Source organism: Ornithorhynchus anatinus, chromosome 10, assembly GCF_004115215.2.
Source record: "Ornithorhynchus anatinus isolate Pmale09 chromosome 10, mOrnAna1.pri.v4, whole genome shotgun sequence".
Lineage (NCBI taxonomy): Eukaryota > Metazoa > Chordata > Mammalia > Monotremata > Ornithorhynchidae > Ornithorhynchus > Ornithorhynchus anatinus.
The window spans coordinates 36,828,507-36,900,595 of NC_041737.1; the positions used below are offsets into that span (position 1 = coordinate 36,828,507).

The window sequence follows — 72,089 nt, forward strand, 5'->3', positions numbered from 1 at the left end:
TCCATTATATTTGCTACCCGTGATGATATTCACGTATTCATATAGTCTTCACCCATTACTACCCCTAGTAATTTAATTCCTAAAAATCAATCTATCAGTTATATGTATTGAGTGCTTACTATGTATGGAGCACTGTACTAAGCGCTTGGGAGAGTAAAAAATAACAGAGTTGGTAGACGTATTTTCCAGGAATATAGAAGCCAAGCTGAGCTCTGAGCCTTGAATATTTAGAACAGATAGTAGGCACAGTTAAATTGTTTGTTGCTCTCTATTTCAACCTGACATTTGTCCTATTTTCCTTGTCGAGGTATTAATATGGGGCCTGTCTTTCAGTATCAACATCAACAACATTTCTTGGGAACATGCCATGCGTAGAGAGAGCTTGGGAACATCCTCTAGATTTAAAGCTCCTTGATGGCAGGAATCATCGTTGCTAAGATTATTGTACTCTCCCAATAGTACAGTGCTCTCCACTCAGTAGACACTCAGTAATAATTGTGAGAGTCATTAAGAACTTACTTACTGTTCTAAGTGTCGGATACAGTCCCTGTTGCAAATGGGATTAAGAGTTTAAATTAGAGGAAGAATAGGTATAGAATTTACAAATGAGGAAACAGATATGGAGAAGTTCAAGTTTGCCCAAGCTCACACTGCAGGCAAATAGCAAAAGTGGGAGTAGATCCCAGCTCCTCTGACTCCCAAGACTGTGCCATTTCCACTACACCGTGCTGCTAACTGCATAAATAAAAGACATAACTTGAATGTTCTCAAAATATCAAAAATGAGCTGGAGGAGATGCAGTGGAACAGACTTGGATAACTTTATTTCTGCCCTGAAGCTTTAGTCACATTGCGTGTTCAAAATGCAGTGTGTTGGAGAAAATCTGTGCGCATCATGCAATGGATCAGTAATGCTGAGTGTTCATATCATGCTGTGCTATTTTTGCAGTGTTCCATATCGCTTGTTGTCTTTTAGTGTGACTGAAACACCGTATGTTGCTTTCCCAGTGTATCCGTTTCAGACTGTGTTCATAATGCAGTGTGCTAGTAATGCAGTGTCGATTTTGCAGTTTTTGCAGTCAATTTTCAGTAATGAAGTGTGTTAATAATGCTGTTACTAATACAATAAATTAGTAATAAGTATTAATAATGTTCCACCTGGTATATTGGTTTTGCAATTAGTTTGCAGAGTGGAATTCTGGTCATTAATCCTACCTCTGCTGAAGCTCACAGTTTAGGACCGAAAGCAGGCTGATCTAAATGTCTTGCCAAAAATCCTGATCAGCTGGCTCGTGACAGCCTGTGTGAGTCTCAGGTGGTTGACTGAGAAGTCCAGTTTTGCATGAGACTCAAATCCCCACAAAGCAATCACTCTGCCTGGAGGGCTTCAAGGAACTAATTCAATTTAATTTGCTTTGCTCTGAGCACGACTAGCACGAACATATTGAACTCATCTGATCTCTAGAAGCTTGGAAATAACTCTTTATGACATTAACCCCCTGCCCAGCCCAGTTCACAGCATTCTGGAGAAGCAGCATGGCCTAGTGGAAAGAACCAGATCTAGGAGTCAGAAGCCTTGAGACAAGGCTCTTAACTTCTCTGTGCCTCAGTTTCTTCATCCATATTATAGGAATTATATCATTATTTTTCCACTTCCTCAGTTTGTAAGCCCCATGGGGGATAGGGACTGTGTCCAGCTGGATTATTTTGTATTTACCTCATTATTTTAGTAAAGTGCTCAGCACATGTTAAGTGCTCAACAAATGTTATTTCCTCATCATTATATTGTATAATTATAATGATAATGTTGATGATACAGAAGGCTGATTACAATCTTCACATAGTAAGTGCTTAACAAATACTATTTCATTATTATTATTAATCTACTATATAATAATTATATGGAAGGCTGATTATAATCCTCAGAAACATTTGGGGGCAGCACTACCCTTCCTAGACCTGGAAGCAAGATGACATTTCATATATTCCTAGAACTGAACCGTTTTATAGCTCTGTGCAGGGCTATACCCACACCAACTAGGGCAGATGAGTATTTACAGAGATAAAGATGCTCTGTCTTTTTTATGGTATTTGTCAAGCGCTTACCATGTGCCAGGTACTGTACTAAATGTGGGGGTAGATACAAGCTAATCGGGTTGGTCACAGTCCATGACCCACATCGGGCTCACAGTCTTAATCCCCATTCTAAAGATGAAGCACAGAGAAGAAACATGACTTGGCCGAGGTCACACAGAAGATGAATGGCAGAACCAGGACTAGAACTCAGATCTTCCTGATTCCCAGGCCCGTGCTCTCTCCACTAGGACACACTGCTTCTCTTCCCTCACTGATATGCTTCAGGGTTTCACCACATGGAAACTTTAAAGTTCATCTTTGGGTGTAACCTAAATTTCTTTCAGAGCAGAATCAGTCCACTATGAGGAGTGAGTGAAGAGTTGGTCAGGGCCTTCTTTCTAATAAACTCAAGGACTGTTCCACAGAATGTACATTCCTCTCATCATCCTCACCCTCGTAATATAATGCTGGTATTTGTTAAGTGCTTACTATGTGCAGAGCACTGTTCTAAGTGCCGGGGTAGATAGAGGGTAATCAGGTTGTCCCACGTGAGGCTCACAGTCTTCATCTCCATTTTACAGATGAGGTAACTGAGGCATAGAGAAGTTAAGTGAGTTGCCCACAGTCACACAGCTGACAAGTGGCAGAGCTGGGATTCAAACCCATGACCTCTGACTCCCAACCCCGGGTTCTTTCCACTGAGCTACACTGATTCCCCTCATCAGGAGTATTTACTGGGTGTTTACTGGGTGCTTACTGGGTGCTGAGCACTGCTCTAAGAACTAAGGACTGTACAGTAGAAGTGGAAAGCCTGTTCTCTACCTGCAAAGAGCTTACAATCTAATAGGGAAGACAGGCAGACTGAAATTATTCACAACGGAGGGAGCCTGGTTAAAATAAAGCTATAGAGTGTCTAAATGAGAGAGTACAAAAAAATGAATAATTTAATCAATTAATGAATGAAATAGAGCATATGAATTGTTGGATACCTAAGTGTTAAGTATAGTCTCATGGCTGCATAATCATGAGCACTTAGGATGGCTGTTGGGATGTTTCAGCTTGAGTAGTAGTAATATTAGTTGTAGAAAAAGGAAAAGAAGGAGGAGGAGGAGGAGGAGAGACGAAGGAAGGGAAGGAGGAGAAGAAAGAAAAGGTGGTGATGATGATGAAGAAGTCATAATAGTAGTAGTGGTTGTAAAGCAGTAGTAATTCTATCTAATAAGCACCCCTACTAGGTGGAATGCTTTGTACTAAGCCCCTGGGAAAGAAAAAGAGGAAAATGAGACACATCCAGGCATTAGAAGCTAATGTTCTCACAGGGGAGATACAATATATTAAAATATTTACAACGAGGGTAATTAGAACAAATAAATCGTCTGTTCAATCAATTATACATACATGCATACATAAGTGCTGAAGGGGAGGGTATAAACACATAAAATATACAAGGGGCAGAGGTGGCTGATTGATTGTTGTGACTTGGGGTACTGGGAGTTAACTGTGAAAGGTTTGTTGGAAGAGGTGGGGTTTTGGGGAAAGCTTTTGAGGTGGAGAGAGCCATTATTTGTCAGATTAGTGTGGGCAGGAGGTTTCCAGCCTGGAAGGACAGAATGAGGGAGGCTCAGAAGCAGGACGGCCAAGAGTGAGGTACAGCTAGAAGGTTGGCTTAGAGGAAATAAAGAATGAGCTACAGAATAACAGGTCACAAGGGCTGATATGAAAGATGGGGAAAATTGTTTAAGTGTTGGAAGCTGGTGGGAAGGAAATTTACCTTGATGTAAAGGGAAGTGAGAAGTCACTGTATAGGGTAAAGGGATGAGCAAGACTTCAAGAAGCTGATCCTTTAAGAAGCTGATCCAGGCAGCAACTGCTAGGGTAGGTTTTTTCTGTTTGTTTTTTGGGGTTTTTTTTCTATTTGTTACGTGTCAGGCACTGTACTAAGCACTGGTATAGACACAAGCTAGTCAGATTGGACACATTCCATGTCCCATGTGGGGCTCAGGGTCTTAATCCCCATTTACAGATGAGGTAACGGAGGGACAGAGAAGTTAAAGAAGTTGCCCAAGGTCACGCAGCAGACAGTGGAGAAGCTGGATTAGAATGTGGTTCCTCTGACTCCCAAAACCCTGCTCTTTCCACTAGACCACACTGCTTTCAATTCCAGACATATTGAAATAAGACTGTTAAAAAATAGGCTCCAGGATAAATCTCTTTTATTTATTATTTTTTAAGCATTCTCAGTGTGCAAAGGATTGGACTGTTACCCAGTGTGTGCAGAACACTGTACCAAACAGCTACAAAATTCAGAGCATTATATTGCAAGCTTATTGTGTTCAGAGTAAAGTACTGAACACTTACTGTATGCTGAGCACTGTACTGGAGGACTATTTTATTCAGTAGGTGTCTACTATGTGCAGAGCACTGCGATGTCCACTCACTCTACACAGAACAGTAAAAAGTGTGTCTTCCATGTACAGAGCAGCATACTCAGCCCCCACTATGTGCAGAGCACTATACTATGGGCTTGGGGGTGTACAAAAAAAAGCATAAAGTTCTATGCCTGCCCTCAAAGAGCTCACAACATATTCTCTTCCAGGGTCTGGCCCTTTGCTTCTAGTTGGAGGAAGCATTTCCCTGATTTCAAAATGAGGTGTTCATTTATTCAATCGTTTTATTGAGCGCTTATTACAATAATAATGTTGTTTTTTGTTAAGCACTTACTATGTGTCGAGCACTGTTCTAAGTGCTGGGATAGATACAGGGTAATCAAGTTGTCCCACGTGAGGCTCACAGTCTTAATCCCCATTTTACAGATGAGGTAACTGAGGCACCGAGAAGTGATTTACCCAAAGTCACACAGCTGACAGGTGGCGGAGACGGGATTAGAACCCCTGACCTCTGACTCCTAAGCCCGTTCTCTTTCCACTGAGCCACACTGTGCAGAGCACTGTACTAAGCAATTAGGAGAGTACAATAAAATAATAAACAGACACATTCCCTGCCCGCAAAGAGATTACAGTCTAGAGGGTGACACAGACATTAATGTAAATAAATAATCCTGTGGGCAGGTATTGTGTCTACCAACTCTGTTATACTTTCCCAAGTGTTTAATACAGTGCTCTGCATATAGTAAGCACTCAATAAATGCCATTGATTGATTTGAGGGGCCTCTATTTTGGGTAACCACTGCAGCAATACACACATACACACACACACTCTCTCTCTGTCTCTGTCTCTGTCTCTGTCTCTCTCTCTCTCTCTCTCTCCCTCTTGCTCTCTCTGAAACCTTCCCGGGGACAGAACAGGGACAAAGAAGATTACAAGGATACGTTCGTAAGTGCGGTGGGGTTTGGGTGATTATCAAAGTGTTTAATAAGGGGTACACAGAGCCAAATTAATATCTGATAGCCAGGACAGGATGGGTAGGATAAAGGAAGGCTTCACTAGACAGACAAAGCCTGAAGTAGGTCAAGTCCACTCCAGTTCAGGTGCCTGGCCTGGGGTGGGCCGTGGCTTTTTCTAATTGAGCTGTTTTTCTCAATTTTTCTAATTGAGCAGAAGGGCAGACCCCAGAAGGATACAAAGTCAAGCTGATTATAGTTCTGAGCGTGGATAACAGATACGGGGGTGGTAATGGGGAGGAAAGAGAAGTTGGTATTAGCAAGAGAGGAGTGTTTGGGACAGGAGATGAGGGAGAAAATAAGTTGTGCCTTTGCTTGGAGAGTTTCAGATAGCTGTGGGATATTTTAGTGAACTAGCAGACCTGGTCCTAGGAGCCCAAATCCAAGAAGGCCTGGGAGAACCAGGGAAAGGATGTTTGGGATGAATAAGCTTCTTGAGAGCAGGAATCCTATCAACCAACTATCGCATTGTAATCTCCCAAGAGCTGAGTACAGTGTTCTGCACACAGTGAGTGTTCAACAAATAAGATTGATTGATTGCTTGATTGATTGAAGAGCAGCCAGAGAAGAAAACTAACTAAAGTAGGAAGCCCAGGAGAGTTGGAAGGAAACCCTACATGGATGAAGGAGCCAGACTGTGGGGGGAAAGTGGAAAATGAGCAAGTGGAGGAGTGGACTAAAAGGACAGCAGGAACTTGCAGGGAGAAATGCAAGAGGGGAGAGTTGTCCCCGAACCTTGCTTCCTTCGTTTGGTCATTTATTCTAATGTCCGTCTCTTCTACTAGATTATAGGCTCCTTGATGGCAGTGATCATGTCGACTAACTCCTCCAAGTGTTTAGTACAGTGCTTGGCATTCAGTAGGTGCTAAAAAGATGTGATTAACTGATTGACTAAGTTATAACTTTAAGTTTCTTAGTCATCCAATTTTGGACAAGATGGAGAGGCAGGGACAGGGCTCCAGGAGCCCTTTGAGACTTTAATAATAATAATAATAATAGCATTTGTTAAGTGCTTACTATATGCCAAGCACTCTTCTAAGACTTTAAAACTTGGGATAAGTCTATGGGAGGAAAACTCTCTTGACAGGGCAGGAGAAATCAATGTGTATGGCGGGGGGAGGGTTTATGTGGTAATGGTATTTATTTATTACTGGGTGCAGAGCCCTATACTAAAACTAGGATAGCATATACAGGTGGGAATACACAGGGTGGGTGGAGTGTGTGTTTACAATGTATATGTATGGATCGTGGTTCTAATTCCGGCTCTGCCACTTGTCTGCTGTGTGACCTTAGGCAAATCACTTCACTTCTCAGTGCCTCAGTTACCTCATCTGTAAAATTGGGATTGAGACTGTTAGCCCCATGTGGGACAGGGACTTTGTCCAACCTGATTTGCTTGTATCCATTCCAGCACTTAGTACAATGCCTGGCACATAGAAAGAGCTTAACAAATACCATAATTACTATTAATTACTCTTATATATTGAGGAGCAGTATGGCTTATTGGGAAAAGCACTGGTCATGGGGTCAAAGGATCTGGGTTTTACTCCAGCTCTGCCACTTGCCTGCTGTGTGACCTGGGGCAAGTCACATAACTTCTCTTGGCCTCAGTTTTCTCGTCGATAAAATGGAGATTCAATGCCTGCTCTCCCTACTAAGACTGTCAGCCCCATGTGGGACAGGGACCGTGTCTAATTTGATTAACTTGCATCTGCCCCAATGCTTGACACATTAATAATCACTTAAATATAATAGCAATATTCTTGTTTCACAGTTGTTGTATTGTGTATTTCTACCTTCATGACAACTTGGATGGAAATGCTTCTGGAATGTTGTTCCAATTTTCCCCCTAGTAAGCTTGTTGTGAGCAAGGAATATGTATACCAACTCTCGTACTCGTCAAAGCACTTTGCACTGCAAACAGTAGGTGCTCAATAAATATCATTAATGATGATTCTCAACAGAGCAGGGCGAGTTCAGTGCAACATTATGTTCCAGGGGCGTTGAATTGGATTTCCATCCGTTATCCTCTTCTCCAGCTTGGGACCAGCTTCCAGGAGGGCATAAGCAGTGGAGAAGCAACAATTAGATCTGTGATCCCTGGCCCCTGTAAGTATTGGAATCAACAGAATAACCACTCAGCCCAGAGTTGGTTACCCTAATTCCTTGGCATTTTGAGGGTCTCACTCCAATGGCTCAGGGAAAGGTGGATTGTTCAACTTCTGAAAGAAAAAGGAAGCAGTTCTATCCCAACACAAAACTTAAGTTTCCTGGACAACTACCTGACTGCCACAGAGAGTTCCTTTCTCTGTCCCTACAGGGAGTCTGGTAACTGTTGGCATGTCCATCCAGTAGTTTGGTGTGGCCTGCTCGCCCCTGAGCCCAGAGACCCTACGCAGGCTTGACACGGGGCCCAGCCATGCCAATTTCCAGATCTCAATGTCATTCTTGGCCTTCCCTACTGTCCCAGAGGATGGCGGATTGCCCAGATTCAAGCCACATAGGTCATTCAGCTTTCTACAGATGGAGTCTGAAAAGTCCAGAGCTCCATTCTCTCCCATTTCTCTTTTCAAAAATGCATTCGACTCAACTGCATTGATTTCCAGACAATGTGTATTTCAAGCTCATTCAGTTTTCCCAGCTATTTAATGCACCCTGCAACAAATTTTCAAGCCAATTTTCAGGCCTCCCCCAAACTTCCCTGTAGCTACCACATATTATCTTGCCTCCACATGGAATCAATCAATCAGTAAATAAATCAGTAGTATTTACTTAGCATTTACTGTACACAGAACACTGTACTGAGCACATAGTTCAATGGAAACAGCGATGTACAAACAATCAGCATTCCACTGCCCTCCCAGAACCCTCCACCTTCATTAGCACTCTGTCCCTCAAATACAAGCGGTTTGAAGGGTAGAATGAGGAGTTCTGCTAATGAAACAATTAGGGAAGTATGAATCAGTTTCAAATACATAGATGAAAACTGATTCCAAGCGTTTTTCAAATGATATTTGTTAAGCATTTACTATGTGCCAGGCATTGTACTATTCATTCAATCATATTTTTGAGAGTATACTGTGTGCAGATCACTGTACTAAGCGCTTGAGAAAGTACAACACAAGAAACAGTGACATTCCCTGCCGCCCAACAAACTTACAGTCTGGAGGGGGGAAACAGACACTAATACAAATACATAAAATTACAGATATGTACATAACTGCAATGGGGCTGGGAGTGGGGAAGAGCAAAAAGAGAAAGTCAGGGTGACATAAAAGGGAGTGGGACATGAGGAAAAGTGGGGCTTAGTCTGGGAAGATGAAGGAGATGTGCCTTCAATAGGGCTTTGAAGGCTGGGGGAGTAATTGTCTGCTGGATTTGAGGAAGGAGGGCATTCCAGAACCGTGTCAGGACACAGGTGATGGATTGGCAGTGAGATAGATGAGACTGAGGCACAGTGAAAAGATTAGCACTAGAGGAGCAAAGTGTGCGGGCAGGGATGTAGAAGCAGAGAAATGAGGTGAGGTAGGAGGGGGCACTGGGGTAGATTTAAAATAATCAGGCTGGACACAGTCCATGTCACATACTGGGCTCAAAGTCTTAATCCCCATTTTACAGATGAGGTAACTGAAGCACAGAGAAGTTAAGTGACTTGTCCAAGGTCACACAGAAGACAAGTGGTGGAGTTGCGATTAGAAACCAGATCCTGTGATTCCAAGGCCTGTGCTCTTTCCACTAGGCTATGTTGCTTGATCCAAATGAACATCTACTAAAAAGTGTGTGGGGAAGAAATGAGCTTTTTTCTCCCTTTAAAATGGGGAGCATACAGGCTTTTCCTACAAGCTGTCATATATGTTGACAAAGAGTGCTGGGACATTTGAAATGAAATCAGATCCGTTCAAAACCAGAAATGACCAACAATTTTTCATATAGAAGCAGCTGACCTTACACCCCATATAGATATATTAATTAGAACATGGAGCCTTCTGAGATTTGCCTGTCTTCTCTGAAGAATCTGCCCAGAAGGGCTTACTACTGTAAGGGACAAAGTTCTGTGCTAGATTAATTTGGCCTTGATCAATGCACTGAATGCCTATTGTTTGCAGAGCATAGTACTAGCCACCTCCTGTATAAAGAATACTCCTGGCCTGTTCCGAGCAGGCACCAGACTAAGTTCTTGGGGAACCCATAGAAGAAATAAAAGACGCAGTCCCTGCCTTTGAAGAACTGGTAGTGTGATGGGGAAACAAACTGACATAAATGGACATCTACACAATAGGTAAAAAAAAAGTGTGAATCAATGTAAATAATTAACTCACGGGGACAAAATAGACAATAGCCAGAGTGAGCAGAGTGGTAATAAAGGGGGCTAAAGAGATGAATTCTCAACCAATCATTGGCATTTACTGAGTGTTTACTATGTGTAGAGTGCTTGAGAAAGTACAAGAGAATTGTTACAAGGTCCCTGCCCACAAGATGTTTGCAGTCTTAGACAGATATTAACATTACCCGGAGGTTGCAGGGATCAATCAGGGAAGATTCCTCAAGGTGGAGGCATTTAGAAGGTCTTCGAAAGGGGGGAAAACCTTGGTTTCGTGAAGCTGGAGAGTCCTTGTCTGGAGCTACTGAGGATGATGATGATTGTGATATTTGCTAAGCTTTTACTATGTGTCAAGCACTGTAGTCAGCATTTAGGTCCATACAAGATAATCGGATTGGACAGTCTCTGTTCCACAAGGGGTTTACAATCTGTGTAGGAGGGAGAACAGGAATTGAACCTCTGTTTTTACAATTGAGGAAACTGAGGCACAGAAAAGTTACATGACTTGCCCAAGGTCACATAGTACATAAATGACAGAGTGGGAATTAGAACCCAGGTACTCTGACTCCCAAGCCCATGCTCTTTTATTAGGTCCACTGCTTCACTAGGCACCCCTCTCATGAGGAGAATTGGCGAGCTAGAGTATCTTCTTAGTCAGGGAACATGAGACAGCAGGTAAGTGGCAGAGCCAGGATTAGAATCCAGGTCCTTGATTTAAGGAATTTACAATCTAATGAGGGAGGCAGGACAGTAAGAGCAGGAGAAAAAAACCTCTATCCACAGGCTATTTGAGACTTTCTTAATGTGGATGCCCATTGCCCCTGCGTGAGCAGGGAGAGGAAACCAGAGCCCCCATGCTCAGCAGGTTATATGAGGGCTAGTTCTCATCTGCAGAATGGGCAAGAACAGCTCCACCAGGTCATCCTATTTGCCTGGCACTAATTATAGCCCCATTAAGAATCTGCAGGGGATATTTTGGGAGGCCATGTGGATTTCATGTGGGCCACAGACCCTTCTGGTTTGCATCTGAAGTCAGAATAAATGACCCAATCCACATCCCTCTCGATTTAAACCCTTCTGAATGAACAAATTAATATTTGAACAGCTTGGGATCTTTTTTCTCCAGGTGCAGACTGACACTTAGAGCACATACCGGGCATTTCTCCTTAACCAACTGCTCAGTGGGTTCAGCATATTTCAAATAAAAAGGAGCCCAACAAAAGCAGAGCCTGGCCATGGGGCTATATAGTTGCTTTTTAGTTTCTGGGTACTCAGAGGAGCAGAGATTGATGTCCAAAGGAGCTTCAGAGACATAAGGTAGGAAGGAGGGAATTTCTGAAAGTTAGGCTGCAGTGGTTCTTCGTATCTGAGTAATTTTGATAGACAGGGATCGGGAGAGGTGGGGAAGGGAGGGAAGGGGCTGTGTAGCCCTAGAGGTTAAGAAAAATTTTAAGCTCTGCAAATCCATCTCAGTGAGTCTGAAAATAATGGACCAGGGAGGTGGGGGCTGTCCAGTAGATTTTCCGGTTAGGTCTGGGTTCTGCCCTCCAGGTTTCCCTGGAAGGAATCCCTTTCAAAATATAGCAGAACCTTTTCCTGAAAGTGAGGAAAGTCCTTACCTTTCAGAAAGCATGAAGACTGAGAAATGGAATGCTTACCTTTCATTTCCAGTTCCAGAAAGATTGACATTATAATGACAAGAAGATTAAGGGAAGGAAATGAATTTCAAAGCATGTTTCTCTCCAACAGCCCCATGTCAGTCTGTCTTGCTTTCTTTCTTTTTCTTTCTTTCTCTTTCTCTCTCTTCTTCCCTGCACCCCCCAGCCATGTCACTATGCTAGCCTTCTCCACATGACTTGACTGGCTATTCCTGGGAAAGTTTCCAAATGAAGCTCTGCTCCAGGATTGTTTGGAGTTTAGAAATTGCTTAGCCTCTTTGGTAAGGCTTATCAGAGCCATTAGGCACTAAAATGGGAGGGATCATGACTCAGGTACCTATTGTCCAAAATATGCTTGATTGAATTATGTTACCCTCCGAGTACCCACATCTGATCATGCTCCACTCAGTTGAAGGAATTTAACAACACACTTATGAAATGTATCTTCTGACTGGTTCCTATAAACTGCCTTCTGCTTGGTTCCTGTAGACAGAATCTCACTGACCAGATCTGCTGTTCTTCTGATTCAGTGAGATCATAGTGGGACACAGAGACTGAGAGAGAGATATAGAATGTCTCTGAAAAATCAAAATCAGTATTCTTCCCCATGCCCCACTACACACAAGGCATTGCGAGGCCACAAGGACAAGTCCCAGCTTCTTGGAATCAGGGGGAGAGGGTCTTATCTGCTGCTGCCACTGCCGGCCCCACCCCCACGAACCTCACAACACAGTGTCCAGGGTCCTGGGGGTGGGGGTTAGGGGAGAGAGGAAAAACAGAGGCGGATCGGTCCCGGTTTCCTGGCAGGGGTTAAGCGCACCTGGGGCATTCCCTTCCGTAGCCCCAAGCCCCTTCAGCTGCCCCGTCAGAGAGGTGAGAGAGGAGGCAAAAGAGGGGATCTGGGGTCAGTGAAGGAGGACAGAAAGGGTAGGAGCAGATCACAGACTATCCCACCTCCCTATTCCCCAGCTCAGTCCCTCCCCACCCCTGCTAGGACTGCAACTAACAGGGTATAAACAATAGGGCTCACGATAGCCACATAGGGCTCACAGTCTCAATCCCTATTTTACTGATGAGGTAACTGAGGCACAGAGAACTGAAGTGACTTGTCCAAGGTCACATAGCAGACAAATGGCAGAGTTGGGATTAGAACCCAAGTCCTTCTGACTCCCAGACCAGTGCTCTATCCACTAGGCCACACTGCTCCAATTTATGATAATGATGATCATGATCATGAAGCTCATGACAAGAGTTGTTCAGAGCTCTAGAAGAGGATCTTACTATACCATGTTCCCCCAGCCTGGGTGGTAAATAAAGACTTTAGTCTAACAAGGCCCCAGTGAGGTACACCTCTGTAAGGAGATATTTTGGCAAGCAGCTATGGCACTAACATTGCTCTACTGCTGCTGACGTTAATTCCATTGATGATCACATAAAGACTCCTGCTTTAAATTTATGTTCAGCTAAAGATCTTGAAACCCGTAGCTTTGAGAATGCTTTGGGGAAATCTATTGTTCAATTGAATTAAACAGAAGACTCACAAAGGACCGTGAACTGACATTTTCATGTTTCTAGTTAGAAAAGCTTTGTTTCATCGCATGGGTTATATTTCCAGCGTATGCACACTCATTCTCTTCTTGTTTTTCTATTTTGGAGGCCTTGGTTATAGCAGAACTTCAAGGGCAGCAAAAGGTTAAATGGCTCCTAATCCACCTCTCTGCCCCATCACCCTCCTTGGCAGCTGAGACTACATTTTTCCCTTCCTTGAAGCTTATCTCTCTCCACTCCTCAAAACCCTTCAGTATCGCCCCATTTCCCATCACATCAAGCAGAAGCCAATGGCTTCAAGACTCTCTCTCCATCAACCATCTCACCCTCACAAAATGGGTCTCTTCACCCACTCTTTTCCAGTTCTCTCTCTCTTGCTCCTCACTAGAAAAATATATTTAACTGAACAATTATCTATCCAGCTACTACCTATTATGCCCCTCTCAGGGTCGCACCTGGAGAGTTTCCAGTACTCTACCAGTCTCGGCTACAGGAGGGAGAGTCAAGCAGAGGTCGACCCATTCCATTCCTAGCTCGGGCAGCGGCTAACGAGTGGAAGGCGATCTGCTACAAATCAAAACTCACCCATGCTGAGCAGCACCAGCAGGGGAGTGAGTGGAGGGTGGAGATTCGAGTTTACTGAGCGGAAGGAGGCAGTGGTAAACCACTTCCGTATTTTTACCAAGAAAACTCCATGGATACACTACCAGAACAATTGCAGATGGAGAGCAGGACGTTCTGGGAGAGATGTGTCCGTGGTGCCGTTATGGGTTGGAAATGACTCGATGGGATAAGACAAGACCACCTCTTAATAATAATAATGATAATAATGATAATTGTATTTATTAAGTGCTTACTATGTGCCAAGCACTGTTCTAAAAGCTGATAGCCTTGTTCTTCCCACTACTCCCACTACTGTCAATAATTCATTCATTCATTCAATAGTATTTATTGAGTGCTTCTATGTGCAGAGCACTGTACTAAGCGCTTGGAATGTACAATTCAGCAACAGATAGAGACAATCCCTGCCCATTGACGGACTTACAGTCTAATCGGGGGAGACAGACAGACAAAAACATTAGCAATAAATAGAATCAAGGGGATGTACGTCTCATTAACAAAATAAATAAGGTAATAAAAATACATACAAATGAGCAGATGAGCACAGTGCTGAGGGGAGGGGAAGGGGGGGAGGAGCAGAGGAAAAGGGGGGTAAGGGGGCTTAGCTGAGGGGAGGTGAAGGGGGGGCAGAGAGGCAGCAGAGAGAGCAGAGGGAAAAGGGGAATCTCAGTCTGGGAAGGCCTCTTGGAGGAGGTGTGCTCTCAGTAGGGCTTTGAAGAGGGGAAGAGAGTTAGTTTGGTGGAGGTGAGGAGGGAGGGCATTCCAGGACAGTGGGAGGATGTGGGCCAGGGGTCGACGGCGGGATAGGCGAGAACGGGGGACGGTGAGGAGTTGGGCGGCAGAGGAGCGGAGCCTATGGGATGGGCAGTAGAAAGAGATAAGGGAGGAAAGGTAGGAGGGGGCAAGGTGATTTATGCCTGCCCATTTTCCCCAAGCCCTTTGAGGGCCTAGACCATACCTTTACCTTCTGGAGTACTCTCCCAAATGCCTAGTACAGGGTTCTGCTCCTAGTAGGCATTTTACAAAATAACTTTGATGGGGTAATTGACTGGGAACTCCCAGGTTCCCTATTTGTAAGATTGTTAAATGTGAGTCCCCTGGTATGGGTGAAGGTGCCCTTGAGCACTAGATTTGGAGCAGGGTTTCAGTGCATCAGTGTCAGGAGGTGGTCCCCAAGCCTTCATTTTCCCCTCTGGTTCTAACCAGGAACTTTTTAACCTGGAAAGCCTCATGTCTGTCTCAAGAAACCACAAAAACTAGACCCAGAAGCGTGTGTAATCAAATACCATATCCAAGATAAACATTCTTGGGAAAATGGAGGGGAAAAGGAACACCCTACCGGGGATTTCACATCATGGGGTGGAACACAGTGAGTCATATAGCAAACATAGCAAAGGGGGAATGCCTCTTTATTACCAAGTACCATCGAGTCGTTTCCGATTCATAGCAAATCTATTTTCTCCAGAACATCCCGTCTTCTGCCATAATCCATAACTTTTTTAACGATTCTTTCATTATAGTTGTTATGGTCTCTATCCATCTAGCTGCTGGTCTGCCTCCTCCACTTTTACCCTGGAATTTTCCTAGCATCAGTTTCTTCTCCAGAGAATTAGTCCTCCTGATTATGTGTCCAAAATATGCTAATCTAAGTCAAGTCATTTGGCCTTCCAAAGACCATTTTGGCTTAGTTTGCTCCAAAATCCATTTGTTTGTTTTTTGGGCAGTCCATGGTATTTGCAAAAACCTTCTCTAACACTAAATTTCAAAAGAATAGATTTTCTCTCTATCTTGATTTTTTTTCCACAGTACAGCTTTCAGATCCATACACTGTCACTGCATCTGACCATCTGCATCATGCCCACTTTTTCTGAGTTTGACTGTGTTTGCAGGGCCTTGACCAGGTGGACTCCTGGGGCTAGTGCAACTATGTCATTCTTTGGAGCAAGATGCAATGCCAGGGGCCAAGAGCAGTTTGGCCTCCAGTCATTCAACATCTCCCATGGGGTTCTCTTACTGACTAGAATGTAAGAGACAGAAGAGGATTTTGCTTATCTCTGTACAAAGGGCAAGAGGACCTAAGAGTACATCTAGCTCAACCCTCGGAAAGTCATTTCCAAAGTGATTCCAGAACCATAAAAAAGCACAGGGAAAGGGGTAATAAGCCACACATCATCCAAGAAAAGATGCAACACGGACCCTAACTGGAACCCCAAGAGGGGAATGAAGCACACATCTGTAATTTCCCCTTCAATGTTCCAGTTGAAGTCTAAGAAGGCAGGAAGGAAGGATTTGGGAAATGGATTTACCTAATCCATTACAAGGCAGACAGGAAGACAGAAGGCTGGTCCATTGAACGATTGCATTGATTTCCATTCACTTTGGGAAAAGCCATCTACAAGCCCTGAGCGGCAGAAACAAAATGCCTTTGTATCAGCTTCCATCAATTTGACTAATGCTTCAACCCAAAGAGCTGAAATTTAAGTGATGACCCTCTCAGAACCGGATGAAATCTGCTCCCTGCAGGTAGAAAGTTTCCGTGGCAGCTGATCAAACACAACCAGTGACGAGATCATTCCTGGCTGAAGGCTGTTATGAAGGCCAGCAACCTTTGGACAGAGGAATCAGGAAATTAATTTTCCTTTCAATCAGTAAATGGTATTTTTTGAGTGCTTACTGTGTGCAGAGCACTGTACTAAATGCTGGGGAGAGCACAATAAACTAAGTAGACATGATCCTGGCATTCAAGGAGTTTACTATCTAGTGGACGGTGCTTTAATGCTTTCCTATTTCTTATGGGGGTGTTGGAGAGATATCACACAGCTCCAGGGGCCACCCTAGGGAAGAGAATCCAAGGATCATCTAGGAAGCTTCCTGATGAGTTTGAATGAGGAGCTAAGTCCCTGGAAGGGAAATGGACGGCACAAATCCAACCTCTAGGAGGTCACCACTAGTCATAATAATAATAATAATAATAATGTTGGTATTTGTTAAGCGCTTACTATGTGCAGAGCACTGTTCTAAGTGCTGGGGTAGATACAGGGTAATCAGGTTGTCCCACGTGAGGCTCACAGTTAATCCCCATTTTACAGATGAGGGAACTGAGGCACAGAGAAGTTGTGATTTGCCCACAGTCACACAGCTGACAAGTAGCAGCGCTGGGATTCTAACCCATGACCTCTGGATCTCAAGCCCAGGCTCTTTCCACTGAGCCACGCTGCTTCTCAATCTGTGCTCTTTCAACTCCAACACTGCTACCCTTTCCTAATAAATAGGAAAGCATCATAGCACAGTCCACTTGAGTGCCAGGGCCATGTCCTCTTATTCTATTGTACTCTCCCAAACATGTAGAACAGTGCTCTGCACACAGTAAGCACTCAAGAAATACCACTGATTGAAAGGAAAACTAATTTCCTGATTCCTCTGCCCAAAGATTGCTGGCCTTCATAATAGCCTCCAGAAAGGAATTGCTGCGGCTCATATAAGAGAGGAACAGGAGTTCAGGTCATCTGGGGGCCTGTGCAAGCTATCACTGGCCCACAGAGAGGAAATCAACCCCATCCAATTCCCCTCTCCCCACCCTCTCTGCTCTCTTCCGCTCTCTCTGCCCACTGCACTCTTTCACCACCCCTTAATAATAATAATTATTATGGTATCTGTTAAGCGCTTACTATGTGCCAGGGGTGGATATAAGCAAATTGTGTTGGACACAGTCCCTGTCCCATGTGGGGCTCACAGTCTCAATCTCCATTTTACAGATGAGGTAACTGAGGCACAGAGTCACATAGCAGACAAGAGGCAGAGAGGGATTAGAACCCATCACCTTCTGACTCCCAGGCCCATGCTCTATCCATGAGTCATGCCGATTCCTTGTCCCTTTTCCCCATCCTCTCTCCCTCTTATGCCCCATCCCCAAGCACCCACTCTCTCTGCCCCTGTACTTTTTTCCCACACCGTCACCCTCTCCAATCTCTCTGCTCATGCCACTTTCTTACCCTGTGCCCACTCAACCACCTCTTCTTCACACCCTCCATGCCCATTATCTCTAAATTTTCCATTCTCTTTATCATATTCTCACTCAGCTTGCCCTTCTTTAACCTTCTGTTCCCTCCATTCTTTTGCCTTTTACTCCCATCCACCTTGTTGATAATAGTAATAATAATTATTATTATTATGGTACTTGTTAAGCACTTACCATGTACCAAGCACTGTCCTAAGCAGTGGGGTAGATACAAGCTAATCAGGTTGTCCCATGTGGGGTTCCCAGTCTTAATCCCCATTTTACAGATGCGGTCGGTAACTGAGGCATAGTGAATTTAAGTAGCTTGTCCAAGGTCACACAGCAGACAAGTGGCAGAGGGGCGGTTAGAACCCCTGTCCTCTGACTCCCAAGCCATGGCTTAGCTCTTTCCACTAAGTCTTGCTGCTTCTCTGAAGTCCTCCTCTCTAACCCTGACTATGCCAGCCCTATGATCCATAACCCTTACCCTGTCTCACCCTTCCTGTTAACCCTGCCTAGGACTCACAAAGTTGTAGGGGAGTCGGGCAAAGCCTGGGGCAGCAGCACCTACCTAGACCCCTCTTGCCACTTAAGCTAAGTAGTTAAGCGGCATGGTCCAAATGGAAAGAGCATTGTCCAAATGGGTTCTAATCCTGGCTCCTCCACTCTGTGCCTCAATTCCCTCATCTGCAAAATGGAGATTCAAATCCTGTTCTCACCACTACTTGGATACCTGACTATCTTGTATCTATTCCAGTGTTCAGTAAATGTTTGACATATAGTAAGTGCTTAGCAACTATTAGTTCTAGTAAAACCCTCTACCCACCAACAAGCTCATCTCTATTCAATCCAAACTCCTCGTAAGGATTGAATACCCTTTCTGCTTTCACTTCCTCTCCAATGCCCTTCTTGATGCTCTACAGTCTGGCTTACATTCCCCCCAACTCCATTGAAATCACTCTCTCCAAGGTCACAAGCAACCTTCACCTTATCAAATCTAAGAGATTCTACTCAGTCCTAATCGTCCTGAATTTCTTGCTTGCCTCTGACACTGTTGATCACCTCTTTTTTTATTTTATGGTATTTGTTAAGAGCTTAGTTTGTGTCAAACACTGTTCTAAGTGCTAAGGTAGATACAAGTCAATTAGGTCAGACACAGTTGCTGTTCCACATGGGGCTCACAGTTGAAGAATAAGGGAGAACAGGTATCCTCATTTTATAGATAAGGAATCTGAAGTACAGACAACTAAAGTGAATTGTCCAAGGTCACACAGCAAGCAATTGGCAGGGCCAAGATTAGAACTTGGGTCCTTTTGACTCCCAGGCCCATGCTCTCTCCACTAGACCACACTGCTTTCCTTCTTTTAGAAATGCTAACTCACCTCCATTTTTCTGACAGAGTTGTCACTTGGCTCTCCTCCTACCTCTCTGGTTGATTCTTTTAATTCTTCTTCAATGGCTCTTCCTCTGCTTCCCACTTCCTAACTGTGGGGGTCCCTCAAGGCTCATTTTTGAATTCCCTTCTGGTCAAAATCTATAGTTGCTCCCTTGGCTCCAACTAGCATCTCTTTACAAATGACTTCCAAATTTACCTCATTAGCTCTTCTCTGCAATCTCACATTTCCTCTGCCTCCAGGCCATCTCTACCTGAATGTCCCACTGTTACCTCAAGCTCAAAATGTCCAAAATGAAACTCATCTTCCCTCCTCCACTTGCCCATAATAGTTGGCATTGCCATTCTCCTCCTCTCTCAAGCCCTTAGCCTTGGCAATATCCTAGATTCCTCCCTCTCTTTCAACCCTCATATTCAGACAGGTGCCAAATCCTCTCACTTTTACCGGTACATTTCCAGAATCCATCATTTCCTCTCTACTGAATCAGCCTCCTCCTAGATCTCCCTTCCTCCAGTCTACCATTTTCTCCAGTCCAGGAAACACTTTGCTGCCTGGATCATTTTTTCTAAAATTCCATTCTGCACATGTATCCCCAAATCTTCAAAAACCGCTAAAGCTATCCATTCCTCTGAGAATCATGCAGTAACTCCAGTATTAGTACAGTACCTGACACATAGTAAGTGCTTAACAAATACCACAGTTATTATTACTTTCAGAAGACACTCAAAAATGTTACTGATTGATAAATCAATCGATTGAGCCACAGCCAATATAAGTGTATGAAATCTCAAATCCACATTAAAGAAAAAGGAACCCAAGAGAGTATAGAAGGTTTAGGTTTGCAACAGAAGAACTCAATTATTATCTGCCCCTTCACTGATAGAGTACACAGATCCTACCAGCCTGCAGTGCCAGAGGCCTGCCCCAGGAGAAGAATCTGAGAGGTTTTTTTCCCCAGGGTGTACGTTGAGATGTGCACTGCAAACTGTTGATTGGTCCTCATATCCAAAACTCATCAGAACTGAGGTCTAGAACCCCTGCTTCCATGAGATTACAGTACTACTCACCAGGTGAGATGCTTTTTCTAATTGATATCTGGCACTGGTGTTGGTGGCTGGTGTTAATGGCCGGTTGGCTAATAGACTGATTGATGTTGCAAGATCGAGTAGAAAGTATATGGCATCTGAGACTATGGAGTCTCAGATATTTAAATAGCCTGCTGGTAGTCTTCAGGCACATCACAGCCATTCAGAGACTCAGTTCCCTCATCTGTAAAATGGTAATAAAAATTCTCTTGCTCTCTAGCTCACAGGGACACAGTGAGGATAAATTAAGATCATAGATGTAAAAGTACTTTGGGGGAAATGAAAGGGACATATAACTGAAGAGCATCCTTCCTCAGAGATGTAGAGATGCTGAAAAGTGAGTCCATGAGGAATCCCAGTGGGGTCTGGAAAGGTCATCTGGTCTAGGCCCCTGCCTCTACGCAGATGAATCACTGCCCCATCCAGGATAGGTGGGGGTCTGCTTTCTCTTTAATAGACCACAGGGAGAGAGACTCCACAGCCTGCTCCAGTGTTTGTCCCCCTGACAATGAGGCTGGTCTTCTATAACTCCAACAGTCTCTCTTCTATTCTGAGATCTGTTACGGGTTATTCAGTCCTTGGGAGACATAGAGAGAAGTTGATCAGCGTCTTCCCCCCAAAAAACCATCGGAGGATTGAGGGGAGTCGTCACAGCCTCCCTCAGCCTTCTCTTCTCTAGGCTACTTCCCTAAACTTTTCCTCACAGGACGGAGTCCTCATCCCTTTACCATTTTGCTACTCTTTTCTGGAAGTTTGCCAGTTTTCCTTGCCCTGTTTAAAGGGAGAAAATCTGGGCATAGTATTCCACTGAGTTCTAAATGAACTGTTACTTTCCGACTCTTACAAGTTACCGCCCTGCTGATACAGCTCAGAACTACGTTCGTTTTAAGATTAACAATGCTGCATTGTTGCTTCACAGCCACAGTGGCACAGGTCCTTTTCTGCAGAACTTGTGCTGAACCAGTCTTCCTCCAGCCCCCACTGAAAGAGAATGCTTTCATTCTTGTCCCCTCCTGAATGTTTTCCCTTAACTTTTTTTTATTACCATCAGTAGTAACAGCAGGATATTGTATTTGTTAAATGCTATATGCCAAGCACTGTTCTAAGCACTGGAGTAGATACTAGATCATCAGATCAGAGTCCCTGTCCCACATGAGGTTAACGGTCTAAATAGGAAGGAGAACAGGTTCTGAATCCCCATTTTACAGATGAGGAAACTGAGGCCCAGATAAGTTGAGTGACTTGTCCAAGGTTACACAGCAGGCAAATGGCAGAGCCAGGATTAGAACCCGCATCCTATGCCTACCAGTCCCCCGTGCTCTTTCCACAAGACCACGCTGCTTCTGTTTTTCATCCTGTTTTCTCAAGACCAACTTTCCAATTGTTCAAGATTCCTCTGAACTTTTGTCCTATATCTGAAGTCTCAACAAGATGCCCTGACTTGGATTTCTCCACACACGTGATGAGCTTACTCTCATCCCTTGCTCCAGGTTACCAGTAAAGGAACTGCTGAGAATCCATCTCCGGAATGGATAACTTTGCAAAGTTGTTTCAGTTACCCTGCTGCTGCTGCACAAAACCACCTTATCCAATCGTTTCCCTCTTGGCTTTTCAGGGAGGGATTGCAAGGAGAGGGGTCTCATTGATAAAGATCCTGCAGCTTCCCAGTGCCATCTCCCAGGAGGCCCCGGTGCTTCCCCAAGGAAGGATTTTCTCAAGGAGATTTCCGGAGGAATTACACTCTGGTCAGCTTGCAACTTTCCGCAGCTCTCCTAGTTCACATCTCAACGAGGCAGCATTCCCTCTGAGTCTGTACTACAACGCCCTCTGCAGGAAGACAAGCCACATCGCAGCCCCAGTGAGGAAACGGGCCACCCCGAGATCTTCCCATGCAAAGGCAATTCCGAGGACTGGCACATTCTTCTTGCACTTGGATGGAATGTCTTAAGCACTCCCCCAAGCACTTAGTGCAATGCTCTGCCCCCATTAATGCTCAGTGAATACAACTGATCGAACGATTAAATCCCTGTCCTGTTTGAAATACGCGCACTGATAAAACAGAATTGGCGACCCACAGCTTTTCAACCATCCAGGGTGACAAATCATTCAGACCTTCACTGGCTGCTCTGTGCTGTTTCCAGCTCCAAGCTGGGACCCACACTGAATCTCACACTTCTTTTAAAGAAGTTTATGTAAAGGGATAGGATCTAAAACAAGATATAGTGGAAGCTCAACCAGATTTGGTCTTCTATTACGCTGTATCCTTTGGAGAGCTTGGATTCAGAACATCCCATCAAAACAAGATGCGCTTTTGCTAGACGTCTTTAGTCCCATTTATTCAATCAACCAATCAACCGTATTTAGTGAGCATTTACTGTGTGCAAAACACTATACTAAAAACTTGGGAGAATATAATACACTAGAGTTGGGAGAAATGATCCCTGCCCACAATGAATTATGGAGAGGGGAAGGAGCAGAGTAGATGGATATAAGCATATATAGTAGTAATAGCATTTATTAAGCATTTAATGTGTGCACATTACTGTATTAAGTGCTGCGAGGATTGACAGGGGATGGGGAGGGCAGGAATCAAAATGTTTAAAGATTATGAACCCAAGTGTAAAGGGGACACAGAAGGAAGGGAGAATAGGGTGGGGAGATTAGAGGTTAGTCAAGCAAGATTCCCTGGAGGAGATGAGATTTTAGTAGGGCTTGGCAAATGGGAAGGGTGGTGGTCTGTCAGATATGAAGGGGGAGGGAGTTCCAGGCAGGAGGGAGGGCATAGCAAGGATTCATTGGTGGAAGAGAGATAAGAGCAAGGCATCATCGATCCATCAATCGTTCATATTTATTGAGTGCTTTCTGTGTGCAGAGCACTGTACTAAGCTCATGGGAGAGTACAGTACAAAAGAGTTGGCACATGTGTTTCCCTAGAAGGGAGAAAGACATTTAAGCTAGTTATGGATATGTACACAAATGCTGTGGGGCCGAGAGTGAATAAAGGCTACAAGTCCAAGTGCAAGGGTGACACAGAAGGGAAAGGTAATAGGAGAAATGAGGCGTCTTGAAGGAGATGTGATTTTAATAAGGCTTGAAAGGTTGGGAGAGTCACAGTTAGTTAAATATGAAGGGGAAAGGAATTCCAGACCAGAGGCAGGATATGGGAGAGGGGTTGGTGATGAGACAGATGAACTCAAGGTAGTTACAATGAGTAGGTTGATGCTAGAGGAGTAAAGTGAGTTGAACCACCCAGATTTGGTGACAGATTAAGTATGTGGGTTAAATGATAGAGATGAGTTGATAATGCAGAGGTGATAGTCTTGTGAGACAGTGAGGATGGTGCTGCTGTCTTCAATGATGGGAAAGTTTCAGGGAGGACAGGGGTTGGGTGGGAAGATGAAGCGTTCTCTTTTGGACATGTTAAGTTTGAGGTGACAGTGGGACATTTAAGTGGAGGTGTCCTGAAGGCCAGAGAATAAGAAGACTGCAGACAGAGAGATCAGGGTTGGAGATGTAGATTTGGGAATCATCCACATAGAGAAAGTAGTTGAAGACATGTGAGTGAATGAATTCTCCAAGGAGTGGATATAGATGGAGAATAGTAGGGGACCCAGACTGAGCTCTGAAGGTCTCCTACAATTAGTGGATGGGAGGTAGAAGAGATGCCCAAGGAAGAGAAGCAGCATGGCTTAGTGGAAATAGCCTGGGCTTGGGAGGCAGAGGACATGATTTCTAATCCAGCTCTGTGACTTGTCTGCTGTGTGACTTTGGGCAAGCCACTTAACTTCTCTGTGTCTCAGTTATCACATCTGTAAAATGGAGATTAATATTGCAAGCCCCATGTGGGACAACTTGATTACCCAGAGCTTAGAACAGCACTCTGCAGATAGTAAGTGCTTAAATACCATCATTATTAGGAGACTTGTCAGGGAGATAAGAGGAGAACCAAGAGAGGGCAGTGTCAGTGAAGCCAAAGTTGGACAAGGTTTCAAGGAGAAGGGGGTGGTCCGAAGGTAGCTGAGAAGTCTAGGAGGATTAGGATGGAGTAGAGGCCATCAAATTTGGAAAGAAAGTCACTAGTGACCCTAGAGAAGGAAGTTTCCATGGAATGAAGGCAGTGTAAACCAGATTGGAGGGGATCAAAGAGAGAATTGGAGGAGAGGAAGTGAAGTCAGTGGGTGCAGACAACTCTCTCAAGGATTTTTGAGAGGAATGGTAGGGAGGAGAAGAGGTGATAACTGTAGGAAGGGTTTGTTTTAGGGTAGAGGACATGAGCATGTTTGAAAGCAGTGGAGAAGGAGCTATTGAAGATGGTGGTCAGGGTAGGAAGAAGGGAGTGGGCGAATGTTTTGATAAGGTGTGAATGGATGGGATCAGAGGTACGGATAAAAGGGAAAGGTTTTGAGAGGAAGCCAAGCTCTCCTCTTGAGATACTGCTGGGAAAGATGGGAGAATCAAAGAAGGGGCGGGAGGAGGGAAGGCCTGGAGAGGAGCCAAAAGATTTTTAGGGTGAACAAGCCTGATGGTCTGAATTTTCTCAATATATTATGTGGCCAGGTTATTAAGGGCAAGATATGGGAGGTACAGGGGTACACGAGATTTGAGGATGGAGGGATTTGAGAGTGAAGTTAAATTTATGTAACAAATGGCAACAGTAAAGGACAAGAGAATCAATCAATAAGGAGGGAAAAATAATGTCGCCTGGTGGAGGAAGGGGCAGAGCTAACACAGGCAAGGGTGCATTTGAGATGGACAAGGCTAGCCTAGCATGTGGATTTCTACTAGCAGTATGTGTGTCATGCACAAGAGTGAAGGAAGTGACCTGAAGAGATGATCCAGAGCTGTGGGTTAGTGGTACAAGACCAGAGAAGGGAAAGGGGAGCGAGTGAGTTGAGTTCAGAAGACAGGGTGGTATTGAAGGCATCAATTTGTGTGTCAAAGGAAGGTTGTTTGACAATGAAGACATGATTATTGGAGAAAATCAGTGCAAGTCAAAAGAACTGAGGTCTCTGTGGAAAACAGGACAGATTTGTGGGGATGCGTGTGTGGGAGAGAAGACAGAGAAAGAGGTTGGGGTCAGAAAAAGGGATTTCAGAGTTGATGTGGGTAGAGGTTGTAAAGTGACTAGAGATGATAAGATCAAGCATGAATCCAAGTTGGTAATGATACTGTTGGTATTTGTTAAGCGCTTACTGTGTGCCGAGCACTGTTCTAAGTGCAGGGTAGATACAGGGTAATCAGGTTGTCCCACGTGAGGCTCACAGTTAATCCCCATTTTACAGATGAGGTAACTGAGGCACAGAGAAGTTAAGTGACTTGCTCACAGTCACACAGCTGACAAGTGGCAGAGCCGGGATTTGAACTCATGACCTCTGACTCCCAAGCCCGTGCTCTTTCCACTGAGCCACGCTGCTTCTCTAAGGGTTGGTGAAGGGTTGATGTGGGTGGAACAGGAGGTGGGTGGAGTTGAAGGGTAAAAGGAAGTGGGCAGCGAAGGGGAACTGGAAAAATCCAAATGGGTAATGAAGTTTCCAAAGATCAATGTAGGGATGTGAAAGAGGAAAAAGAATGTGAGAAAGGGATCATAATGGTTGAGAAAATTGGAGGTGAGGCCTGGGGCATGGTATAAGACTGTGACTAGTAACTGGAGTGGGTGGCAGAGGCAAATGATATGGGACTCAAAGGAAGGGAAAGAGAAGGATGGGGGAGGTGGGGTGGTACAAAAGTGGCTTTGGGGAGTGAGAAGAAGGTCCTTGAGAAGAAGGTCCTTCCCGTTTCCCAGTGAGCCTGAGGGAATGGGAGAAGATGAGACCCCTTCTAGAGGGAGCAACAGGAGAGATAGTGTTTCCCGAGGAGAGCCAGGCATTAGTGATGGAAGGAAGGAACAGTGAATGGGTCAGAAACTGGTAAAAGATGAAAGGATGCATTTCCATGATGGAGCAGGAGTTCCACAGATCGTATTTGGCTGATGCTGTATGTGATGGGGGGAGATGGGGAGGGGGGTGGAGGGATGGGGTGGGGTGGGGGTGTCTTTCCTTACTTGTCAAAGTAGAATATGAAGACCCTCTAACATGACTTTCAAAATGGGTGAGATCAGTGTATTCTGCTGATGAGGTTTCAATCAATCAACCAATCAATTGCTCTGCACACAGTAAGCATTCAATAGATATGATTGAATGAATGAATAAATAGATTGAGCACCTACTGTGTGCAGAGCACTATACTAAGGACTTTCTTTCATGGGATATGTTAAGTGCTTTCTATGTGCCAGGCATTGTTTTAAGTGGAGATAGAAGCTAATCAGATTGGGCACAGTACATGTCCTACATGGGGCTCATAGCCTTAATCCCCATTTTCCAGATAAAGTAACTGAGGCCTAGAGAAGTGAAGTGACTTGCCCAAGTTCACACAGCAGACAAATGGCAAAGTTGGAATTGAAACCCAGGTCCTCTGACTCCCAGGCCCAAGCTCTATCCCTAGGCAAAACTGCTTCTCATTTGGGAGGATTGTATTCTTTCAGAACCCTACACGAAGAAAACTTGACTTATTTTGGAATCTAACAGGTACCTTGAATTCCAAATATTTTTGGAAATACTTTTTTCACATTATCTATCTAGTCTCTTTACATATTTCCCAACTCATTCTCTTCATTCCTTCTAAGCCCTCCCCTCCCTCCCTCCCACTATTGTCCCCTTCCTCAGGGTGGTCTCAATGAAGGGGTGTGATTAAAAGAATAGGCAGAAGTTTAGTCTCAAACTCACCAGGAGAGCTCCATCCTTTTCCCAGGAAGTCCTGGATAATTTTAGAAAATTGTCCTTAAATTGGGACTCTCAAGTGCTACCTAGTGAACTAACTAGTGCCTCTTCCTGGCACGGACTGCCACGTGCTCTTGGTCATTCTTGGAGGGCCACACACAGATCCAAGATTGTGCAGTCTGGGTTTAGCTTAACCCCATAGCCTCTTGTGACTTGTAGTGCTAGGGAACTGTAACTCCACCTCACCCATCTTCCCATCTGGCCCAGCTCCTCCAGAGCTCTTACAGTCACCAAGAAGGTAGGAGAAGGCATCTCTATTTGGGATGGTGACATGGTGGCCCTCTATTATCAGCCTATCTAAACCTCAGGAAACTATCACGTGACCTCCCAATAGCCAATACAAACAGAACCGTCCCTCTCCTGCTGATGATGAGGGAAGCAACGCCATCGATCATTCCTCCACTTGGAATATATTCTGCTCAAAGAAAGAATTCACTGCTTTCCAGAAACTTCCCAGAATGGATTTTCCTATTTCCCTTCCAGCTTACAAACCCTTTCACAGTAAGAGACTCTGCCGCCCATCTGATTTGATTTAGATTCATTTCATTACCTCAACCAGACCCTGGAGTGACTGCTCATTGTATTATACCTGTCTTCCTAGTGTGTTTTGCCTTTTTCCTAACACTGATGCTGAGTGAAAGCCCATTACTACCAGTTGCAAATTAACTTTTATTCCACCCTGACTATCAAAGTGGGTTTTAATAAGTTCATGCCAATAATTTTATAACCCAATATTCCTGCACTTTATCTTTTAATTACTCTCCTCCAAATTAATCTAGTTAATCTCAGATTTATTTCCTCCTGTTCTTTCCTCCCAGGCTGCTTACAGCATATTTCTTGGGCTGTCAGAAGCCCAGTGCTAGATGTGTGTGTTCCTGGAGAGACCAGAGGATGAGGTTGAGACTGGCTGGTGACTTTAGAAGTCTATAGTGTAATTCTGGGAGTGGATGGCTGGAGTTCTGGAGGATATTTTCTGGGGTTCAAAGTAGAGTTACCACCAGAACCCCACAACACCCTCTTAGAGAGAGGACATGTTGCTATGTTGGGCCTGCTTGCTTCACTGCACCAGAGACATATGGGCAGAGAATGAATCTATTATATTGTTAATAATAATAATAATGGTACTTGTTAAGCACTTAATATGTGCCAAGCACTGTTCTAAGCACTGGAGTAGGTACATGTTAATCAGGTTGGACACAGTCCCTATCCCAAATGGGGCTCACAATCGTAATCCCCACTTTATAGATGATGTAACCAAGGCCAAGAGAAATGAAGTGATTTGCCCAAGGTCACACAGAAGACAGGTGATGGAGCCAGGATTAGAATCACGGTCCTTCTGACTTCGAGGCCCGAGCTCTATCCACTAAGCCACACTGCTTGTCATATTGTACTTTCCCAAATGCTTAGTTCAGTGCTCTCTACCCAGTAAGTGCTCAATAAATATTTACTGAATAACTGAGAAATGTATTTGTTATGTTTGGTCCTGCAGTTGGTCCAGGGGTTGGAGTACTGGAAAGTTTTAGATGGTGAAGGTTTCTGATGGAAAAAGCACAATAGGGTGTTCTGTGTTTAACTGGACAAGTTAAGAGGGAATCCGGAAAATTAGCTGGCTAACATGGGCAGCCAAGACCACAGTGGTTACCAAAATAACTGCCATTTTTTTTCCAATGTTACTTAAGTGCTTACTATATTCCAGAAATGTACTAACTCCTGGGGTGAATTCAAGATAATCAGGTCAGACAGAGTCCCTGTTCCAAACAGAGCTCACAGTCTAATATGGAGAATGTAGGATTTAATTCCCATTTTACAGATGAAGTATCTGAGGCATGAAGTTGAATGACTTGCCCAGGTATACACAGGAAGCAAGTGGCAAACCAGGATTAGAACCCAAGTCCTCTATCTCCCAGCCGTGCTGTCTTCTGGTTTTTGGAGCTCCAGAATCTTCAGCAATCTGCTAGGTCAATTTGGCTCTACATGGGTCCTGCATTTACAAACCTTTTGTTTAACTCTGACCCCAGCTGGAACATGACAGGCAGGGAAGAGTGGGGACTCTACGCTCTCCTCTATCCCTGAAATCAATTCCTTGGTTTAGGTTCTCAGTCCTGAAATCCCACTTACCCATCACTTCTGTCAGAGAGCATGTCATAACAATAATAATAATAATCTTGGTAGATAAGTGTTTACTATGTACCAGGCACTGTACTAAGTACTGGGGTGGATAAAAGCAAATTGGATTGAACACAGTCCCTGTCCCACATAGGGCTCACAGTCTTGATCCCCATTTGACAGATGAAATAACTGAGGCACAGAGAAGTGAAGCAACTTGCCCAAATTTGCACAGCAGGCAAGTGGCAGAGCGGGGATCAGAACCTAGGTCCTTCCGACTCCTCGGCCCATGCTCTATCCACTAGGCACACTGCTTCTCTACATTATCATTCAGTACGTTTGCAGGGAAAGTGAGCATTTCAGTGTTATCCTGAAGAATACAAGGAAGGCGAGGGACCACAACTATTTCAAAATTACAACAGGAAGTGGTCAGTTTGGGGTCCCTAAGTCAATCAATCAATGCTATATACTGAACTCTTATTGTGTGCAAAAGGCTGTACTAAGTGCTTGGGAGAATACAATGAAACAGCCAATTCAAGTTTCCTGCCCACAGCCAGTTTACAGTCTAGAGGGGAAACAAACATTAATATAAATAATTTTATAACATATAATCGATAGATTGGCACATAAGTGCTGTGGGGTTGAGGGTGGGGCAAATTCTAAAAGCTCCAAAAGTCCTAGATCCAAGTGCTTATATGGGTAAAAGAGGGCTTAATTGGGAAAAGCCTCTTGGGGGAGATGCGACTTTACTCACCTCCATATTAAACTGTCCCAGAGCTGCCCCTAATCCCCTCTCCGTGTTCCAGGCACCACTTCCCATCATCTCACCCCCACCCAAACCCTTCCCATGCCTCCCGTGGTCCCAACGGCCTTTATCCCCACCACAACCTCAGCCAAATGTGGCCTGTGGAACCCCCACTCCATGATGTGAAAGCTTCCCTTCATCCTTGACTTGGTCCTGACCCAATCACCACTCCTCCTCACCATCACTGTCAAAGCTGGCTCTCCCCAGATAATAATGATGGTATTTGTTAAGCACTTACTATGTGTCAAGCACTGTTCTAAGCGCTGGGATAGGTACAAGGTTATCAGGTAGTCCCACATAGGGCTCACAGTCTTCATCCCCATTTTACAGGTGAGGGAACTGAGGTAAAGAGAAGTGAAGCAGCTGGCCCAAGGACACACAGCACACAAATGGCAGAGCTAGGATTAGAACCCACATCCTCTGACTCCCAAACCCATGCTCTTTCCACTAAAACACACTGCTTCTCCTAATAATAATTATGGCATTTGTTAAGCGCTTTCTATTTGCCAAGCACTGCTTTAAGAGCTGGAGTAGATACAAAGTAATCAGGTGAACTTACTACATGCCAAGCACAGTTCTAAAAGCTGGAGTAGGCATAGTGGAAATCAGGTTGGACACAGTCCCTGTCCCACATGAAGCTCACACTCTTAATTTCTTTTTACAGATCAGAAGAATGAGATCCAGAGGAGGAATAATAATAATAATAATGGAATTTAAGCACTTACTATGTGCCGGGCACTGTACTAAGTGCTGGGGTGGATGCAAGCAAGTCTGGTAGGACACAGTCCCTGTCCCATATGGAGCTCACAGTCTTAATTCCCATTGTACAGATGAGGTAATTGAGGCACAGAGAAGTGAATTGATTTGCCCAAGGCCACACAGCAGATTAGTGGCAGAGACCCATGAACTCCTGACTCCCAGGCCTGTGCTCTATCCACAACGCCATGCTTTCTCATGTGAAAATATGGTATTTGTTAAGCACTATGTACCAAGCACTATTCTTAGAGAAGTTAAGTGACTTGTCCAAGGTCACACAGCAGACACGTGGTGGAGACAGGATTAGAACCCAGGTCTTTCCAACTCCCAGGCCCATGCTCTGTCAACTAGGCCATGCTTAGAGAAGTGAAGTGATTTGCCTAGGGTCACATTCATTCATTCAATAGTATTTATTGAGCGCTTACTATGTGCAGAGCACTGTACTACTAATAATAATAATAATGTTGGTATTTGTTAAGCGCTTACTATGTGCCGAGCACTGTTCTAAGCGCTGGGGTAGACACAGGGGAATCAGGATGTCCCACGTGGGGCTCACAGTCTTCATCCCCATTTTACAGATGAGGTAACTGAGGCACCGAGAAATTAAGTGACTTGCCCACAGTCACACAGCTGACAAGTGGCAGAGCCGGGATTCGAACTCATGACCTCTGACTCCAAAGCCTGTGCTCTTTCCACTGAGCCACGCTGCTTCTCTAACTAAGCGCTTGGAATATACAAATCAGCAACAGATAGAGACAATCCCTGTCCATTGATGGGCTTACAGTCTAATGGGCCTATAGTCTAATCGGGCATACAGTCCAATCACATCACAACCAATTGGCAGAATAGGGATTAGAACCCAGGTCCTTCTGACTCCCAGGCCCTTGTTCTGTCCATTAGACAACACTGCTTCTCTTTTCCTTTTTTCCTTTAACAGTACATTATAAATACTTCTAAAATTACAGTACTCTGTGTCAAAAATATAGTTTCCTCATGTCCTTTCATATTCTTAGCACCCTGGGAATTAATAATCACCAAGGCTCTGTAATAAAACACTTACGAGACTCAATCTTTGTCCTTGGGACTCCGACCTGGAGACATAACACTGTACCCCAAAATAGAAGTACAAAATAGCATTTTTACTCCTGTAAAATATTATTTTAGCTCAGAAGGAAGAAATCCGCTTAAAGCTAAAAGCCAACAATATATGCCAATTTTAATAATTACTTAAGCAAGCAGTCTTTTCACATTGTTTTCAGGCTTTAGTTTACACTTTTGCTTTCTTTTTATCTTAAGAAGTGGTAACTATTCATCATATTTGAGCGCTTACTGTGTCCAGAGCACTGTACTAAGTGCTTGGGAGAGTATAATACAATAAACAGACACACTCGATTTACCTTTTAAAGACTACTGGAACTTCCACTAGCTACTACAAGTTTATTCATTCAGTGGTATTTATTGAGCGCTTACTGGGTGCAGAGCACTGTACTAAGTGCTTGGAAAGTACAATTCAGCAATAAAGAGAGACAATCCCTACCCACACTGGGCTTACAAGTTGCCAAGTCCTTTGCTCCATACCTAAATGAGTGAATTCCCGAGTTGAAACAACCTGGCTGTTTTTAAATTAATTTGGAATTTAAATTCAAGGTTCCTCTCCTGGAAATACCATGATTGCCTTGATGACAGAAAATTATATCAAAACTGTCTTGATAGTAGTAAGGATATTGAAGGGGAATGACTGAAACCTAGTATTTAAGTTCCAAACCCAGAAGTCAGAGGGTTTTCAGAACCATTCCATGGTTCACAGCGTCACTAAAAACAGCCTTATTTCAACAGGAAAAGCCACTAGAAGGTTCCCAAGGGCTTTGAATAGCCCTTTCCTGCCTTTATTGAATGCCCCATGCGTAATGAAAAATATATTTCCCTGGTGAGCAGATTACACATGTTTAAATAGTCAATAGTTTCAAGAAAAATAAAACTTTGTCTAGAAATACCCAAGCTATCAATCAGTGGTATTCATTGAGCACTTACTGTGTGCAGAACACTACTAAACACTTAGAAGAGTACAATACAAAAGAGTTGACAGATATATTCCCTGTATCCGGCCTGATTAGCTTGAATCTACCCCAGTGCTAGAACAGTGACTGACAGAGCTAGTGCTTAATAAATACCATTATTTTACCGGCTATTTTTGTACTTTTTCCTCCTATCTAAAAATTATTACATGCCTCAAGTGTTCAGTCCAGTGCCCTGCTCACCATAGGTGCCCAATAAATACTAATGATGGAGTCAATAAAATTTACCCAGCATATCCTACCCAATCCCCTATCCTCATTCTCTCCCATCCCCCCATCATTTATCCCTCTACAATCAGTCAATCAATGGTGTTTGTTGAGCACTCATTCTGTGCAGAACACTATACCAGGCGTTTGGGAGAGCACAATAGAGTAGGTAGACAAGATCCCTGCCCTCAAGAGCTAACATTTAGCGGGAGAGACAGATGTGAACATAAACTACAGATAGGAAAAGCAACAGAGTGTAAGGCTAGGTAGACGGGTCCTACATAGAACTGAAAGCCAGAGAGGAGGTAGATGTCAGGGCCAGTAGATATCTATCTCATCACCGAACCTTTGCCCACATCCTGCCACCCGCCTGGAACACCCTCCCTCTTAATATCCAACAGACAATTACTCTTCCCCTCTTCAAAGCCTTATTGAAGGCAATCTTCTCCAAGAGGCCTTCCCTGACTAAACCCTCTTTTCCTCTCCTTCCACTACCTTCTACGTCACCCCGACTTTCTACCTTTATCTCCCCTTCCCAGCCCCACTGCACTCATGCACATATCCCTAATTTAGTCATTTGCATTAATGTCTGCCTCCCACTCTAGACTGTAAGGTCATTATGGGCAGGGAATGTGTCTCTTTTATTGTTTTATTGTATACTCCCAAACATTTAGTACAGTGCTCTGCACACAATAAGTGCTCGATAAATACAGTTGATTGACCTCAGGGGTACAGGAGAGTATTCTAACACCTTCATCAATTAATATTATTTAGTAAGCGCTTACCAAGTGCAGAACACTGCAATAAATGCTGATGAGAGTACAATATAACAAATTTGTAGTCACGTTCCTTACCCACACCCAGGTCTCTTGTTATACACTCCCTCATGGCAGTATAGAACATTTCAAACAGGGACCAGGCTAACTACACACCACCATTCTTCCCCATTAGCAGTGGAGAGTGTCTCAGACAGGGCAAAGAAGTCAAGGAGAATTCCAAAGACAGTGCATGGAGGAGGTCAATGGTGACCTTGAAGACTGCCGTCTTATTGGACCGAAGAGGGCGGGAATCATATTGTGGAAGATCAAGAGATTGGAGGAGAGGAAGTCTAGACAGTAGGCTCATCCAACCCATTTTACCCGAAGACATAAACCATCTAGGCAGGAAAAATTTAGGCAAACACCATGGCTACAGATATGTAGGTCTTCATGCAGATCTGTTTTAGCTGGCAGGCAGGACCCCATGAAAAACCCAGACATATATGAGGGAGTCTTGGCCAAATTGCAGAGGCATCAAGAAGTTAGTCTTGTCAAAGCAGATTGGAGATGGTGATGGAGATGGTGATCCAGAGCTGCATTGATCTGGAAGCCAACCTGTCCTCTAAGTTGGGCTCTGAGCAGACCTCAGGAATGTGTTGGGGTTCCCTCTCAACCGACAAATGGAACCCCAGACTCAGCCTGGAATGTAAAGGGCTAAGCTGGCTCAGGCCTTTGCCAGCTGGAGACAACCAAGACCCGAACTCCTTTGAGTATCTTCTGGTCTATGAGCACATCAGGTAAGGACAGCCAAGAGTAGGTGGAGAAGGTGGAGTAGTGAATTTTGGGTTGGAAACCTTAGGAAAAATCGGGCTCTTTCTGATCATTTTCTTTGTTCCTTTGTCATCTCACTGCTGGATTGAGAATACGCAGGTCCTGGCTGGGATTCTGCAGGTACAGTGGGTTGACACTTGCTCAATTCTTCTTCCTCTGCTTTCTGGACATTCAGTACTGAATGATGACACTCAATGCTTGGGGTAGGTTTGGGGGAAATTTAGCATTTTTGGAAGTGCAGGGGAGATGTAAGGTTGTATTCTTGCTGCAATGAAGCAGTGTGGGCTAATGGAGAGAACACAGACCTGAAAGGCAATAGGCTTTGGTTTTAATGCACCTGCCTGCTGGGTGACCTTGGGGATGTCAAAACTTATCTATGCCTCTCTTTGCTTATCTGTAAAATGGGGGTTAAATACCTATTTTCCCTCCCCCTTAGACTCTGAGTTTTATGTGGAACAGGAATCAGATCTAATCTGATTATTTTGTTTCTGTCCCAGTGCGTATTCCAGTCCCTCCCTCCTCCTGCCCCTTCCTCAATTTTCCCACCTTTCCCCGCAAGATCTCAAGAGATCTCCTGCTTCTTTCTAAATCCACCCCCTCCGCCTGTGCCTCTGACCCCATCCCATCACACCTTATCAAATCACCTCTTCCCTCCCTGACTGCCATCTTCAACTGTACACATTCCAGTGGCTTCTTCCCCATTTCTTTCAAACATGCTTATGTCTTCCCTATCCTAAAAAAGAAAAAAAAATCCTCCCTTGATCCCACAGCTCCTTCCAATTACTGCCCTACCTCTCTCCTACCATTGCTCTCCAAACTCCTTGAGTAAGTTGTCTTCAACTTCACTGCCTCCACTTCCTCTCCTCTAATTCTCTCTGGGACTGGCTTGCATCCCCTTCATTCCACAAAAATTGCTCCGTGAGCGGTCACCAACGATCACCTTGTTGCCAAATCCAACAGCCTCTCCTTGATCCTAAGCCTCCTCAACCTCTTAGCTGCATTTGACCCTGCTGACCACACCCTACTTCTGGAAACATTATCCAACTGGTTTCACTGACAGTGCTCTCTCTGTTCTCCTCCTATCTCTCTGGCCACTCATTCTCAGTCTGTTTCACGAGCTCCTCCTCTGACTCCCACCCTCTAATCGTGGGAGTTCCTCAAGGCTCAGTTCTGGATCCCCTTCTATTCTCCACCTACACCCATTCCCTTGAAGAACTAATTCCCTCCCATTGCTTTAGCTAGCAGCTTTATGTGGATGATTCCCAAATCCAATCCCGTCTGGATTACTGCATCAGCCTCCTTCCTGAACTCGCAACCACCTGTCTCTCCTCACTTCAGTTCATACTTCTTTCTACTGAAAGGTTCCGGGCACATCAGCCCTCTCCTCAAAAAACTCCAGTGGTTGCCTATCAACCTCCTTATCAAACAAAAACTCCTCATTATTGGCTTCAAAGCTCTCCATCATTTTGCCCCTTGTTATCTCACCTCCCTTCTCTCCTTTTACATCCCAGCCCGCAAACTCTGTCCCTCACCTTCTCTCTGTGGTTCATTCTTGCTTGTCCCGCTGTCAACCCCTGGCCCACATCCTACCTCTGGTCTGGAACACCCTCCCTCCTCAAATCTGCCAAGCAATCACACTTTCTCATTCAAAGCCCTACTGAAGGCTCATTTCCTCCAAGAGACCTTCCCATACTAAGCCCCCCTTTTCTTCAGCTCCCCCTTCCTCCATGTCACCCCGACTCGCTCCCTTTGCTCTCCCTCCTCTCCCCACCCCACAGCACTGTGTATATATATGTACATATCTATAATTCTATTTATTTATACTGATGTCTGTTTACTTGTTCTGACATCTGTCTCCCCGCTCCTACCCTGTAAGCATGGTGTGGGCAGGGATCATCTCTCTATTGATGAATTGACTTTCCAAGCACTTAATACAGAGGTCTGCACACAGTAAGTGCTCAATAAATATGACTGAATGAATGAAAATCTACATCTCCAGCCCTGATTGCTCTACTTTTCTGCTGCTTCACATTTCCACCTGCCTTCAAGACATCTCTACTTGCACACCTGGCTGCGGTTACCTCAAACTTAACATATCGAAAAGAGAACTTCTCATCTTTCCACCTAAACCCTGCCCTTCCCCTGACTTTCCCCATCACCGTAAACAGCATCATCATTTTCCTGTCCCACAACTTCCTAACCTTGACTATATCCTCAACTCATCTCTATCATTCAACCCACATATTCAATATGTAACCAAATCTTGTAGGTGCAATTTTCACAACATAACTAAAATCTATCCTTTCCTTGCTATCCAAAATGCTTCCATGTTAATCCAAGCACTCACTCATTCTTTCCTACCTTGATTACTACATCAGTTTCCTCACTGACCTCCCTACCTTCTGTCTCTCCCCAGTCCACTCCCTACTTTGCTCTGCTGCCCAGATCATTTGTCAACACAACGGATCAGTCCATTTCTTCTGACTACTCAAGAACCACCAGTGGTTGCTCATCCACCTCTGCATCAAATGAAGACTCCTTATCTTTGGATTTAAAGCACTCAATCATCCTGCCCTTCCTATATCACCTTGCTGCTTTCCTACTACAGTCCAGCCCACACACTTCACTCCTCAAATGCCAATCTACACAATGTACCTCCATCGCATCTATTTCACCACTGACCTCTCACCCTCTAGTCCACCTCTGGCCTGGAATACCCTCCCTCTTCATAGCTGACAGATGATCACTCTCCACACCTTCAAAACCTTATTAAAAGCATATCTCCTCCAAGAGGCCTTTCTTAAGTCCTCATTTCCTCTTCTTCCACTCCCTTTTACGTCACCCTTGTACTTGGATTTGCACCCTTTATTCACTCCTCCCTCAGCCCCACAGAAGTTATCCAAACATATATACAGAACTTGTACATATCTGTAATTTATTTATATTAATGTTTATTTCCTTCTCTAGACTGTAAACTCACTGTGGGCAGGGAATGTGTCTACTTTTATACTGTACTCTCCCAAGCACTTAGTACAGTACTCTGGATACAGTAGGTGCTCAATATGATTGAATAATTGGTACATAGTACGTGCTTAACAAATACCAAAGTAAATCTTCTTATTATTAAATACCATTGATCATGATGATATACTCTCCCAAGTCTTAGAGTGTTCTGCACATAGTAAGTGTTTGATAAATATAATATATTGATATTAAGAGACTACTGTGTACAAAGCACTATACTGAAAGCCTACTGGGTGCAGAACACTACCAGTTGCCTTCTGTGGGGACAGCACTACTAACTAGATGCCTGCTATTTACTGAGCACTATACTGGGTAATCACTGTGGACAGAACACCACTTTTGTCACTTGGGAGCACAAAATACAAGCAGCATACATGGTTTAGAAATGGTATAAAAGGCACAAAATCACTCACAACTATAAGAATGAACAGCTCATCGATCTTCTATTAAGATCTTCTGGGAAATAGACCTGAATCAAATCAACGAGTAACTCTTCTCCTGAAGCAGCATGGCTTAGAGCACATGCTTGGGCATCAGAGGATGTGACTCCCATTTGTCTGCTGTGTGACCTTGGGCAAGCCACTTAACTTCTCTGTGCCTCAGTTACTTCATCTCTAAAATGGGGATTAAGACTGTGAGCCCTATATGGGACAACCTGATTACCTTGTATCTACCCCACACTTAAAACAGGACACATTAGTAGGCACTTAAATACCATTATTATTATTATTATTATATGCTGTTACAGTAACTGGCCCCAAACAGAAAGGTCCACAACTTAAATATTCAGGTTTGGTTTTTTGCTCACTAAAAGTTTTTGCCAAAAGCTTAATCTAATTATTGGCACTCATAAAGGTTGATCAATTAGAAGTTACCCACAAGCTCTTCCTTGTTATTTTAGCATCATAAATAAGAATCTGGCATTAAATATTTGTGATCTCGGCCAGTAACCTTTTTCAATCTCACAGGACTTTTTTTAATTAAACTATATCTTTGTCCCATGTCTATAATCCTCTCACTGACATTTTATCTACAAGACACCTTGCTGAAAAAAGGTCAAGCAGTACAGTTATAAATGGAAAAGAGATTAAAAGAATTCTCAAGCCATAGTGCGGTCTAAGAGGGTGTTAAATAGGGAGACTTCTGACTAGCTATACTCAGATAGACTAAGAAATCCTCTCAGTAGATTGTGAATGATAAGAGCAGCAAAATAAATGAAAATTACTTTACTTAAAATCGAACAATTCACTTTTTCCCCCTTGCCGGAGTATTAATCTCTGCAAGACCCTCAGAGATTTCAGCCCGCACAAATTGTCACAATACCTCACCACTGCCACACATACACCCAACAAAAAGAGCTGTGGTGATCATGAATGTGGGACTACTAAAATAGTTTGGAGGTTCAAGTCAAGTACCACATAGCTAGTGTACTGGTAAAGTTATTTACCTCTTGCAAGCAGAAGACACCCAGTAAAAATCCACTAACCTTCCCTGAAAAGTAAGTAAGGAATGCACAGATGAGGAAGAAAGAGAAGTAGAAAACCACATTGCTGAGAGGAACATCCATTAAAATGACCCAAAGGTAAATACATTCTCAGGACAGGAAGCTACATTATTTTCATCAGAACATTAAGCAGAAATTGAAGGAGTGTGGTTTTTTTCCCCTAATATTCTCCAGCTGGCATGTTATGACTTCAACTTGCTGAATCCAGGCCACACTGCAGTGCATTTAATGGTGTACGTGGGTACAGCTAAACAATGCGTTACTTGTAATGTCTTAAATTACCTAGCACAGCATGCAACTCAAGCTCTGAAAGGCTGTGCCATCTCTTTCAGAGATGGCTTTGTTATACCCAGGAGGCCAGCCTCTTATCTGAAGCGTCTTTACTGCTAATTTCGTTCTGTCGGTTTTCTACAGTTCCGGACTAAATGTATATTCTTCCACTCCTCTGTCACCAAAAAGGCTCTGGTTTAAGTAGAAATGCTGAAGGTCCTGCAGCTTACAAAAGAGTTTTAATTGTGTGTTTCTTTCAGCATCTCGTTAGAGTTTGGGATGTTAAATGGTCAGCTGAGTGGCCGACGTAAGTCTCTGAACAACTAAGACTTATAGCTGGACTTGAGCTCTGACCCTTTCAGCATGTCTTTTCTGTTTCCCTCAATCTCTGGCTCTCCTGCCTGAAAAGGTTACTGTTTCCAGTTTCTTTCAGCTGTTAGAAGATTGCTTACAGACATGCAACTGTCAGATTCCAGCCCTGCAGGTCCCTCCCTCACCCCACCCCCATGAGGTAACTGGACCTTACACTCAGGAACGTGACACTTGACAGGCTGGAGGGAATATTTCTGAGACTGTTGGCTCTTTCCTGTTCCATCAGGGCGTTAACGAAACAAACATCATATGACATGAAAATCTGCCACTGTCCCAAAACACAAACCTGAGGACAGCTAACTTTTTTCTCCCCCAAACCTGAGGAGAATAGCTTAATTAGATCAGTGGGGATTTACAGAAATGAAATCTGGAGATTGCATAAATAGTTCTAATTTGAGTTCAGTTTTTCCTGAGTGTATTTAGTAACTCATGAAATACAGCACTTGCTTTTCAGTAGTGCAGATAGAATTTCTTCCCCACATGAAACCAGAAGGAAATATTTGAGACCTGGTGAGATACACGGGGAGTTTGCTAGATGGTGCTGCAACATGCTTTTGTAGTCGACTATTAATGTTTCCGTTGGATCTAAGAAGGTTCTTCTTATTTTCCCTTTGGTCAGGAATTTGGTTAGGGAATACACTCAGCTTTCAGTGGGGTCTTTGCTCAGCCGTCAGATAGTTCTGAGCCTGTCTGAATTATGTCCTCATACTTCTTTCCTGCTCTGTCTCTGCACGGTATACACTCAATAAATATTACTGAATGGAAGAATGAATGGATGGATGGATGGATGGAAGAATGAATGAACGAATAAGAAAGGAGCTACTCTTTCTATCACCCCTTCCACTTCTGGTTAGAGAGAAGCCATTATGACGCTTTTCAAAATCTCTTCTTATGTTCCCAGGTTATGTTCCCTTTGGTTTCACCTTTCAAATGGGAATATGGGCTCAAAAGGAATTCTGCTAGAACCTAAGGATGGGGCAGCTGCTAGCAGGGAAAGCCATGTTGAAACAGGAGGAATCAGGGCAATCTAGGTAAACAGAATCCATAAAGGAGAGGAAAGTGGCATCCATCCTCAAGTCTCCCATTCTGAATAAAAGGTGCAGCTGATCAATTATGGTATTTCTTCCCAACGTGAGTACAGAGCTGCACTGGGTCCATTCTCACTTCCTTGGGCTACTACCATGTATAGTAGCGGTAGTATTTATTAAGCACATACTGGGTACAGAGCCCTGGATTCAATTCTGGGAAAAAATGCACAGGTGGAAATTAAACAAAGGGTCCTGGAGGGCTCACAATTTAAAATGGAAAGGGTGAGAGACGACTGGCAATGGACCCATAAGGAGAGGTGAAATAAAAACACTTATGCCACATAAAGACAAAAGCAGAGCTCAGTAGATTACTGTGGTGAAAAGAGCAGAATTTCAGGCTCTACATGGCTTGGAGTCCACAGTCCCAACTATGACCATAATGATTGGTATAGCAACAGTCACCACTGCCTTCTCAAGTTTTTGTGGGGGTGGAGCCAAGCTGTAGCTACTTTTCTTAATCTCGCTGGTGCGGTGGAAGACAGGCTGGGAAGGATGCTCCTTGGTGATAGTAAAGAGAACTGGTGTGGGTTCCTGGGGGAGCAACGTGGAGGACTGTTAGAGGAGGATGCCTCTAGGTGGGATACAGGGCCACCAACAACAACCAGGAGGAAGAGCTTAGGAAAGTGCACAAAGACCACAGAGCCAAAAGGAGAAAAAGAACAAGTTAGACATCATAAGCATGGCCTGATGGACAGACCACAGGCCTAGGAGTCAGAAAGACTTAGGTTCTAACCCTGATTCTTCCACTTGTCTGCTGTGTGAACTTGGGCAAATCACTTCACTTCTCTGTGCTTCAGTTACCTTATCTTTAAAATGGGTATTAAAGCTGTGAGCCCCATAGGGGACAAAGACTGTGTCCAACCTGATTAGCTTGTACCTACCCCTGCATGCAGTACAGTTTATAGCATAAACACTAAAGAAATACCAATAAAAAATAAAAATAAAGAAGGGAATGGTCTGGGGAAGGATTTCCAGGCAATCTCAAAAAGGACCAGGGAAACAAAAAAGTCTGTTAGTGGTGGGCTTCAGAGAGCTGGGAAGAAATCACGAAATCAAGTTCCAAAAAGGAACAGGGATCCTGGTTCCTAGATCAGTTTTATGTTTTTTTTTTTAAATGACATTTGTTAGTGCTTACTATGTGCTAGTCACTATATTAAGTGCTCAGATAAATACAGGATAATCAGGTTGGACACAGCCCCTGTCCCACATAGGGCTTATAGCCTAAATCCCCATTTAACAGGTGAAGTAATTGAGGCTCAGAGAAGCTAAGGGACTTGCCCAAGGTCACTCAGCAGACAAGTGGCACAGCCAGAATTAGAACCCGGGTCCTTTGACACCCAGGTCCATGGTCTTTCCCTTAGGCTTGGAGAAATAATGTAGCCTAGTGGAGTCCTGGATGCTGTGTCTCCACCACTTGTCTGCAGTGTGACCTATGGCAAATCACTTCACTTATCTGTGCCTCAGTTACCTCATGTGTATAATGTGGATTAAGACTGAAAGCCCAATGAGAGACAGGGACTGTGTCCAATCTGATTTCCTTCTATTCACCCCAGTGCTAAGTACAGCAGTGTGGCTGGGGAAGCAGTGTGGCTCAGTGGAAAGAGAAAGGGTTTGGGAGTCAGAGATCATGGGTTTGAATCCCGGCTCCGCCACTTGTCAGCTGTGTGACTGTGGGCAAGTCACTTAACTTCTCTGTGCCTCAGTTACCTCATCTGTAAAATGGGAATTAAGACTGTCAGCCCCACTGGGACAACCTGATTACCCTGTATCTACTTCAGCTCTTAGAAGAGTAGTCTGTGCATAGTAAGCGCTTAAATACCAACATTATTATTACAGTGCCTTGCACATAGTAAGCACTTAAATACCATAATTATTATTATTATGCCACCATGCTTCTTCTTAGGTTGAACTACTGTTGCTCTTTATTCTGATGAAGTCAATACCAAGTATCTGTTTCTAACCTAGGAGTGGGCTGAGTAATCCATGAGTGTGTGGGACATGGAAAATCCAGATGAATAAAAAAAATTAAACCAGAAGTAGAATGGGGCACATTCTTAATCCACATTTGTTACATGAGACACAGAGCACTGAAGTGATTTGCCCAAGGTGTCGCAGCATGCAACTGGTAGAGCTGAAATTAGAACCCAGGTCCTTCTGGCTTCCAGTCCTGTGTTCTATCCACTAGGCCATGCTGCTTTTAAATTAAATACAGTTTCTTTTTAATTGCTTCAATTTTCTACAGCCCAAGCAAATAAAGTATTTTGACTTTTGATTGGCACCATACCAATCACCAGAAATAATTTGCTCAAGCATCGGTGAGGTAACAGGGACATGACAATTGAGAAATTCCCAGCCCCTGTCCCACGTGGAGCTCACAGTCTTAATCCCCATTTTACAGTTGGGAGATAATTGGTGGCTCAGAGAAGTTAAGTGACTTGCCCCAGGTCACACAGTAGACAAGTAATGAGAAAGTTAGGGGGGAGGACAGGGTTTAGATGGGAAGATAAGTAGATATGATTCTGACACGTTAAGTTTGAAGTATTGGGAAGACATCAAAGTAGAGATGTTCTGAAGGCAGGAGGAAATGCAAGGCTGCAGAGAAGTAGAGAGATTAGGGTTGGAGATGTAGATTTGGGAATCATCGGCATAGAGCTGTTGAAGGCATGCAGTGAATTAGTTCTCCAAGAGACTGTGTGTAAATGGAGAACAGAAGGGAACCCAGAACTGAGCCTTGAGAGATTCCCAAGGAGGAGTCTGTGAAAGGTACTGAGAAGAGAAAAGAGATAGGAGGAGGTCCAGGAGAGGACAGTGTCAGTGTAATCAAATTTCGATAATGTTTCCAGGAGAAGGGGGTAGTTCACAGTGTCTAAGGCTGCTGAGAAGTCTAGGAGGATTAGAATGGAGTCGAGGCCTTTGGATTTGACAAGAAGATCATTGACCTTTGAGAGGGTAGATTCTCTGGATTGAAGGGAGCAGAAGCCAGATTGGAGGGAGTCATGGAGAGAATTGGAAGAGAGGAAGTGGAGACAGCATACATAGACCACTTGCTCCAGGAATTTTGGGGAAGAATGGTAGGAGGGAGATGGATTGATAACTGGAGGGAGGTATGGGGACAAGGAAGGGTTTTAGAGGGATAGAGGAGACGTGAGCATGTTTGCTCATGCCAGTGCAGCGCAGAAGAAGCCACTGGAAAGTGAGTAGTTGAAGATGGTGGTTATGGAAGGAAGAAGATTTGATGGGATGGGGTCTGAGATGCAGGTGGAGGGAATGGATTTTGAGAGAAGTCAGGATATCTCCTCTTGAGAAACTGCTGGGAAAGACTTGAGTGTCAAAGAAGGGGCAGGAAGAAGTGACTGGAGAAGAGAAGGGAATACTTTAGGGAAATCGTGTCTGATATTTTCAGTTTTCTCAAATACATGTCTGGGTCATTAGGGGAGAGAAACTGGGGTTGCGCGAAGACAGTGCATTTGAGAAATGATATGTGTTAAGTGTTTACTATGTGTCAGGCACTGTACTAAATGCTGAGGTGGAAAACAGCATATTGAGTTGGACACAGTCCCTGTCCCATATGGGACTTGCAGTCTCAATCCCCTTTTTACAGATGAGGTAACTGAGGCACAGAAATGTGAAGTGACTTGCCCAGCATTACACAGCAGACAAGTGGAAAAACCACTGAAACAACTGGCTAGGGCAGTGGGCATGGGAGTCACTAAGGATGGACAAAAAATGTTTCTGTGCAGAGGAGAGGGCAGAGAGGCCAGACAAGGACAAACTTGAAGGGGACAAAGTTGGCTTGATATATGGATTTCCACGAGCGGTGTCCTGCGTCTCATGTACAAGAATGAAGGAAGTGACTGTAGAGGTGAACCAGGGCTGAAGACTGTGGTATGAGTTAGATGAAGGGCTAGGGAAGCAAGTGAGTTGAGATCTGTAGAGAGGATGGTGTTGAGAGTGACAATTTGCTTGTCATAGGAAGAAAGTTTGGGTATGGAGACTAAATGGGGTCCTGTTTGTGGGGGAACAGGACAGACTTTCAGGAAGGGGGTGTGAGGGAGAGAAGGCAGGTAGGAAGTTGTGGACAGAGAGAGGGATAAACAATGTGGCTATGTGAATTTCATGGAGACAAACACTAAAGAAATCATGCCTAGGTCATGGGGCTACTAATTTTACCCAGGAGAAAGAATATGAAAATGCCACAGAACTGATGCTTGAGCTTGGCCAAAAACAATGATTAGGATCATGGTTCATATCAAAGTGTTTCTGTTTTCACCATAAGTGATTTGAAGCAGAAAGTTAGATACAAACACAGTAACAAGCTACCTTACTGATGGTTGTTATGATGTCTGTTAAGCGCTAACCATGTGCTAACGGACTCCAAATCTGTCCCACACATTGCCACGATGGGCGGGTGGAACTAGAAGTAGTAAGTCCCTCCTAGGGCTGCATCCCTAGTGGTGAAGGTTTTTGACTGAAAAACCAACAAGGGCATTTGACAAATTGGGCAGATTAAGTAGAAATCCTGAACTCAGTGAGCAAATTTGAGCAGGGAAGAACACAGAGGCTGATGGATCAGGCAGATATAGCCCATTATAGAGGCCCGACTGCATGTTGAACTCTTGCATGCAGTTCCAAGTGTGCAGCATCCCTGCCCCCCTCACTTGTTGCACTGAATACCCTAATGGGAGCCTGGCCAACTAAAATGGGAGAGTATCAGTGGTCTTGCATAAATTATAGTCTCATTAGTCAACTCCTTCAGGCAGCATCTTAGTCCTGAAGTCTATGTGATGAGAAACCATCTGATGTCTTTGACAGCAGCCTCTGTTATCACCATCAGTATCATCATCATCACCACTGTGGTAAACATTGAGGTAAAGTCATGATAATTAAGTCCACCTATCCCGCTTTGACTACTGCATCAGCCTCCATAATAACCCACCTGCCTCCTGTCTCTCCACATTATAGTCAGTACTCCACTCTGCTGTCTGGTTCATTTTTCTACAAAAACACTCAGTCCGTGTTTCCCCATTCCTCAAGAACCTCCTGTGGTTGCCAGTCCATGTTTCCCCACTCCTCAAGAACCTTCCGTTGTTGCCCATCCACCTCGGTATCAAACAGAGACTCCTTATAATAGGCTTTAAAGTACTCAATCATCTTGTCCCCTCCTACCTTACCTCCTTGATTTCCTACTACAACCCAGCCCACACACTCTGCTAATCTAATGCCATCCTACTCACCGAACCTCAATCTCACCTATCGCGCCATCAACCTCTCACCCACATCCTGCCTCTGGTCTGGAATACCTCCCTCTTCATATCCGACAGACGATCACTCTTCCTGCCTTCTAACTTCACTGAAAGTTTGTCTCCTCCAAAAGGCCTTCAACTAAAGGCTCATTTCCTCTTCTCCCACTGCCTTCTGTGTCACTCTTAAATTTGGATTTGCACTCTTTATTCAACCTTCCTTCAGTCCCACAGTGCTTATGTACATAAATGTAATTTGTGTATATTAATGCCTATCTTCCCCTTAAGACTGTAATCTCACTCGGGCCAAGAAATGTGTCTAACCACTTTTTTATATTGTTCTTTCTAAGCACTTAGTACAATGCTCTGCAGCCACTAAGTGCTCAATAAATATGATTGAGAAATTGATCCAAAGTATGATCTAACAGAAGAATTGAAAAAAAAGTTTGTGAAACCATATATTGCTCTTTTTAGAAGCAGAACTATCATCATCAATACTATTTATTGAGCATTTACTGCGTAAAGAGACTGTATTAAACACTTGGGAGAGCACAATACAGTACAGTAGGTAGAAGAAATGAATGCTACCCTCAAATAGCTTATAGTCTAGTTGGGGAGAGACATTAAAATAAATTACATGTGTCATTCTGAATCAGCAGCTGTTGGTCTTCCTAAATGTAAAGAGAATGGGCCTGGGAGTCAGAGGATCTGTGTTCTAATCTCAGCTCTGTGTGACCTTAGGCAAGTTACTTAACTTCTCTTCAGTTTAACTGTTTTATTGGTAAAATGGGGATTAAATCCTACGCCCTCTTAGACCGTGAGCTCCATGTAGAATACGGATTGTGTACAACCTGAATATTTTGTATTACCCCAGAATTTAGTAATGTGTTTGGCACACGGTAAGCACTTCAACACATTAAATAATAAACAAAAGATGCATATAAGTGCTGTAAGGCAGGAGTTGGGGTGTGTACCTAAGTGACACAATAGAGGGAGAAATTGGGTGGATGAGAGATGTGTTAAGAAAGTCTTCTAGAATAAATATGCGTAATTAACATTATTATTAAAGCAGTAATTCTACCCTGAGCATCCTTCTAATATGAGTACATCCCAACTGCCATGCTATTAAAAACAAAATTGGTTTACGGAAGACCCAAAATTGATTTTTGCTTTGGCTGGAGAGAGCATAGATTGAAATGGCAAAGAGAATTTTATACAAACTGCAACAGCTGAGTCCCCCCACAGTTAAATTTTGCTGTTTTTAATGTTTTTACTGGCTAAGTCTACCTTTAGGGTGTGGTTGAGGCCCCTCATCCCTTCATTATTCACACCTCCATTTCCTCCCACTGTACTTATGTCTACATTTTTAAACTCTCTTCCCTTTCCCTGTAATTTATTTACTGTCTGCTACCCCATTAAGTTGTAATTCCTTAAGAGCAGCAATGTGGCTTAGTGGTAGACCACAGGCCTGGGAATCAGAAGAACCGGGTTCTAATCCCAGATCTGCCACTTATCTGCTGTGTGACCTTGGGCAAGTCACTTCACTTCTCTGTGCCTCCGTTACCTCATCTGTAAAATGGGGATTAAGACTGTGAGCCCCATATGGGACAGAGAGTGTGTCCAGCCTGATTTGTCTATATCTACCCCTACAGTGACTGCCTTGTAGTAATGTGCTTAACAAATGCCATTATTATTAATAATAATAATAATGATATTGTTAAGTGCTTACTATTAGCAGAGACCATGTCTACTAACTCTGTTGTACTTTCCTAAGCACAAGAGTGCTCTGCACAAAGTGCTCAATAAATACTACTGATTGATTGACTAATGAACTGGAGTGACTGCCTCAAGCTCCATGCCATGTGGTGTGAGTTTTATTCTTTGTTTCTACTCCCTACCCCTACACCTCAGTCAACTACCCCAACCCTTGGGAGCTGAAGGTACTGGGCCACTCCACTCCTCCTGCATCATCCCCCACTTTTGGTGGGGGGGGGGGTTTAATGGTACTTGTTAAGTACTAACTAGGTGCCGGGCACTCTAAGTGCTGGGGTAGATGCAAGCTAATCAGGTTGAACACAGTCCATGTGCCTCATGGGGCTCATAGTCTAATCCCCATTTTACAGATGAGGTAATTGAGGTATGGAGAAGTGAAGTGACTTAGCCAAGGTCACATAGCAGACAGGTGGCAGATCCAAGGTTAGAACCCAGGTCCTTCTGACTCCAGGCAATGCTCTATCCACTAGGCTATGCTGATCCTCTTCGCTCTCCAGATAGCCATGTAACTCCATCCAGTGCCTGCTGTGCCCATTTGCAGCTTCCAGGGCTTGAATCCAGAGCACAACAGTGTTGGTAGACCTGTTCCCCCAAGGATTTTACAGTCTAGAGGGTGAAAGTTAAATACATTTCAGATATGTATAGAAGTTTGATGGGGCTAAGGGAGGGGTGAAGAAAGGTTACAGATCAAAGTGCGAGAGTGACACATCTCCAGTCTTTTCTCCCCACTTATGCTCTTAGATTGGGAATACTCCTGAAGGACAGGGCTCATGTCTATTTCCCACCTGAATATTCTTTCCTAGTGCTTAGTACAGTTCTCTGCACACAGTACACACTTAATAAATGCTATTACTACTAAAAAATGATACTTGTTAAGTACTTACTATGTCCCTAGCACTGTGGTATGTACAAGTTAATCAGGTTCATTCAATCATATTTATTAAGCACTTACTGTGTGCAAAGCACTGTACTAAGCATTTGGAAAAGTAAAATACAACAATAAACAGTGACAATCAATGCCCATAATAAACTCACAGTCTAGTTGGGGGGAGACAGACATCAATACAGACACAGTCCTTGTCCCACATGGGGCTCACACTTGACAAAGAAAAACTTTACAAACTCAGCATTGTGTTTAAAAAGAGTATATTAGAGACAAGTTAATTACTAGTAGTCCTTCTTCCAGCACTAGCGGGGAGAAGCAGTTGAGTGGCAGAGATTCCCCTGCTAGTCAAGGCCAGCTCCATCTGAGTAAATCAGAGCTTCTCTTCATATAGGACAACTAATTTAATCAGAGTACAATATAGCCTAGATATTGTGGGTAGAGCACTGAGCACATACCAAACATGCCCTGAAAGCTCTAAGTGTGCAGAGGACCATACTAGACTCTTGGGAAAATCCAGCAAAAGAGATAGTTCCTACCACTGAAGAAATTAAACATGTCACGGGCCCTCCCCCGTTCATACCAACCAGGACCTTCCTGGACCCGGGGAGCCTCAGTGACACATAGTAATAATAATAATAATGATGTTGATATTTATTAAGCACTTACAATGTGCAGAGCACTGTTCTAAGCACTGGGGTAGATACAGAGTAATCAGGCTGTCCCACGTGAGGCTCACAGTTAATCCCCATTTTACAAATGAGGTAACTGAGGCACAGAGAAGTTAAGTGACTTGCCCAGTCACACAGCTGACAAGTGGCCAAGCCAGGATTCAAACCCATCCACACCTCTGATCACCAAAATTACTGTGAAAAGCTTTTTACTTTTACCAACATGGAAGTGGGTAACACATACATACGCACACTCACTCCACCACCCAAGGATCCAATACCAGTCTGTGGTCACAGGAGCCCATTCTGCCAATACTTCTTCTTCCTACTTCCAAGTCCTGCTCTCCTGCTTAAGCAGCAAACTTGTACTGCCTCCAGGTGCCCTTTCACACATCACAGCAACTACCTTTTATCTGCCTGAGGCATTTGCCCTCCGCTCAACTGTATATATCTTCATCACCCTATTTATTTTGTTTAATGAGATATACATCACCCTGATTCTATTTATTTGCTATTGTTTTAATTAGATGTTCTTCCCCTTGACTCTATTTATTGCCATTGTTCTTGTCTGTCTGTCTCCCCCCGATTAGATTGTAAACCCATCAAAGGGCAGGGACTGTCTCTATCTGTTGCTGATTTGTACATTCCAAGCGCTTAGTACAGTGCTCTGCACATAGTAAGCACTCAAAAAATACTATTGAATGAATGAATTTGCCCCTGTGACTGTACAAGGCAGTGATTGATTGGTCCAGGCCTGTTACAGGGTAGAACAGGGAGAAAAAGGCCCACCTCCCTCCATGTTCCACCCTCACAGGCCCAGAGTCACCTATCTCAGGTAGATCCCATCAGTGGCTTCACAAAGTTGGTTCCTCATTGTTGTTTACTGGATCACCAACAGTCTCTAACAAGGCAGCTTGTTGTGAGCTCACCACAGAATAGCTGCCCTCTTAGTAGTGCTTTGAATGCTGTAAGCAGCAATGTGACATAATAGATAGAGCATGCATCTGGGAGTCAAAGTGCTGGGTTCTAATCTCAACATTTCCACTTTGCTGTGTAACTTTAGGCAAACCCCTAACTTCTCTGGGCTTCAGGTTCCTCATCTATATAATGGGATCCAATCCCTGTCCTCCCTTCTAGTGTGGCTTAGTGGATCAAACACGGGCCTGGGAATCAGAAGGTCATGGGTTCCAATCCCAGCTCTGCCACTTGTCCGCTATGTGACCTTCTGTGAGTCACTTCACTTCTTTGGGCCTCAGTTACCTCATCTGAAAATAGTGATTGAGACTGTGAGCCACATGTGGGACATGGACTGTATCTAACCTGATTTGACTGTATCTACCCCAGTGCTTAGTAGAGTGCCTGGAACATAGTAAGCACTTAACAAATACCACTGTTATTATCATAATTAGTTAACTAAGGAATTAGTTCTGCTTGCCCTGGGTTCCTGCAGGGGGCTGGGGAGCATTCTGTGTTCCTGGAGTGACAGACAGAAGGCTGAGAGCTGAGCCTCCTCACTCTTGGCTTCAAAGCTCTCCATCATCTTGCCTCTCCTACCTCACCTCCCTTCTCTCCTTCTACAGCCCACCTCGTACACTGCTCTCCTCTGCTGCTAACCTCCTCACAGTCCCTCATTCACACCTGTCCCACCGTCGACCCCGGCCCACATCCTACTGCTGATTTGGAATGCCCTCCCTCCTCACATCTGCCAAACTAACTCTGTTCCCCTCTTCAAAGCCCTATGGAGAGCTCACCTCCTCCAGGAGCCCTTCCCAGACTGAGCACTCCCTTTCCCTCTGTTCCTCCTCCCCTCCCCATTCCACTTTCTCCTGCCCTCTGCTCGTCCCCCTTCCCCTCTCCACAGCACTGTGCATATTTGTATTGCGTATTTGTATATATTATTTATTACTCTATTTATTTTGTTAATGTTATGTATATATCTATGATTCTATTTATCTTGATGATATTTACGCCAGACTACTCGTTTTCTTTTGTTCTATTTTGTTTTGTTGTCCGTCTCCCCGGTTTAGACTGTGAGCCCATTGTTGGGCAAGGATTATCTCTATCTGTTGCTGAATCGTACATTCCAAGCGCTTAATACAGTGCTCTGCACATAGTAAGTGCTCAATAAATACGATTGAATGAATGAATGACCCAAACTTCATGTTATCTCCATAGGAGTCCTGATGAGAGAAAGTGGAGAAGCAGTGTGGCCTATGGAATAAACTCAGGCCTGGGATTCAGAGAACTTGTTTTCTAATCCTGGCTCTTCCAAATGCTTGCTGTGTGATTTCGGGCAAGTCATTTAACTTCTCCATGCCTCAGTTCTCCTGTTCTCCATCCTACTTAGACTGTGAACCCCATGTGGGCCAGGGACTGTGTCCAACCTAATTCTCTTGTATCTGCCCCAGTGCTTAGAGCAGTGTTTGACATATAGTTAACACTTAACAAATACCATTAAAAAAAAAAGTGGGGGAAGGGGGAGGGGACAGAGGCTGAGGTGAGAGAGGGAGGGGCTTCAGGTAAACGAATAAAGGAACACAACAATGCAACACTATTTATCCACTAAAACCTTGAGAAGATTCTTCTCTGCCGCATACTCATAGTCAAGCTGTTTGGGTTCCATTGTGAATCATTCATTCTTTCATCAGCTCTGCCAGGCTGATTTTCATGGCCCAGCTCAGCTGATGGAGCTATGATGGTAGAAGAAGCAATACTCAGGAGCACAGTTACTGATAAATAATTACAAGGAGAACATTATAATTATTTAATTAAAATCTGCGCATGGGGAGAGATTATGAGGCTTTCAGCTTGCTGCCTCATTTAGAGGATACTCTTCATTAACCAATTTGGCTGGAGTCAGCTCTTTAATGTCCACACAGCCTGCTGCCTTGCTCAGACTTGTTCAGTCAGCAACTCCGGCTGCAGGCACTGTGCAAAGCCAGGGTGAGCCCAGTTGTGCTCAGTGGGAGAAAGCGTTGAGAGACTGCCCGATCCGTTAATTACACATCACCACCGCCTAATTGAACACTGGGATTCCAAATTTCCCCTTAAAAATGTCAAAGCGCAATGATGAAGCTCGTTTTGGACAATAGCCATAATATCTATTCATGACACACCCAAGCCCTGGGAACTCGGGGCATAACCCAAGGAAAGGGAAGGTCCCCAGCTTTCAAGAATTTCTCTTTGCTGCAGGCTGATTGGTTGAAGCAATGTGATTTTGCCTGATGTCACTCCTGTGTCAGCCATGGAAATCTCGGAACACTGGGCGGAGCTGTGTGCTGTTTGCTCACCTGGATATCCTTCCTCAAGATTAAGTTTGGACCACCTGACACCCCGAACTATCCCCTCTACATTCTTCATTTTCTCTCCAGTAGCCCAGCCCTAACCCCTTCCCACCAATTTATCCACATCCTCTCGAACCTACTGATATAATTGGCTGCACAGCTTGCTGTGTGTCTCGTTGTGGACAGAGAACATGTCTACCAACTCTTTCATGTTGCACTCACACAAACGTCTACTTCTGTGCTCTGCATAGAATAAGCGCTCAATAAATACAATTGATTAATTGCTTGATCGATTGATTTGTTCCAAACCTATCAGCCTCTGGCTCCTCTGGAAGACCCTCGCCATGTCAGGGTAGGAGTTGGCAAACAAAATTTTTGGATCTGTCCTATTCAAACCTGTTCAAACTGATAGCTCTTGTGGATACGAGACATGGAGTTGCATGTGATGCTGAGTGAGGGTTATTCTGGGCATTAAGTGGAGTAGAAGTGGTGTAAATGAGGATGAAGCAGCTCAATAGTAATCAAATGGATAGATGACTTAAATGAATATGAAAAAATTAAAGTACACAAATATATGCGAGTGCTGAGAAGTGTGAAGTTGGGAGGTTAAAAGAAGCCCGACCTAGTGGATAGAGCACGTACCTGGGAATCAGAAGGACCTGAGTACCAATCCCCATTCCACCACTTGCCTGTGACCTTGGGCAAGTCACTTCTCTGTGCCTCAGTTATGTCTTCTGTAAATGGGGACTATGATTGTGAGCACTATGTGGGACAGGGATTGTGTCCAACCTGATTATCTTGTATCTATCCCAGTGCTTAGAACAGTGCTTGGCACATAGTAAATGCTTAACAAATACCATAGGAAAAAAATTGGTCCATGATATCTTCCACAGCTGTAAAACAATTGTTTTTCCCAGATTCATTCCAGTAGAATAAATGAGTAGAAAAAAACTTCAAATTGGGCATATTTCCGATGAATAGAACTACTGGGACAGGTAAATCAATATAGGGAGAAGGACACATTATCATACCAAGCTTTTTTAGGGAAACAAAAATGCAATACAAGTGGGCCCTGGTTTGCTGGATCTGTTTGGAAATTTATGGAAGCTCTCATCCAAATGGATAGATTGATTATTCCAGCACAGCACTTCTCACCTCCCCAGCCTCCTGTAGCCACGCTGCCCAGAGTGGGACTCAAACATTTCTGATGTCACCAGGCAAGAGACCAGGGAAATTAGAGAAAGATCCCAGGATGTTCTAAACCAAATCTGTTCCCCTTCTCTGAAAAGCTGAAATGGTTGGCAAAACACACTCTGTTATCTAGTGGAGCACAAGTTCAAGAGCTGAAGCCCATTTTGTAAATAACCTGTTGACTCAGGCTTGCCAGCTGCCGTGGCCCTAGATCTTGGGCTGAACACGCCACGTCAAAGGAGCTGCCTGGGTGACATCACTGCCTGTGTGAGGCTCCTTCCCAGTTGTGCTGAACCTTTAAATCTAAGCCGGGCTGACCTCTTTGGCATTTTGTCTCAGCGGTCTCCCTCTTGGGGTTTCCTATTTCCCCTGGAGCACATGACGACTTTAACATTCTCACTGGTTCTCAGAGTGAGTTCTGGTCTGCCCCCAGATATCTGCTGAGTGCTTTTTTATTTTGGTCTCAGTCAAGGATCAACTCTCTCTTGCTGGTATTGATCACCCAGGTCACCCAATTCCTAGCTGCTGCCTCCCGCTGCTTGCTTTTAAAACAGAGAAAATTAAAGGAAGGCAGCTGTAATGACTAAATTTTGTAAATCAGTAAGTAGAGTCTGACTCAGCAAGCCTGAACAAACCTCTTGTTAGCAATGATATCTATTAAGCTCTCACTGTGTGCTAACCACTGGAGTAGATATAAACATAATAGATAAGACAGTCTCTCTTGGAGAAATGGTGGTCTAGTAGAAAGAACATGGGCCCTAGAGTTAGAGGAGATGGGTTCTAATCCAATGTCCACCACATAATAATATTATTATTATCATTATCATTGTTTAGTATTATATAGCACTTATTAACCATTTACTATCTGTCAAGCACTGTGCACTTATCTTAGCCTTGGAGTAGATACAAATTAATCAGGTTGGACACCGTCCCTGTCCCACCTAGTATTCACAATCTAAGTAGGTGGGAGAACAGGTATTTAATCCCCACTATACAGATGAGGAAATTGAGGCTTAGAGAAGTTAAGTTTCTTTCCCAACATCACACAGCAAGTAAGGATTAAAACCCAGGTCTTTCTCATTCCCAGGCAAGTTCTCTTTCCACTAGGGTGCTAACCTATGGTGGAACCTTGGGTAAGTCATTTAACTTCTCTTAGCTTCATGTTCCTCATCAGTAAAATGGGGATTAATAACCTATTTTCCCTTCCATCTTAGACTGTGACCCCCATGGGAAACAGTAACTGCATCAGATGATATTGACTTCTGTCTACCCAGCACTTAGGGTGCTTCCTGATCCTTAGTAAGTGCTTAACGATTAGCACATTGATGATGTTGATGATCATGATGATGATAATGATCATTTTTTGATGATAATCAATTTTGTTATTATATGGGATCCACACTCTAGGTGGTGTTAGATAAGTAGAGACAAAGGCGAGAATTCATTGCAAACAACAATAACAAGCAACATTCAGCAAACTAAGAGGACAGTGTCAAGAACACTACTGTAATGTACTTTTCCAAGCACTTAGTATAGTGCTCTGCACAAGGTAAGTGCTTAATAAACACTATTGATTACTGGAGGATAACGGCCTTCTTGCTCAGACCTGAGATACAGGTTTAATTAATTCCACATTTGTAGAAATTATCATTAACAGTATTTTCTTAGCACCTTCTGTATGCAAAGTTCTCTAATAAAAATAATAATATAGTTTGGTAAGTGCTTACTAGGTACTCAGTGTTGGAGTAGAGACAATGTACATCTCTCCATTAGAGAAGCAGCGTGGCACAATGGAAAGAGCACGGGCTTTGGAGTCAGGGCTCATGAGTTCAAATCCCAGCTCTGCCATTTGTCAGCTGTGTGACTGTGGGCAAGTCACTTAACTTCTCTGTGCCTCAGTTCCCTCATCTGTAAAATGGGGATTGAGACTGTGAGCCCCACGTGGGACAACCTGATTCCCCTGTGTCTACCCCAGCGCTTAGAACAGTGCTCTGCACATAGTAAGCGCTTAACAAATACCAACATTATTATTATTATTATTATCTCTCTCCCACATGGGGCACACACTGTAAGAGAGAATGGTATTTAGTTTCTACTTTACAGATGAAGGAATTTAGGCACAGATTATTTATTTATTTTAATGTCTCTCTCCCCCTCCAGACTGTAAACTCACTGTGAGCAGAGAACTTTTGCCAACTCTGCTGTACTGTTCTCTCCCAAATGCTTAGTATAGTGATCTGCACATAGTAAGGGCTCAGTAAATCAGATTGATTGATTGATTGATTGACTACACAGCAGGCAAGAAAATGGGCAGGGACTAAGCCCAGGCCCTCTGATCCCCAGGCCCATGTGGTTTCCATTAGACCACCGCTGGCCATCGGCCGCTGGCCGCTTGACTTTGAGTCTGATCGGGTAGGGTCGGCTCGTCCCCCGACCCTGGTCATCGCCTGCTTATTAACACTATTGTATTGTGTCTTACTGTACCACGTTGCTATATTAGCGATTTCGCTTGTTATTGTTTATTGTCGTCAGTGCTGCCACCCACCTCTCTGGCCTCACCAGCCTCCTGACTTTGAGTTTGATCAGGTCGCCCCTTAATCGAGCCTACCCCCGACCCTGGTCATCGCCTGCTTATTAACACTACTATATTGTATCATACTGTATCATGTTGCTATATTAACACTACTGTATTGTATCATACTGTATCCATGTTGCTATATTACCGATTTCGTTTGTTACTGTTTATTGTTGTCAGTGCTGCCACCCACCGCTCTGGCCTCACCATGTCCCTCCTCCCCCCTCCTCCCTCCCACCCCTTCCTATCCTCCCCTTTCCCTCCCATCTTTCGCTCAGCTCTTTCCCGCTCTCTCCTCTGTCTCCTCCCCCCCTCCCCTCCCCCGCCCTAGAACCCCACTTTACCAGTGCTACCCCTCTTCCCCCTCCCCCTCCTCTTCCCCCCACCAAACCCCCTCCTCACCCCCTCCCCCCTTCTCTCTTCCCCACCCACGCCCCATCCCAGTCCTGTCCCACCGCTACCCCTCCCCCTCTCCCCGTCCAGGGCCCCGCCACCTCCTTCCCATCCAAACCCTCCCCTCCCCCAACCCTTCCCCCCTCCCCCCCTTGCACCCACAGCTACTTTCAAGTGTGGCCTCTGGAACCCCCACTCTATTACAGGTAAGCTACCTTTCGTCCATGACCTTTTCCTCTCCCTCTCTCTCCTCCTCCTCGCCCTTTCAGAAACATGGCTCTCTCCCGAAGACACGGTCTCCGCCGCCGCTCTCTCCAGCGTAGCCTCTCCTTCTCCCACTCCCCCGGACTCACCGGTAAGGGAGGAGGCGTCGGCTTCCTCCTCTCACCCCGTTGCCGCTTCCGCACTATCCCTCCTCCCCCCTCCCTCTCCTTCCCCTCCTTCGAAGCCCATATCATTCGCCTCTACCACCCCCTCCAGATACTTGTCGCTGTCATCTATCGCCCTCCCGGTCCCACCTCCGACTTCTTCAACCACCTTGACCCCTTTCTCACCTTCCTTCTCTCCTTCTCTCTGCCCACTCTGATCCTTGGAGACTTCAACATCCATATGGATGTACCCGACGACTCCTCTGCCGCCCGCCTGCTACCCCTCCTCGACTCTGCCGACCTCCTCCTCCACCATACCGCGCCCACTCACCGACTCGGTCACACCCTCGATCTCCTCATCTCCTACCGCTGCACTATCTCCTCCCTCACCGACTCTGAAATCCCTCTCTCTGACCATAACCTTCTCACCTGCCTCATCTCTCACACTCCCTCCCCCTGCAAATCTTCGCTACTGCCCCACAGAGACCTCCGCTCTCTCGATCCCATCTGTCTTTCCAAAAGCATCTCTCCTCACCTTGCTGCCCTGTCCTCACTTCCCACTCTCGATGATCAGGTCTCCGCTCTCAACTCCACCCTCTCTACTCATCTCGACTCTCTCGCCCCCCTTTCCCTCCGCCGCTCTCGCTCCACTAACCCACAGCCCTGGATCACCTCCTCCGTCCGCCTCCTACGCTCCTATGCTCGAGCTGCTGAGCGCTGCTGGCGAAAGTCCAAGCACCAAGCCGACCTCACAAACTTCAAATTTATCCTTTCCTGCCTTAACTCTGCCCTCTCCTCTGCCAGGCAAAGCTTCTTCTCCTCCCTCATCGACACCCATGCCCGTCACCCCCGCCGATTGTTCCGGACCTTTAACTCTCTCCTTAGGCCCTCTGTTCCTCCCCCTCCCCCATCTCTCACCCCCAATGATCTGGCCACCTATTTCCTCACGAAAATCAACACAATCAGGTCTGAGCTCCCCAAAGTCACCCTTCCGCCTCTCCCCTCCCCCCCACCAACCCTCTCCCCTACTTTCCCATCCTTCCCTCAGTATCCTCAGAGGAGATCTCCTCCCTCCTTGCAAGTGCCACCCCCTCCACCTGCGCCTCGGACCCCATTCCCTCTCACCTTATTAAAACCATCGCCCCTGACCTCCTCCCTTCCTTAACTTCTATTTTTAACCACTCAATCTCCAATGGCTCCTTCCCCGCTGCCTTCAAACATGCCCACGTCTCCCCCATCCTAAAAAAACCCACTCTCGACCCCACTTCCCCCTCCAGTTATCGCCCTATCTTCCTACTACCCTTCCTTTCCAAAATCCTAGAACGAGTCGTCTACAATCGATGCTTAGAATTCCATAACTCCCATTCTCTCCTAGACCCCCTCCAATCTGGCTTCCGTCCCCTCCAGTCTACCGAGACTTCTCTCTCTAAGGTCACCCGTGACCTCCTTCTTGCCAAATCCAATGTCTCCTACTCCATTCTGATCCTCCTTGACCCCTCTGCTGCCTTTGACACTGTCGACCATCCCCTCCTCCTCCATACCTTATCTCACCTTGGCTTCACGGACTCCGTCCTCTCCTGGTTCTCCTCTTACCTCTCTGGCCGGTCATTTTCGGTCTCCTTCACTGGCGCCTCCTCCCCCTCCCATCCTTTAACTGTTGGAGTTCCTCAAGGGTCAGTTCTTGGCCCTCTTCTGTTCTCCATTTACACTCACTCCCTCGGTGAACTCATTCTCTCTCACGGCTTTGACTACCATCTCTACGCAGATGACACGCAGATCTACATCTCCGCCCCTGTCCTCTCCCCCTCCCTTCAGGCTCGCATCTCCTCCTGCTTCTGGGACGTCTCCACCTGGATGTCGGTCCGCCACCTAAAACTCAACATGAGCAAGACTGAGCTCCTCATCTTCCCTCCCAAACCCGGTCCTCTCCCAGACTTCTCTATCACCGTATATGGCACGACCATCCTTCCCGTCTCTCAGGCCCGCAATCTCGGTGTCATCCTTGACTCGTCTCTCTCGTTCACCCTACACATCCTATCCGTTACCAAGACCTGCCGGTTTCACCTTTACAATATCGCCAAGATCCACCCTTTCCTCTCCACCCAAACGGCTACCTTACTGCTACAGGCTCTCGTTATATCCCGGCTAGACTACTGTGTCAGCCTTCTCTCTGACCTCCCTTCCTCCTCTCTCGCCCCACTCCAGTCTATTCTTCACTCCGCTGCCCGGCTCATCTTCCTGCAGAAACGATCTGGGCATGTCACTCCCCTTCTTAAACAACTCCAGTGGTTGCCTTTCAACCTCCACTCCAGACAAAAACTCCTCACTCTAGGCTTCAAGGCTCTCCATCACCTTGTCCCTTCCTACCTCTCCTCCCTTCTCTCTTTCTACCGCCCACCCCGCACGCTCCGCTCCTCTGCTGCCCACCTCCTCACCGTCCCTCGGTCTCGCCTATCCTGCCGTCGACCCCTGGGTCACGTCCTCCCGCGGTCCTGAAACACCCTCCCTCCTCACCTCCGCCGAAGTGATTCTCTTCCCCTCTTCAAAACCCTACTTAAAACTCACCTCCTCCAAGAGGCCTTCCCAGACTGAGCTCCTCTTCTTCCTCTACTCCCTCTACCACCCCCCCTTCACCTCTCCACAGCTAAACCCTCTTTTCCCCCTTTCCCTCTGCTCCTCCCCCTCTCTCTTCCCATCCCCTCAGCACTGTACTCGTCCGCTCAACTGTATTTATTTCCATTACCCTATTTATTTTGTTAATGAAATGTACATCGCCTTGATTCTATTTAGTTGCCATTGTTTTTATGAGATGTTCTTCCCCTTGACTCTATTTATTGCCATTGTTCTTGTCTGTCCGTCTCCCCCGATTAGACTGTAAGCCTGTCAAACGGCAGGGACTGTCTCTATCTGTTGCCGACTTGTTCATTCCAAGCGCTTAGTACAGTGCTCTGCACATAGTAAGCGCTCAATAAATACTATTGAATATATGAATGAATGAATGACCACCATACTTCTCACTGGACTAAACACTCTGGAAGGTTCTCTTTCATTAGTGCTGGGGTTAGGTGGCCAGAGTAGCCTCTGGCCCAGCTTCACAGCCCATCGCGAGTGACACCAAGGCTGAGCTGGGCCCACATCCTGCCAACAGGAAAGAAGAAAAAAGAAGAAGGAGGAGGAAGAAGGAAGAGGAAGAAGAGGAAGAAGAAGGAGAAGGAGAAAGAGGAACAGGAAGAAGGAGAAGCAGAAGAGGAAGAAACAGAAACAGAAGGAAGAGGAAAAAGAAGGAGAAGGAGGAGGAAGAGGAATAAGAGGAAAAAGAAGAGGAAGAAGCAGGAGGAAGAAGAGGAAGAAGGAGAAGAAGGAGAAGCAGAATGAAGAGGAAGAAGAGGAAGAAGAAGGAGGAGAAGGAAAGGAGAAGAAGAAGAAGGGGAAGGAGGAAAAAGATAAACCCGAGTGGTTAGCACAGCATTTGGCAAATGATGAGCACTAAACAAATACCCTTCAGTATTATTTGGAGAGGTCTTTCTTCATGGGAATGGTTGATGTCGGGGGATTATTTCACAGCTGCTGGAAACAGTCCTTCCAAAACTGCCCAGAAGCCAAAGTGCCTGTTGATGCATCATTGCTCTCTGCACAAATCAATAACAATAATAATTAATAATTGTATTTAAGTGCTTGCTATGTGTCAGGTGCTGAACTAAACGATGGGGTGGATACAAGCTAATCAGGTTGGACACAGACCATGTCCTATGGGGGACTCATTATTTTAATCCTCATTTTATAGAAGAGAAATCTGAGGCACAGAGAATTTAAGTGACTTGCCCAAGGTCACACAGCAGACAAGTGGCAGAGCAGGGATTAGAACCCCGGTTCTCTGACTCTTAGGCCCATGCTCTTTCCACATTTCCTCTCTCTTAGCCTGAAGCTAATCTGAAGCACCTCTGAGGACTTTAATCAGGAGAGAAAGATGATTTCCACATTTTTTCATAATTCTCTAAATGCTCTTCCCAAATATTCATGAATTTTAACTGAAATAAAGCTATTATTTTAAATGGATTATTAAAAATAGTTTAATGAATGTAATTAGTGTACCCACTAAAGTGGCCTTCATTTACACTAGGATCATTGTTGGTCTATTAAATTGATTTTAATATCAAAAGGAAAATAAAATGCTCATGTCTTAAGAAATTTGAAATAAATTCCCATAAAGAAAAGTCTGCATGTAAGGTTTTACCATTCATCCTCTTTGAACCTATGCCTTGGTGCTAGAGAATTCAGTATTTATTTTTGAAATGAATCCTAACTCAAGTCTTTGAAAATACCTGCCTCCAGCACAATCACATTTACAGTAACAAGTTGATGATAAAATTGATTTTTTTATTCTTTTTACAAGATCAATATCACATTGACTTCTTGTTCCATTAATGCATTAACACAGTACTTTGTGCCATAGATTTATACAGTCTTTAAGCAAGTAGAGAAGCTTATGAAAATTAATTTTTTCCCTGAGGACTTATTCTGGATTTTTCACACACATTGCACAAGAGAAATGGCTTTTTAAAACTCATGCTTTCTGTCATCCTAATTGCTTTGCACATCTTGGCAACTTTTCACACCCCGCATAAAGCAAGGGTTCATTAAGAGTCATTAAAAGAAAATATTTTTCTTGCAAATGCATAAAAGCATTTGCCCATTATTTTATTCCATTTACAGCAAAGAGATGTAAATTGTGACTAACCATAAAGCAAAAAAGGTCACTTAACATTAATGCTTAGAAAGAGACTATTAGCAACAGCCTCTCTGCTCTGAACACTTTATGGGAGCTGGAAAATTGGGCCATAATTACCAGATAATAAATGATTAACATTATACTTCTGTTTTATTGTTTTTAGCTATTAAGTAATTGGGAAACATTCTTCATTCCCCAGGACGGTGTTTACAGGAGGAAGAGAAGACGGGGCGGATGGTTGTTGCGGGATCAGCATTCTTGCCACTAATATCCTGCTGAATTTTCCGCGGGAGTGGGCAGTCACCATCGGCTACACGTGACGAACCTCCCCCAGAGGCTCTGTGACATTTTATAGCTAATGTGGCGGAGATGGGGTGGAAAAAGTTGGATGGGAACAGGAAGATTCAGCAACCCCATTCGAAGACTTCTCGACCGTGATGCAGCACCGATTACTTTACGACATCGGCCGTGTCCTTGACTACCTGGTGAAAAATAGCACCCAGTGTCGCCACCATCTACCGTCTAGACAGTACGGCAGAAGAAGATAGGGAGTGTGAATGCATCAGGGCAGAGATAAAGTTACCAAAGATTTTTGCAGTCCAGGCAAAAGGGAGGTCAAGAAGAACCAGGCTAATCTGCCTTGGCACTTGATTCCTCTTTGAGCAGAAATGAAAATTTAGATCACAGACCTAATGGAAAGCAGGGTTCTGGGTCAAGGGTCAAATGGAAATCAAGCAGTGCACATAATGGAATGAGATAGCTGTACCTGATGTCAATCAATAATATTTATTAAGCACTGTGGGCGGAGAACTGCACTAAGCACTTGGAGGAGTCCCATAGAGGTAGTAGACATGATCCTACCTTCAAGGAGCTTACAATCTAACAGGGGAGAGAAATATTACTATGAACTACAAATAGGAAGAAGGAATAGAAAGTAAAGATACATATATCAGTGCTGGGGGATGTGAGCAGACAAGTGTTTAGTTGATGTGAATGGGTGTGCTAAAGTAGCAGTAGAGGGATAAATACGGAGAGAAGCAGTGTTCCCTAATGGATAGAGCATGGGTCTAGGAGTCAGAGAACCTGGGTTTTAATCCCAGCTCTGCCACTTGTCTGCTGTGTGAACTTGTGCAAGCCGCTTCACTTCTCTGTACCTCAGTTATCTCTTCTGCAAAATGGGGATTAAGACTATGAACCCCATGTGGGGCAGGGACTGTGTCCAACCTGAACAGGTCTACCAACTCTATTATATTGTACTCTCTCAAGTGCTTAATTAAAAAAAAAAATCAGTGTTTTTATTGAACACTTACTATGTCCCAGGCACTGTACTAAGTGCTGGAGTGAATATCAGGTTGGACATAGGCCATGTCCCACCTGGGGCTCATAGTCTTAATCCCCATTTGACAGAAGAGGTGACTGAGGTGCAAAGAAGTGAAGTGACTTGCCCAAGGTCACACAGTAGACAAGTAGCAGAGCTGGGATTAAAACCCAGGTCATCTGACTTCCAGGTCATTGATGCTTTTTCCACTAGACCACACTGCTTTACATTTGACTGCTTCTTTGTTTGATGAAGGAGTGAGCCCCTTAAAACTACCAATAGCAAACAAAAACAAACCGATGCTCCCATCTGGTGTAATATGCTCCGAGGTTTGACTTTGTGCACACATGGTAAGACTTATTACATACCCACTTCTGCTCCTTGGTTTTATTATAGTAATCACTGCTTCAAATCTGGCTCAAAATTTTCAATTACAATGACTTTCCTGCATTTTGGAATGCAATTTTTAGTTCCTCATATTAGAGTTCATTCAGGTTTATGTACTAATTGAAGTCTTTAGTCTGAATTTGATATATAATGGGAAATAAAAAAGCACTTCCATTTTCAGACATTGTGTCTTCATACTTCAACTCTTCTACTAGTGACTTCTTCTACTTAAAAGTGGTTTTAACTGTTATTTCAGCCTTGTTTTATATTCAATTTCTCCCCCTCTAGACTGTGAGATCATCATGGACAGAGAATGTGTCTGCTAACTCTTGTATTGTACTTTACCAAGTACTTAGTACAGTGCTCTGTACACAGTAATAATAATGTTGGTATTTGTTAAGCACTTACTATGTGCAGAGCACTGTTCTAAGTGCTGGGGTAGATACAGGGTGATCAGGTTGTCCCACGTGAGGCTCAGAGTTAATCCCCATTTTACAGATGAGGTCACTGAGGCACAGAGGAGTTAAGTGACTTGCCCATGGTCACACAGCTGACAAGCGGCAGAGCCTGGATTCGAACCCATGACCTCTGACTCCCAAGCCCAGGCTCTTTCCACTGAGCCATGCTCACATCAAAATAAGTGGTAAGTGCTCAATAAATACGATTGGTTGATTTGATTCCTCCAACACATCCTACTCCAAATTGTTTTTGAAGCCACTTATTTGACTGAAACAAAATCTACAGAACCACCCACAGATCATTAGTGGCAGCCTCCAACCAAAAGGATCCTGAGGGAACAGGTCTGGAAGATGTGGCTTGGTGTGCAAACACTCTAAAGAGGACATGCTGTTGCCTTAGCTCTGCCATTTGTTTATCCAAAATCACAGTAACTGGCTCAAAGTATCCAGCTTGGAAGACTCACATCCCTCTGTGGCCTAGAACATAACATCTGGATCTTGGAAGGAAAAAGAGCAGAGGAGATTGGAGGGTCTGGGAGAGGAAGAAGGAAACAGCACATGGATTAGGGAAGATAGGACCAGTCACCCCACATCTCAACCAGCTCCAGGTTTCTCCAAATAGAAGACAGATGAGTTCCCAGCAGGTGGGTCCAAGAAACACTGTGTGTTGCTTTGTTATAGATGAGGATTTTTCCAGGTGGCATAGCGTATTAGGATTGAATTTCACCTATTAAACATAAGATGATCAGTTCTTAATTGGCATCCCAATGAAAGGGCATGTTACCCTGTCAGATGGGTTATCTTTTTTTGTGGGTCAGGTGGAAGTTTAGCCAAGAATCTGGCCTTTATTCCTATCACCATACAGCACTGTTCTTGTGAAGACTTCTAGTGAAGGAAAATCCTTATGGGACAGAGAAGGGAAAGGGAGGGCAAAGAAGAAGAGGATGGTGAGGGTGGAGCAGGAAGAGGAAGGGGAAGGAAAGGGAGGATGACGGGAGTTGGGGGGTGGAAGAAGGAAAAGAAGGAAGATAATATTCTGCATTCAGGATAACTGATAATTTCTTCTTCCACCCCACGCATCCCTCTTCATATCTGACAGATGATCATTCTCCCCACCTTCAAAACCTTATTAAAAGCACATCTCCTTGAACAGGCCTTCCCCAACTAAACCCTCATTTCCTCTTCTCCTTCTACATTGCCCTTGCATGTGGATTTGCACCCTTTATTCACCCCACCCTCATCCCCACAGTACTTAAGTACATATCTGTAATTTATTTACTTATTTATTTACATTAATGTCCGTCTCCCCCTCTGGACTGTAAGCTCCTCCTGGGCAGGGAACTTGTCTACCAACTCTGTTATATTTTACTCTCCCAAGCACTTAGTACAATGTTCTGTACACAGTAAGCACTCAGTAAATATGATTGATTGATTCCCAACCCCCTGACCAAACTTCAAGCTATTCCATGAGGTGAAATTTGGGCAACCACAAGAGTGGTATCTGACACCCCTTTTCTAAATTATTCCAACTATTTTGATGCCCTGATCCCTGGACAACATTTTCACGCACAAAAATGACTCTTCCACATAATGGCCAGACTCTAATTTTAGAGGACCAATACCATTAATGGGCACACTTGGCTCTACCACCTTATTCTTTATGCAAGTGGCACTTTATTCTCAAATGCCTGAGCCAGTTGAAATTCTCTGATTGGCTGGCAAGAATTCTAAATGAGCAAATTCATCCTGGCCTGGGAAGCAAGTCAAGAGGACCAGCTCTTCACTCAGCAGTCTGAACTGTCAGCTCTATCCTCCAGCTGCATAAAAATAAACATTTCCCCCACAATAAAGCTTTTTTATGAAAGCAATAAAACAACTCAAGGGAGTATTATTGAGCTAATGACACCCTTGGGGAATTAAAGGCACTTAGCTGCACCCTGTGCCTCAATACACCTGAGGGGCTGTGATTATCTCCTGATAACCTTCCAGTCTGTCAGACCTTGTTGGTTAATTAGATAATACTCGACTGGAAAAGATGGAGTCTGAGGCTTCTTTTTTGAAGTTGCCTAAACAAAACTTAGTTTAGACCAATAATCCAGTGGAATCAGCATAAAATAGATAATTAGTGTGTGCAAACAAATGAACCCTGTTTTTAAATAACTAAATAAAACATAAGAAAGGCCCAGGATATAGGCCTAGAGGCAGCTCTTTAATGGTGAGTAATTCTGAGGACTGCTACCCAGGGAATCTTTGAGTAGAAGTGACAAAAATTACATAATGTAGTTTATCTGTGAACCAATAAATGGAGAGGACACTTCAGTCTTCCTGGTGGTTTCCATTTCTCTAAATGCACTTTCTCTAAGAATTGAGTCGGGGGTGGAGTAATAAACCTACTGCTAAAACGGCAGCCAACAATCAAAAATTAATTTGGGAAACTTTTTCTAATCGAAGAAAGAAATAGGTGTTGCTTGAAAACAGGACAGTAACCCAGTTGCTGAAATAGTCTTCAAGTTACCAAATGTCTGCAGTTTCCTACCTTAGGAAAAGGGTTTCTTTTGCTGTACCCACCTATAAAATGGGTGACATGCCTGCCATCTTCCTAGGGACTTGGAAATGCATGACTATTTTCTGTCATCAGTCAGGTCCTTTATGTTGCAAATTAATTTTATTTCTGCCTTTTTAAGAAAATGTTAGAAGCACTGCTAATAGAATCTAAGCAATTTTTCTGCTGATCTTAAATCTCTCCCATGTGCAGGTGATATACACATTGTATATACTCCTCACTATTGGCTTCAAAGCTCTCCATCACGCCGCCCTCTTACCTCACACCTCCCTTCTCTCCTTCTACGGCCCAGCCCACACACTCCACTCCTCTGCCACTAACCTCCTCACTGTGCCTCGTTCTTGCCTGTTCCACTTTCGACCCCGACGTCCATCCTACCTCTGGCCTGGAATGCCCTCCCTCCTCACAGCCGCCAAACTAGCACATTTCCCCTTCAAAGCCCTACTGAAAGCTCACTGCCTCCAGGAGGCCTTCCCAGACTGAGCCCCCCTTTTACACTCCCCCTCCTCCTCATCGCCCCTACTCCCCCTTCCCTGTCATACTCTCCCAACCACTTAATCCAATGAGTTACATGCAAAAAGTGTTCAGTAAATACTAATGATCGATTGGATCTTGTAACTACCTAAGAACTCAGAACAGTGATTGGCATATAGTAAATTTAACAAATACCTCAATTTTAAATCATTATTATTATTATTATCAATAGAGCTCTTAAGATTCCTTCCAGCCCTGAAACAATATTTTAGTGTTGTTTTCCCAAAGACCTTTCTCATTACATATCTCTTTTTGTTCTCACATCATCTTTGTTAGCTAAGAGAAGATCGATATTATCCCCATTTTACAGATTAGGAAACTGAGCCACAGAGAAAGTTAGTGACTTGTCCAAGGTACCACAGCAAGCAGGGGCAGTAACAGGAGTAGAGCCCTGGCCCTGTTACTCCTAAATCTTATCCCTTTCCACTAGTCCACATTTATGTTCTAGGAACACTGTTCAGTAATCCTAAAGGTATCTGGACTGTCCTTTGTTTGCAAAGAAGACATCTCTGCTGGTAAAATCTGATCCAGGTGTGCAAGTGTGGTGGAAAGGAAGGAAATCTCTCTGTCAGGGACCAAGGATGAGTCCTGCGAGTGAGAACTTGCATGGAGGAATTGCTGATAGTCATAAGTTGATTATAGCTGTGATCGTTTGCCCACCATCCCTGGCATTGTCTCTGCCCCACTAGTCATGTTCTTACTGGGGCGAGGAGGGCAACAAGTGATTTAGATGGAAAGGGGTGCAGCACATTGACACAGACTGTACACAATATGTGCACACGTGCAACATGACACACAGCATGCAAGGACTCTATGTATGCAGGAATCGGTTGTGGCTGAAGTGGCCGCAGGGTAGTGCTAGTCCCGTTGGTAGACACTGTGGTCAGTCAGTCAATTGTATTTCTTGAACACTTACTTTGTGCAGAGCACTGTACTAAGTGCTTGGGAGGGTGTAATATAACAATATAACAGACACATTCCCTGCCCACAACAAGCTTATAGTCTACAGACTATAGTCTGTACACTTAGAATTATTTTCCAGACTCCTGATGGGTCTGTCCACCTTGAGGGCTATCCAAGTGTTTGGTCAGAAAGCTTCAGTACTGATGGCAGCCATCTAGACAGTAAGCTCGTTGTGGGCAGAGAATGTGTGTGTTTACTGTTGCATTGCACTCTCCCAAGCACTTAGTAGAGTGCTCTGCACACAATAACCACTCAATAAATATGATTGGATGAATAAATGAAAGAGTTCCCAAAGGCAGAACTGGGACTAAAAGCCAGGTCTTCTGATTTCCATAGTCAGTCAGTAAAGCATATTTATTGAGTGCTTACTATGTGCAGAGCACTGTACTAAGTGCTTGGGAGACGGTAATGTAACAGGCTAGAGGACTTACAGTAAGCTTACAGTCTGGAGGACTGTAGAGAACTAAAGTCGAGTTGAGTTCTTTCCACTGGACCAACCTCAGGGCCTCTCGACCAATCTTCCAGAGGTTTCACAAAGTGCACAGTTTTTCCTTGTGTGAACCTGTCACAATTATCTAACCCGCCTCTTGGCCTCCTGACCTTAATGCCTCTGTTCAAGGAAAGTCACCCCCTCTCTTGGTTGCCATAGGCCAGGCTTGTCAGTCTACTGTCAATAATAGTAAAAATAACTGTAGTAGTTGTTAAAGACTTAGTATGTGTCAAACATTGTACTAAGTGTCCCATATTGGATTCACAGTCTAAGAAGGAAGAAGAGCAGGTATTGAATCCCCATTTAGCAGACGAGGGAACTGAGGTACAGAGAAGTGAAGTGATTTGCTCAAGGCCACACAAGCGACAAGGGGCAGAGCCAGAATTAGAACCTAGGGTCCTCTGACTCCCAGGCCTGCTCTCTTTCCATTAGGCCATGCTGCTTCTCTAATTGTGATATACTTCTCTATCACATTGTTTGGGATTGTACTTAACTCAGTCTTTAAATGTTCCTCTCAGGCCCCTCATCTTAATCTATTATATTTACTTGAGATTTCTGATTTTTGTAGAATAAGAACCTTAGGATTGCAATTTCTGAGTCAAGCCAATGACCATTCATCTCAGGACTCCTTCAGTAGCACTAGGACCTTTTGAGGAACCATGTGGTGGTTTCCCTTCTGGTCATTCATCTTCATGAGTAGGCATGGACCATCTAGCATCTTTATCTTACCCTCCAGTGACCCAGCATGAATCATTAATCTTTGATTCTATCCAAATCCTTCTGAAATTACAGCTACCTTTGGTCTCACAGCTTCCTGTGAGATCATATTCCATTCACTTAATACCTACTAGATGAAGAAACGCTTCATTTTGTTTGTTCTTAAGCTTCTAGTTCGAAGCTGCATACTCATCATAAAGTATTGACATTATCAGTGGCAGTATGTCGAAGAACATTTCTCTGCTGCTGTCCCCCTGCTGTTTTACACTATATCCCCACCCAGACAAGAGTTCCAGGCATCTCAACTCTGGAACCCTAGCTTATACCCTAATCCCATATTTCTTTCCTGTGTAACACACATACAGTGCTACTGCCCTCTTGGAAAGGGTCCAGAGGTACCAGTATTTTTTGCCTCTGCCTTCTTTGTTCAGGGCCTCATATCTGCTACCTATATTAAGGGCAGTACAACTGCCATCTCTAAGGTCAGCAACTGCCATCTTTAAAAGAATCCAGTGCCGAGTGCTGGGTTGGTTGCTTAATTTGTTTTACTGTCTGAAGCCATCCCTGGCTATGGTATTTGAGGAACAGCAATTCTTCATTTGCCTTCTTCACCCCCATCATAGTTCTGTCAACTTTAATCTTTCATCTCTCCACACCATATCCCTCCTAAATGCCGCTCCAGCACTTTCATGTCACCTAAGCATTTGGGTAACCATACTCTTCCATAGATATCTTTAGGGCATCTTATCATTAATTCCCTTGCGTGTCCATCTCCCCTGCTCTTTTATAAGCTCCTTGAGGACAGGGATAATACCACTAATTTTACTGAATTCCCCTAAGTGCTCAGTATAGTTCTCTGCACACATTAAGCAACTGATATATGTTTTGATGGTTGATTGATTGAATTTTGTCCCCTCTCTTCTTTCCAGTCTGAAGAATCCTCATCTTTTTTAGTCATATACTCCTTCTCATCAATGATCTATTTCCCTGAAGCCCTGGGCCATATGTAAAGAGTTCTGAATTATATTTTCAATTGTGATGAAGTTTAGTAGCATGGTAACAAGCTTTGAAGAAATCAATTACCATGGAAACACAAAGGTGAAGAAAGAACAGACCTGAGAGATCTAAATTTAAGGCTACCCTCTGGCAAGTCCACAACCCTGGGGATCTGAGCAAATGTGAGTGCACAGCATTGTCTTGTGTTTATATGATGGCATTCCAGTGATGTACTGATGGTGCACATTTTAAGAAAACAATGAATGAGATCCAATTCCTAAAGAGAAATCAGTTTGATATTTTAAAGTCAAATAAACCTGATACAATTTTAAACCTAAATTTTTATCCATCATGACAGCCTCTAAGGTTTGAAACATTTCTATCTTCCTGAAAAGTCAAATAGATCAATTCTTCTTTCATTTTACAACTATTATCATTGTTGTCATTAACATTATAATTATCATGGGGTTTGTTAAGTGTGTATTATGTATCGAGCAATGTTCTAAACACTGGGGTACATGCAAGCTTATCAGGTTGGATGCAGTCTCTGTTCTACTTGGGGTACAGAGTCTAAGTAGGAAGGAAAATGGGTTTTGAATCCCCATTTTACAGTTGAGGAAACTGAGGCACAGAGATGTTAAGTGACTTTCCCAAGGTCACACAGCAAGCATTGGCAGAGTTGGGATTAGAACCCAGGTCTAGGTCTAGAATCCAGAGAAGCAGCGTGGCCTACTGGATAAAGCCCGGGCCTGGAAGCCAGAAAGGCCTGGATCCCAGTTCTGCCACATGTTCGCTGTGTGACCTTGGGGAAGTCACTTAACCTTTCTGTGCCTCAGTTGCCTCATCTGTAAAATGGGGATGAAGACTGTGAGCCCCATATGGAATATGGACTCTATCCAACCTGATTACTTTTTGTAGCTCTCCCAAGGCTTAGAACAGGGCCTGGCACATAATGAGGGCTTAACAAATGCCATTAAAATAAGTCCTTTAATTCCCAGGCCATGATTTTTGGAATTTGTGTAACCCCCACTTTCAAATGTGTAGAATCTTCCCCTTGAGCCTAGGTAGGAGAGAGACCCTTACATTCCTGCAAAGGAAGGAGGAAACTCCCTCAGACTCCCCTGGAGTTAGCTCGATCTGAGAGTCCACCACATAGGCATGGTCTCCACCTCCCAGATACCCATGAGGAGATTCCAGGATACTTCAGGCCTCCCCAAGCTTCCTTTCCTCTCCTTTCCCCTCTCCACCTCACTCAGGACCAGCCCCACCCCCACTGTCCTACCAAGGGACATTTTACACAGTTTCATCCTCTGGCTTCTTGAGGAGCTTTCTCTACAAGATTCTCTGTTAGCTCAATTACCAGAGGGGGACCCTGGAGACTAAGGTCACCCAGTTGGCAGCTATTTGGTAAAGTGGGGCAGATAAACCACAGCAGGAGGGGCAAGGGCAATGACTCTGAGACGACCGCCCACAGCTCACTGACAAGTTGAAGGCCCCGGTCAAGCAACTGGGAGAAGCTGTCTCTCAATGGTGGGTGAAGTGATGGGCAGGATCTGGACCACAAAGTAGCTGGGGAGGCAGAAAGAGGAAATCTGCCTGGCATTTTTGTGGTCTTGTCAGGAAAAGCTTTTATGGTTTTGTCCATCACCCAGAGGACATGAAGGTCCAGGCCTGCAGTATTGCCTAGTGGAAAAAACACAGGTCAAGGAGTCAGAGCATCTGAGTTCGAATCCCAAATCTATCACTTGCCTGTTGTATGATCTTAGAGAAGTCATTTATCTTCTCTGTACCTCAGTTTCCTCATCTGCAAAATGAGGATTCAATACCTGTTCTCCATCCTATTTA

The 72,089-nt window shown here is 44.3% G+C and overlaps 1 non-coding gene across 1 annotated transcript; it reads left to right on the forward strand.

The window, feature by feature from the left end:
• Positions 1-13,440: 13,440 nt before the first annotated feature.
• LOC114814933 lies at positions 13,441-13,578 on the forward strand. The gene has a single exon (XR_003762728.1). It is a non-coding gene; the product is annotated as a small nucleolar RNA SNORA7 (small nucleolar RNA).
• Positions 13,579-72,089: the final 58,511 nt, after the last annotated feature.